Raw genomic sequence first — 69358 nt, 5'->3', positions numbered from 1 at the left:
TATATATATATATACACACATATATATATATATATATATATATATATATACATATATATATACATATATATACATATACATATATATATATATATATATATATATATATATGTATGTATGTAATATTTTCAATAATGTATCTAATATTTATATTATTGTTTTGTATATGTTTCTTTAAATTATATTATATTATACATATTTTATATTATGTGATTATTTTCAAAAATGGCCTGAATGAGAAAAGTGAAAATTAGATTAAAATAGGAAAAATACATACAAACTTTTGTATATTTTTCTTTAAATTATTATAATATATATATTTTATTTTATTATTTTAATATTTTGAATTGTTCTTTATAATTTGATTGCGTCTCAAATGTTTCTGATTTAATGATTAATGTCCACACTGCATTAAATAAATATGTTTTTATTAATATACTCTAGGAAAGAAATTGCAATAATTTAATACAAGTTGAAATCAACATATATTGAGTTTATTCACAGTAAACATAGATTTAGTACAGAGTTTTCTCTTAAACTAAATCTTTAGCGATGGTAAAATGGCGTTTTGTAATAATTAAATCAAACTAATCTGCTTTCAAGATGCTTTAAAAACGATTTCTTACATTATGATTGCTGACACAACCAAAACACACAAAAAAAATACTTTTCAAACAAAAAATCTTCTAAATTCACCTGATAACTCTCTTATAGCTGTGGTCATGAGGGTTTTGGCAGCTAAAATATGATCACAGGAAAGAAATTATTGTATAAACTGTACTCTAAGAAGATTAACTCTTCTGTAGTGAAGCGTGCAGCCTGTAGGGGGCAGCAGTGAGAGACACAGACAGGTGGAGTTACCTGAGCTTGAACCTGAACCAGCGGTGCAGCAACGACCATCACAGCCACAAACTCCACGAATATCAGAGCAGAAAACTGGAGGAGAGAGTGACAGGTTAGCCCCGCCCCCTCGTTAGGAAGGCTGTGCTTCTCTGGCCTCAGCTCTGAGCTCCAACGGCCCCCAACTGAGAGAGCTGGACCTGAGCTACAATCATCCAGGACACTAACAAATTATCCTTAAAACATGAATTAATCAGTATCAGTAATCAAGTTGTTTTTTTTTTATCTTGTTTTTCAATATGGCCAGAAACTGAAGTCCTCATTTGAATAGTTATAGGTGATGGTCCACTTTTGCCAATATAGGTGTGTGTGTGTGTGTGTGTCTGTCTGTCTGTCTGTCTGTCTGTCTGTCTGTCTGTCTCTCTGTCTCTCTGTCTGTCTGTCTGTTTGTTTGTGTTTGTGTGTATGTGTGTCTGTTTGTGTGTTTGTGTGTGTGTGTGTGTGTGTGTGTGTGTGTGTGTGTGTGTGTGTCCCACCAGCAGCAGCAGCGGTTTGAGGTCCAGAGTTGCAGCACAGATTCCCAGAACAGACAGAACCACAGTGATTGGTCCGAACACCTGCAGCACCAGTAAACCGTCGCTGCTGGACAATTGCTCAAACAACTGAGCGAAACAAAATATTATCAGATAAACCACTATTCTCTCTTTTTAAAGATTATGTCTCAATGCAAAAATCAGAAACTGAGCTGAACCAAGCTGAAGCCATGTTTACATCAAAATGTGGCGCAAATTTTATACAAATAAATGACAAAAGAAAATGTGAAAATAAAAGCCTGTTTCCATCCACCACTGAAATGCAAATATTAAGAGTTTGTTCATCAAGATAAGCAGTAGGGGGCACCAATTCTCAGTCAGAAACCAGTATTGCCCCATTATTGTTAAAAAAAATAAAAAATGAATATATATATATATATATATATATATATATATATATAGAAAGGTGTATAAAATTGAGAAATAACAATAATAATAAAAGGGTAACACGATGGTGTCATTAAAAGAGAGAATAAATGGTGAAAAACAAAGAAATAAAAGTAGATGAATTGTAGTTCTTCCCTTCAGTCTTCATGTCCACAAGATTGTACATTTTATATATATAAAAAATTCTACTAATTATTTAACCTTTAAAGTTTAACCTCCATTCAAGACTCAACTGGTAAGGCATTGCACACAAAAAGAATCCAAATCAGTTCAGCTGAATGAGAGATATTGTTTTATTTTCTTTTTTTAAAACCTGCTGCCTACATGTGCCACAATGCAGTTTGACAAATAAATAAAAACCTTTTAATTATATATTAATTTCGATTATATTTTTGATAATTTACCTAAAGATTTATTCTTATTATAATTATATATATATATATATATATATATATATATATATATATATATATATAAAGTGCACTAAATAAAAGTGCACACTGTATTAAAAAACATCTATAAATAAATCAAATATGTATTTATTGAAATAATGTATTAACAAGTACTGCAGTTATTTAATCCAATTGTATTTTTAATTATTTATTTGCTTATTCAGGTATTTCATTGTCTATTCTTTGTTTAATTCCTTTAATTTAATCTAAGGAGGGACATTAAAATGCTAATTTTATTTTTGTTTATTTAGTTAGGAGTTTAATCTCTTCTCCACTGAGACATTGTTTTATTTTATTTTTAAAACCTGCTGCCTACATTTCCCACAATGCAGTTTTTTTATACTTTAACACTTTAATTACTGCAGTTAGTTAATCCAAGTTGAAATGTAGACGTATTTAATTATTTCTTCGCTTATTCAGCTATTTCATTGTCTATTCTTTGTTTAATTCCCTTAATGTACTTTAATTTAAGGAGGGACATTAAAATGCTAATTTTATCTTTATTTATTTAATTATGAGTTTAATCTCTTCTCCACTGAGATAATGATGTCACATCTGGCTTCTGGAAGGAAAAGGTGCTTAAAACAACAGACCAACAGGCGGCACATGGCAGTAAAAGTTTACTGTTATTTGTTGGGGTTAAACACACACACACACACACACACACACACACACACTGTTACCTCGGCAACCGGCGTGTTGCCGTCGATGGAGGAAAATCCAACGCCGATCATCACCACACCAGACACCTGCAGAGACGTAATGAATCCGGATTAAAGTGCAGAAAGTGACGGAGAGTTTCACAGGAAGTCTTTAACAGCAGCAACATTCCTGAGAAACTGTTGTGTTTCCCGGAGAGACGCTCATCAGCTGCGAGCGCTGACGTCGTCCGCCTCATAGTTTAAGGGAAGAAAAAAAAAAACATAATTTCCCTCCGTTTAAAGTTTCCAGACTCCAGCAGCAGCAGCTTCAGTAAATATTCTCACACTGAATCATTTTCCCGCAACGAAACGTTTACAAGCTGTTGCAGCTACTGTACCGTAGCTTCGAGTTTAAAGTTATTTTTGACACTTAGTTAGAAGCTGTTGTTTGCAGCAAAAATCTCCCAACCGTGCTAAATAAAAGAAATTTAAAAAGAGAAGGAAAAAAAAATGGAAATATTAACTGAGAATCTAAGTAGTTATATAATAATTATATAATAATTAAATAAGTAAAAAAATAATACACAAGTTAAAATATTTTAAAAAATCTTACATATATTTAATGAATAAATATTTTTTTGAAAATAAGAGTTGAAAATGTGGAAATAATAATATTTATAATAACCAAGTTTAAAAATAAAATAAAAAATATTAAATGAATATTAAAATAGATAGGTGTAAAAAATTCAGAAATAATCATAATAAATAAGTTAAAATATTCAAACAAATGATGTTACATTTATTACATAAAAAATAATATAATAAAATAGATATGTGTTTAACATTTGGAAATATTATTATTATTATTATTATTATTAATAAAAATAATAATAATAATAATAACTGAGTTAAAAATCAAAAATACAATATATTTAGATATTTAAATTGAGAAATAATAATAATAAATAAGTTAAAATATTAAAATAAAATATCATACATAGTAAATAAATTTATTTAAAATAGATTGGTGTATAACATTTCGAAATAATAATAATAAATAACCATAGATAAGTTAAAGTATAAAAATGAAATATCTTACATATATTATACTTAGATAAATAAATACATTTGAATATATTTGAAATACATAGGTGTATAATATTTAAAAACTCTAATAATAATAATAATCTTAATCATAATAAAATAATAATAATAATTTACTTTTAATATAGTACATTTAATGCTGATACAAAATACAACATTTATACATTTATAAACATTTATAGTTAAATCAGTTCAAATCAAATACTTTTACAGTAAGTAAAAACATATGAAAGCAACAATTAAATGCATTAGCAAATAAAAATACTGATATGATTAGAAGTTGGTATGCTGCTGTGAACAATAAACAAATAATACAAATCTTCACAAGAAAACAATAAAAAAGAAAGTAAAAAAATATAAAAGCATGACAATAAAATTCAGGAACAGATTCAATCCATCTTGAAAAAGTGAAGAGAAAACTATATGAAATAAAGTATAAACAAACTACAACATGTTACACAAACAATCTGTAATTTAAACCTGTTTCCAAAAAAACTAAAACAAAAAGTCTAACAGCTGGGTTGAACCAACAGAGGGTCACTCATTACTGTAATCAGCTGATATAAAGTAAACAACAATAACAGGAGTCAAAACAGGAAGCAGGAAATCACCATAATGGAGCATTTTAAGTGTTTGTGTGTTACTGAGACAATAACAATAATGTTACTGGAAAATATTAAAATGAAAAGGCTGGTTTTCAGCTGGTCATAATACTATTAAAGGCACTGTCTGAAAAAGTGATGTATTTTTCTATCATTTCTATAATTTGATATTAATTTATTTAGAATGTTTTATAATAAATATGAGTGGACGGATGAGAGGAAATAGTTGAAGGGGAAAATAAAATAAAAGACCTACAGAAAGAAAACAGCTATTTACATAACTGAACTCATATTATCATCTAGTTATAATAATCTTTCTTTTTTTTTTAAATAAACTCCTAACATATAACATTATAAAACCCCTAAAATTGTTTATTTAAAGAATTTTAATTTGAAATACAAACCCATCGCTCTCTGGTGGAGAATCTGTATAATGCTGACCTTAAATATATCTGTGACGTGTCAATACTGATATTGATTCATCTAACTTTAATTGTAAGCACCTGACTAGATGTTCAACGGCAATTCACCCTTTACTTACAGGTTGCTGATAAGCTAATAAATGACACAGCAAAAATATTTTTAAAAAGTCAAACAATGACAGACAAATTCACATCGATAATAGAAAGTATTATAACAATAAAAATAAAATCTGACATGAGATTAAAGGCAATAAAAACGTTTAAAACAAGGGAATCATTTAAAAAATAATATTAAATGGCCTTAAAACAGTTTAATTAAATGCAAAGGTAAAGATCTCTGTTTTAATTAATAATATTTTGTAAAATATAAAATACATGTAAAAAGAGCATCAGTTTTTACTGTTTTTATCAACAAACACAGTCATATAAAGCAGCTCGTCATCTGCAAAGACACTCCATATTGATTAAAAAGTAGAGGCCCTAAAATCAAACCTTGAGGAACCCCAGAAGTTATTTTATAGTGTTTTGAGAAACCAAACAACACAAAACAAACTTCTTGTGTTCATTCAGTCTATTTAGTAGATTAAAAATAATTCAGTGATTAAAGGCAATAAAAACTTTTAATACAAGGGGACAATATACAAAAAATGTCCTTCAAATATTTTAATTGAAAGCCAAGTTAAAGATCTAGGTTTTAATACATAATTTTCTGTAAAATATATAATACATAAGATAAGGGCATCAGTTTTTACTATTTTTATTAGCAAACGTAGTTATAAAAAGCAGCATATCATCTGCAAAAAAAAAAACTATATTGATTAAAAATCAAAGGCCCTACTATCAAAGCTTGAGGGACCCCACAAGTTATTTTATTGGGTTTTGAGAGATCGAACCACACAAAACAAACTTCCTGTGTTCCTTCAGTTTATTTGAAAATAATTCAATTTTTTAATGATTATTAAAAAATGTAATTCAAACATTTTAATTAAAAGCCAAGTTGGGGCGTCCCGGTGGCTCACACCGGTAGAGCGCTAACCATGTATGCCGTGTGCTGCGGCGGAGCCGGGTTCGAATCCGGCCTGAGCTCCCTTTACCGCATGTCTTCCCCTCTATCTCTCACTATCAATAAAGCAACAAAATGCCAAAAAAATAATCTTTAAAAAAAAAAAAAGTCAAGTTAAAGATTTTCGATGTTATACCTCTTTATCTTAAAGGTTTTAATGCATCATTCTCTGTAAGATGAAAAAAAATACATGAGATAAGATCATCAGTTTTTTACTGTTTTTATCAGCATAAACATATACCCCACAAGTTATTTTATTGGGGTTTGAGAAACTGAACAACTCAAAGCAAACTCCCTGTGTTCCTTCAGTCTATTTAAAAAAAATTCAGTGATCTGCTGTATCAAAAGCAATAATCTGTACTATTGCCATCTAGATTTATCGTGATATTTCTACTATATTCTACCTATTAGTATACTAATTAATTTAGTACATAAAATGTAAAATATATCTAAAAAGAGCATCAATTTTCATGTTTTTCATTAGCAGACACAGTCACATAAAGTACTGTGTCTTCAGCAAAGTAACAAACTCTTAAAAAGTAGAGGCCCCAAAATCGATCCTTGAGGAACCCCACAAGTTATTTTATAAGGTTTCGAGAAACCGCTGAGACAAAGAACATAATCCTTTACTCTATTTAAAAGGAATTCAGTGATCAACTCAATGTATCAATGTAATCTAGATTTAACATAATATTTTAAGATAATTTTACTTGTAACCATTATATTGTTGCATTAAGACAATTATAGCCTATTTATTTTCTAAAAATAGACACTATGTATTTGAGGGAAGTCATGTAGTTACTTTTTTTTATATCTGTGATAGGCTCAATAATGATTATAGTGAGCTGCATTTTAATGTTGTAGCTCATTTAAATGCTGTGTTGTAGATTAATTGACAACAATTCATTTTATTTTATCATCTGATCGTGATTTTTTGTATTTTTTTGGTTTGCAAAATATTAAGTTATCAAATAAAGGCGACTCCCGTTGTTGATTAATAAAGTTGTTTTTTTTAAACAACCGTACAGTCTGATGTTCAACTCAAATTCATATATTTGAGTTGAACATCAGACCTCGAAAAAACTTCAGAGGGATAAAATATGATGCTAAATGATATGATAAATAATTAATTTAAATTAACAAAAATATTAATTAAATAACAAAATTATTTATTAAGTATTATTCTATACAGCCAATGTGGATGAGAAAGTTATCCGAAATGTGGAAAGAGAAGTTATCTGAAAAAAATAGAAACTAAAATTTCATGAGAAATGGTTTGAAAGCCGACATAAGCTACAAAATACAATTAATTTCTCTTGGAAAACAATTAAAACAGCCTTTTTTTAGTATTACAAAAGTACAAAATTGAACTTTATACCACATACAGTACATTACAGTACATTTAATTTATCTATAAAAGCTATGATTAAATGCATTATTCTATCGTTGAAGAATGCATTTTTTAAATCAAATTTTTAATTTAAATATATTTACAATATTTTTCCCTGCAGCATACAAGTCCTCATTTCAAGTCCATATTTCTGTATTTCCAAAAACGATATTTGCGCTATTTTGAAATCCATCGCAATCAAAAGATTAAAAGGGAAAAACATTGTAAGAATTTGTTTTCCCCATCAGATGAATCTCCCCTCTGTTTGATTCTAGTTGCTCGTCATCATCACATCACTTATAAACAATGACACAAACATGCAGTTAGCTGTTAGCCTTTAGCAATTAGCTGTTAGCAGTTAGCTGTTAGCTCACCATTAGCAGCACAGTGACACAGATGGCGAGACCTCGTAAGTAACTCCTGCAGCGAGCCATGACTGCCGTCTGAGAGAGCCGAGCTAAAATAGAAACAGTAAAGACCAGAGAGACTCTGTGTGTGTGTGTGTGTGTGTGTGTGTGTGTGTGTGTGTGTGAGTTTGAGTGTGTGTATGTGATGGATGTTGTTTAAAGCCCAGGAGTGTTTGGCTGCAGAACCGAGAACATGACCAAGTTTGGAAGATCAGCTGGAGAGAGAGAGAGAGAGAGAGAAACGAGGGAGGTGAGGAAATATGACAAAAAAAGGGGAAGAGGAAATAAGAAAGGAAACAATGGAGGAGGGGGAAAAGGTAAAAGGAAAGGAAGTACAGAAGGTGTTTACATTCTGTACGTTGGCTCATCATTATTAGACCCTTGTTTTCTCCTTGTTTTCTTGTTCATTTTAATGCCTGGTACAACTAAAAGTACATTTGTTTGGACAAATATAATGATAACAACAACAATAGCTCCATAAGAGTTTAATTTAAGAGCTGATATCTAGACATTTTCCATGGTTTTCTTGATAATGATTTTGGTTATTATCAAGAAAACCATGGAAGATGTCTAGCAGGGCAGGCCTCGCAGTTTGGCGTTGTGCCCTGAAAAAACATATCTGCCCTGAGGCCCAGTTGGTTTTGCGGTGTTCTAGTCTGCCTCTTTCCTGTCAACACAGCTTTGACACCTGCATCTTTTGAGAAAAAAAGCATCTTTTGATGACATTTATCTTCAGTGGTGGGTTTGATTCGAGCATGAACCGCTCAGATGGGTTATAATGACAGTTTGACATGAATCTATCACCGGCCAAGCAAGGAGGCTTCATCAAACGCTCTAATCTGTCCCGCCACGGTCTCATGTGTTGCGCTAACGTCACATTTCAAGCTACTGAAAGTATTTTTACACGATTCATGATATAAAGTTGCCGTGCCTACCTGTCTGTATCAGTCCTGTCCCCACATCATGTCTCCAACTAAACACTATCAACCTGTCCGGGCCGTCAAAGCTCCAAATACACTGTTGCAAATGCCGTTCAGGAGCCGTGAGCTAACATTAGCTAACAATTAAAGTTTTGTTCTTTTTATCACACTAAACTGTGACTTACTGTTCTGAATAACTTCCTGTCGCTAAACGCATGCAGCTTTCAAAATAAGAGCCCAGTGTGTTAACAGAATCGACCACGGAATTTACAAGAAGACTGTCGAAGTAAGATGCATTAAATAAAATATACAAGAACCCTTATTCTCCTTTAAAATAATTCTTAAAATATGCAACCGTTAAGTTCAGTGTATATGATGGAATAGTTGCATTAGAATGTGTGAGAGGCACCAAATTTGGGCTTTTATGGGGAAAAAAAATCCCCCTAGCCAGCTATTTTTCCACACTGGCTGGCTGCTCCATGTCCTAGTGGAAAGCATGTTGACAGCAATTTAAAAATTATACAGTAGGATAACAAAGATTCTATAATACGGTATCTCCCGACTGAAAAATTACTCCAATCTTCCTCAGAAGCGTCATTACTAGTCCTTAAATTAAATTCATTATGGACGTGGACTTAAAATCATTGTTTTATTTTATGGCCTTGGTGCCCTGGCTTTTGGCCTTTGTTCCCTCAAAAAATTGACAACACAAAAGGCGTGAAAATGACGAAATTCCAGGCCTGATGTCTAGATTTCAGTTCTTAAATTAAACTCTTAACGGCTATTTTTTGTTGTTATCATTACATTTGTCCAAACAAATGTACCTTTAGTTGTACCAGGCATTGAAATGAACAAGAAATTGAAGAAAACAATGGTCTAATAACTTTTTTCTGTGACTGTATAATGATGACTAATAATGGTAAATATGCTGTTTAACAGCCTTTAGGAGTTCTGTCAGTACATATTCCAGGTAGAAAAGGTCCATTTTCCCTCCAGCTCAAAATCAGAAATGTGTGATTTTTGTTTTTGTTTTAACCGTATTGTTTGAGTGGAGGGAAACCACGCTCACACAGGTGAATATGTAGGAAAAATATGACAGCTACAGTAGCTGGGAAAACAGCGATATAGGGATAAAATTTGAGATTACTCCACCGGGAGGAGAGATTTCTCATCCATGAACAGAGTGAGACAGTTAATAAGTAATATCTGAAATCAGAAAATTGTTTGGTTTCTCTAAATTTCAAACTGAAATTTAGAGAAACCAAACAATTTTCCCATTTATTTATTCATTCATTTCATTCGTAGGTGAATATGGAGCTGAGAAACATGCTGCAGGCTGAGCAACAACAGGCAAGTTTCTCTGCCCTACAAGTTCATATAAAATAAAATAAAAACACAAAAAAATGAAAGAATGAAGTTTGCAACTAATCCAGCCTCCTGCAGGTATCAGGTCAAAAAGTCATATATTTGAATAAACTGGGTTACTTAATATCTTCTAGAGTTTGTTTTGTTCTGCAGCATGAGAGGAGAGGAGAGGAGAGGAGAGGAGAGGTTACTCCGGGTTAAAAAGATTTCTAATTAAAAGGAAAACAAGGAGGAGTGATGAAGTAGATATGAAGGGACGGAAGAAAAACAGGAAGGAGGGAAGCGATAAAGAGGGACAACAAAAAAAAAAATATGACGAAGATGAAAGAAGGAACGAGTGCAGAGAGAGAGGGCTGAAGAAAAAGAAGAAGAAGAATATATTTAATATAATAACAGTTTATGAGAACTATTGTATAAATAAACAAAGCGCCTCACAGAACAGAAACTGGCTGAACGAGTCCGACAGCTGTTTTGTTTTCAGCAGCAGATTCAACAAAGACGACATCTCGTTAAGTTCTCCTGCTGAGCTCAACACAGCTGCTGTTAGAGAAAAGTTTCCTCCTGTCTCTGAATCACTGAAGGGTGAAATGTTCCTTTATTCGTTGAGGAAGTTCTCCTTCTTTAACCAAATATGAGACGAACAGAACAGCATCGTCTGCAAACAAACAAACCCAAAAAAATGGCTTAATTTAATTTCAATATTTTTGTCTGTATTTTGTTGTTGTTGTTTGTAGTATTACACAAAACACAACCAAAGCAGCAACATTAAAGTCAACAACAACAACAAAAAAGACACAGAAAGTTTTATTTTTTACCGTTTTCACTTCAATTTTGCTGTTTTTATTGCATTTTGAGTAATACCACCTTGAAATTTAGATGACTCATCTTTTCCTAAATTAAAAAAAAATTATATAAGCTCTTTGAAGTCTTGAAAATAGATAAAAACTTGTTATTGAGTAGAGTATGTTGAGAGTATGATTTTTAAAATGGAGTTAAAATAATTTTAAAATAGTTCAGAAAACATGAGTAAGACATTTTATTTGTGCTCAAAGAAATAATGTGATTTGTTTTTTTATTAGTAGTATTATTTGTACAATAATTTGTATGTAAGGTCTTTACAGTATTAAAAAATTAAGAATTAATAAAATAATAAATAAATCAGAATTAATTAATAAAATATAATTGAATCAAACTAAAAAATTAAAAAAAAAAAAATAGTTTACAAAACATGAGTGAATTTTTAATTTTTGGTTGTGGAAATACCACTGTGATTTAAAAAAAAAAAAGTTAAATTGAGATGAATTTACTTTTTCCGGCACTTTCAAGCACATATCACTGTTTTCTTCATTTAGGATGTCTTTTGCTTAGTTTTAATGAGCTTTAAAACTTTACTTTCAACTTAAAATGTCAAAAAAAAATTAAGCCTGACTTATATTTTTCTTTAGGTTAAACTTTTTTATTCTTTTATTCAAAAAGTTTGTTTTACTGATATTTTTTACTTTATTTTATTAGGCCTCTCTGTATTCATTCTGTCAATTTCTCAAAGTATGCACAATGATTTTTTGTAGTTATTGTCATTAAATACATTTACTTTTTATAAAAACAATGAAACATCGTGGCAGTGAAGCCTGCTGGTAGATAAAATAAAATATAATAGAACAGAAAGGAATTCAGTAGAGTCATTAAGCTCAGCGCTGTGTTGACTTAAGACTAAAAATAACTAAAGGGGACAGACTCACTGTCTGTGTGTGTGTGTGTGTGTGTGTGTGTGTGTGTGTGTGTGTGTGTGTGTGTGTGTGTGTGTGTGTGTGACTGCTCTCAGCTGGTTTCTCAGCAGACACTCTGTGTGTTTCCATAACGTATAAATATCCTTACATAGTGATAATGAAGATAAACAATGGCGGACACGTCCAGCTGCTCAGCGTGGTCACATGACGGAACATTTTCATCCATCACAGCTGCTGGATACCTGACGTAGCGAGTAGCTTTATCTCAATGAGGTGTGTCTGTAACATTGCAGCCTCCAGAGGGCGCTATTAACCCTTCATACTGTGCTTTGGCACCACATTGCCAAAACCCTTCTTCAAAAAGCATCCGTGAAACGTATGTTCTCTTTAAAAGATCGACAAAAATGCACCGTTTATCGTAGAAAGAAACTGTAAAAACAGGCATTATCGTCAGAGTTTGAACTTTCCAACAGTTCTTGAACGGATCATAGGTTAAAAAGGTTTCCATAAGAAAAAGTGACCAAAACTTGTGTTAAAATGTTGATATTTGTGTCAGAATCTCTTTATTCTCCATGTGTCATTTAAAATAAAGCGTCTGCACTAACCAGATCCTGTTAAAAACATTAAATTCTGCTCCTCAGAGACACTGAAGACATGATTGATTCTGCTGAGACCAACGGTCACGTGACAAATATTCACTGAGAATCTGTTTACACAGAACAGAGAGGAGAGGACAGGAGAGGCTGTTTACACAGAGCAGAGAGGAGAGTCTGGAAACATGACAATACTTCAATATGTACAATATGTGGAGAAAACTTTTTATGGCCATTTTGTTTCATTTTGTTATGTCACATCTTTTTTAAGTCATTTAACATCTTTTTTTGTTCATTTCGTGGGGTTTTTTGTGGTAACTTGTGAGTTGTTTTTTTCCAACATTTGTGACACTTGTGGGCATTTGGAAAAGTGTTGATATATAAATTCCATTTTATATTAAATTTATAATTTCTCAGAGAAATTCAACTTTTTTCAGATTTCTGTCTGTTATTCTGCACAAAGACATGTTTGAGTTGCTCCCACTTCTAGCCATGATTGTGTTAAATTCCATAGAGCTGCAGGACTTATAGATTTATGGAGATTGTATAAATTGCAGTGAAATACAAGGACACAGCCTGAAACAGCTTGCCCATCTACCTCGATGCTCTGATGGAAACTAGTTAACAGACTGTTGATTTTTTTTAGTTTTATATATATTATTAAACTGAGAGAACTGTGAGACTGGATCCTGTCGACACTCAATGTTGAACTTTAGCTGCTCAGGGTTTTTTATTCCTGTAATAAAAGAACAGTTTGGATTCATCTGGAGGAGGAAGGAAACAGAGTCCTGGCATTTATCAGAAATTCAACTTTTATGCACTTCATGTGAGACCGAGAGGCAGACAGCTGAAGAGCTTCCCTTCATCATTTATTGTGTTTAGACATCTGGAGCTGTGATAAAAACATTTTAAACAGCAGAGGGCAGCGCAGGAACACATCACGTTCTCTGTTGTATTTCATCAGGGAATGCAGGTCAAAGTTGCTCAAAGTGTGGTCCGGGGGAATATCCAGGGTCCTGAAGGAAGGTTCAGGGAGTCCACAGGATACATAGAAGAAGGTAAAGTCTTTTTTTTTTTTATTTAATTGTTATTTATGTCCATGTTTTTTAGAATATGAAGCTGCTGTATGCCATAAAAATGCCTTGAAACTAGTAATATGCAATAAAAATACTTTAAATGACCACAGCATTCTTTAATAAAAAATTTAATTTTAATTATTCATAATAATATAATATAGTAAAGTATGCCGAACTTTTTGTCATAGAAATGTCAAAGAATAGTATGCCATTCAACTTGTAATTAAAATATAAAATAGTGTGCCATGAATATTGTCAAACGAATTTCATGGATCACAATTCCATAAAATTGTATTCTGCTGTTTTTGTCAGGTTAATATCATATTATAGTATGTAATGAATGTTATCAAGACAATGTTGTGTCAAATTTGTCTTAAAAATGTCATAGTATAATATGCTTACAAACACGTTTGAATAGAACATTGATCATGGTGATCAATGGTAGTGTATCGAAATAGTAAAAAAAATATATATTTTTTTAAAAGGCCCCAAAGTTCTTATTATATTCTGTTGATACATTCTTACATATATATATATATATATATATATATATATATATATATATATATATATATATATATATATATATATATATATATATATATATATGTATATATATAAATTTCGGAAAAAAAATGTCAGAAAAAAGCCCAATGACCCAAAATGCTTAAAATTGTTTCATTATAGTCTGTTGATACATTCTTAAGTATTGTCGGTCCAAAGAAATACCATGTTATAGAATGTCGGGAAAAAAAACAAAAAAAAAAACGTCATAGTATAGAATGTCGGAAAAATTTCAAAATAAAGTTGATTTTTTTTTTTTAAAAGCCCCGAAATGCTAAAAATGATTTTATTATAGTCTGTTGATATTTTATTGATTGATATATTTTATATTATAATATGTCGAAAAATGTAAAAATCGTAAAAAATTAAATAAAAAAAATGTAAAAGACCCAAAATGCGTAATATGGTACTTTTGTAGTCTGTTGATACTTTTTATTGCACAATATGTCCAAAAATGATAGAAAACACCATATAAAAAATAAAAAAAAATAAAAAAAATCTATAGTACGGCAACATTTTTCAAGAAAAGGTCATATACATTTTAAATGCCCCAAAATGCTTAAAATGGTTTCTTGATAGTCTGTTAATACATTTTAAAGAATTGTTGGTTAAAAAAAAAAAAAAAAAATATTAAAGAATGTCCAAAAAAAAAAAACGTCACATCATTCTATGTCGAGAAAATGTCAAAAAAGTCATAGTATGGCAAATTTTTCAGAAAAAGGTCATAAAATTTGGCCAGAAAAATGCTAAAAATGATTTTAATAATATTATTAACCTAAGTCGAAAAATGTAAAAAATTGTACAAAACATTTAAAAGCCCCCAAATACTTACTAGTATGTTGATATATTTTATTGCACAATATGTCCGACAATGACAGAAAAACACCATATTGTAGAATGTCCAAAAAATGTTAAATAATAAAAAAAAAACACATACTATAGTAAATTATAGTAAATATAGTAAATTTTTAAATTTTTTCAAGAAAAGGTCATAAAATTTGTAAATGCACCAAAATTCTTATAATGGTTTTATTGTAGTCTGTTGATACATATTAAACTATTGTCAGTCCAAAAATGACAGAAAAACACTGATTATAGGATGTCTGAAAATGAACCAAAAGAAACCACATACTACAGATCTCACGTTTCTTATCAGACAGCGCAGCCTGGTGGACACTTAATGAACTACAAGTAAGCAATGCTTCTTTCAATTATTGGGGAATTATTGACTGATCCTAATGATTTTTCATGGGCACACGAGGGTCAGAAGTCATGCTCAACTGCTTTTTTTTTTCCTTTTAAAACAACATTTCCTCATGAAATTTGAGAGAAAAGGTGCCAACAGAGGAGCCATTAATAACACTACTAATACTGATAAAAAAATAATAATTCTAATAATAATACACATTATTTGCAGAACACCTTTTATTCAAGACTTTAAGCTCAAAAAACTTCACTTAAAAATATTTTTAAAAATGCCAAAAAATGTCAGTGTTAAATTATGGGATTTTATATAAATCTATATATCCCATAAAAGGACAGGATTAAATTTGAAGGTAAAAAAATATTGGCCTCCTGCTGCTGAATACTGTTGAATACTGTTGAATACTGCCGAATACTGCAGAATACTGCTTAATACTGTTGAATACTGCTGAATACTGCCAAATACTGCTGTATACTGCAGAATACTGCAGAATACTGCGGAATACTGCAGAATACTGCAGAATACTGCGGAATACTGCAGAATACTGCAGAATACTGCGGAATACTGTTGAATAGTGCAGTATACTGCAGAATACTGCTGAATACTGTTGAATACTGCAAAATACTGCTGAATACTGCTAAATACTGCAAAATACTGCTGAATACTGCTAAATACTGCCGAATACTGCTAAATATACTACAATATTACATGCATATTAATTTAATTTCAAGTCAGGATCTATGGGTAAAATGTGGTTTCAGCACATATTTTGGGCCATTTTCAGCTCAACAGCGTGAATTTTAGATCATTTTTCCCGTATTTAAAAACCAAATTTAAAAAGAACAGTTCAGTTTAATGTCTTAAATGAATTATTGGAAGATAAATCAAATAGTACTCGCAACTGTCGGATCAATTATGTCAAAGAAAACACTGACTCTAATAAAACTTTTAATTCCAAACTCATGAACGGCATGCTTTTCTTAAGCATGTTTTTAAAAGAGGACACTCTTTTTTTCTTTTTCTTTTCTCAGCTTATTTGCTTCTTTGAGCCTTTGGAACAACCAGCTTGTCTCTGTGTGCCCGAATAAGATTATCAGCTGCTGCACCTGAATCAAACAAACAGGCTGGTTAATGAGTATAAAAAACTATCATGCACTTTGCAACTCAGCGGAAAGATTCAGATAACAGAAGTAGGCGGTTCTTGGGACACTCATTTTATACTTTAAGCAGAAAGTCTCTGTAATAATAACAGGTTTTGAAGTAAAAACAAAAACAAAAAGAGAAAAGAAAAGAAAAGAAAAGAACAGAAAAGAAAAGAAGAGCCATCCTCTCCTAACGTCGTGTTTCCTCCACTCCTTTTACTCTGTTTTTGCCCGTCTCCTCTCTTTTCAGACTTTCTGAAAATTGATTTTAGAGTGATTTTAGAGTCTAAACAATGTGCACAGACTGACAGTAAAAGACCGTAAAATGATAATTACTAACTAATAATTCAGTTTCAGTAACAATGAAACACCATAAATGTATATATCAGCCAAAACAGTTTTATAAAATACATTACTCCACTGTAGAATACACTGGCACCGTTTGTGACAAAAATATACTGTAATATACAAGCCACCACTGTGATTTTTTACATTCATTTTTGTAAAAATACTTTGTACTGAACACCATATCTCTAACAAAAATATACTGTTATATTTAATGGTAAAATCTTTAATTTATGCGGCATTTATAAAGTATTTTCTTGTCAATCATATGTCAGAACAGCGTTTATTTTGATGGAAAAACATAATATTTTTTACAGTAAAATATGGAATAAAATGGCAATCTTAAACGTGAAATCAACAGTGCTAATACCATTTTACCGTAATATTAGAAAAAGTTGCACCGTATTTATTACGGTAAACTTCTGGCAACCATAGCTGCTGGTTTTTTACTGTAAAAACAACAGGGGTTTTTTTTTTTTACAGTGTATTGGTGCTGCAATTAGGGAGACTATTCCTAGAGAGACCCTAGAGATGAGCTTTTCTTCATATAGCTGCTAAAAAGTGACCAAAATGAAGCTTAAAATTGTGACATTTCTGTCAAAATCACTTTATTCTACATGTGTAATTTAAAACGTCGCCAGAAATAAAACTGTTTGGAATAACCAGATGTTAAAAACATTAAATTCTGCCCCTCAGTGACACTGTGAAGCCATGATTGATTCTGCTGAGACAAATATTCACTGAAAATCTGTTTACACAGAGCTGAGAGGAGAGGTTTTTTCCAATGTTCATGACACTTGCGGGCCAAAGTGTTGTAAGTGTATTTTATTAAATAAAAATAAATAAACTGGTGGGTTTCTACCTCATATTTAGTCACCTTTGTATTGCTCAAACAGAGTTAACATGTTTTTGTTTCCATCAGAGCTTTGGTGGAATTTATCAGAGAGAAGAAAAACTGATAAGCAGTCACACTAAAAGGCCTCAGCATTAAGATAAGTGTGTGTCTGTGTGTGTGTATTAATAAACACGGTGTATGGACAGCTGTGACTGCATGAGAAGCTTTAGTCAAAATGTTCCACCAGCCTGCAGCAGCTTGTTTGTTTCTCACCTGCACACAGATCATATGGAGTAATCTGATACCTTGAATCAAACTGTCAAACAAAAAAACTCTCCCCACATAAATACACGTTTTTAGCACTAATTGCAAAATGCATTTTTTTTTTAGAATGTATATTGTTCTTAAAATTGCATTACCTCAGCACTTGTCAGCACTATCTTATATTAAAGCTCAGCTGTCCTTGTTTTAAACATGGACTGTGTACATGTGTATACAGACTTTATACATTCCACATTTTTAACAAAGAAATACACGTTTTTAGCACTAACTACAAAATGCAATTTTTTTAAAATGTATATTGTTGTAATATTATATTACTTTTACTGGACATTATGGCTTGTTTAAGAATTTAAACTCAAAACGTCTTGCCAAATAATGCATCCCCCCCTAACTTTGTCTCTGGATAACTGAGAGTGAAATGCTTTTATCAGCTCATAATTTTGACTGAGTGGACAGTGTGAATTTCATACATGTAACATTAATTTTGACTGAAATTACAGGGGGATGCTAGCCTGGCATACTGCCTTTCAATTTAATTTCGAACCTGCAGGCGGTCTGGCAACTACGGCTGTTTCTTATCCCTGTTTTAGGGATCCAATCACAGAACGGGGAGGGACGGCAAGACGATGACGCGTACTACTCGGCAGATGGAAGCTTGTAGTTTTGTAGTTTTCTTACGGATCCAACATGGCTGCAGCAGACGCAAAGCTCTCTTTGGATCTAGCTGTAGACGGTGTTTTAAATAGTTTAGAGCCAAAGTTTATTTTAAAAGAAGAACAACGTTTGACTTTACACTCTTGTTTCACCACCAAAAAGGATGTTTTAGCCTTGCTTCCGACAGGATTTGGCAAAAGTCTAATCTACCGACTAGCCCCGCTACCGCTCGCTGCTGTAACCACGGTGATCTGACTACGAGCCGAGGATCAGCGGCGCCGCCCAGACACCCCCAGCAGCTCGTCTATTGACCATAAAATCAGTGGATGTGTGTGGCTGAATGACATGAGGGGGAATAAGGCGTAAAAATAAATAATATTGCAGAAAGCGAGAACTGGAGAAGCAAAGCAGCAAGCAACACTCTCTCACAGACACACACACACACACACACATACACACCAACACTGCCAGTAGACTGTGAGCAGCCAGAGTCAGAACATACTGCAGAAAAACGTTGCAGAAGCAGAATTGAGCATTTTAGTCTCAAAGTAGAGATGGGCTAGTCTGGCTATGTAAACATTAATTTCTGTCGCTCTACAAACGTCATCTGGTATAACTGATACGATTGGCTAAGAGCTACCTACAGACGCTTATGATAGACATTCGTAGCGCCCAATAAACGGCTCTGGAGGATCATAAACCACGCCTCCTCTATGGAGAAATGAATGGCTGGTGTCCAGACTAATCTCATTTGTGAGAGGTGGACAGTCAATTTTAACATCTTGTGTGAATTAATTAATGTATTGACTTATTATGCTACCTATACACCAGACAACTTTGAAAAGATTTGGAAAAGACTCCCAGAAAACTATCAGCTCACACCTGCTCACATCTAAAGACAAGTCTTTAGAGTTTTTAATCCCACTACACACTGAGATTTTAGACAGACTGTCAATCTTGCAAGGTAACTATTTACAAGACTACAACTAGATACTTTTAGCAGTTTTTTCATACCATGCAATTTTTCCCTCATCATGCTCTTCGTAAAAACGTACTAAATGGAGAAGAAGCAACTTTTGGCTCCAGCTGCTCTAGTGTGTGCAGTGGTTTGTGTTGAAAAAAACAACAACAATAAAAAGGAGAATAGACGCCACAAAAGGCCCCTCACAAAGCGGAAAAAGGGTTTCTGTTTTTCTGACATGATAAGTTGACTATTTTACAGTAAAAATAGATATAAGGAAGAATAAAGGAAAGGAACATTTAGAAATGAATTCATGACATACATTTATGTCCAGTTTAATTATAATGTGTTTAATTGAATAATTATATTATCAGCTCCATCAACTTTCATTTAGTTAATCATACATTAATTATCGATTATTTATTACTTATTTATGTATAGGCCTACATTTCTTTATACATTTTAACTGGGTCTCCTTTCTGTTCTCTTTACTAAGAAACAGCGCCCCCAAAATCCGTTTGCAATCACCAGATCCTGTTAAAAACATTAAATTCTGCTCCTCAGAGACACTGTGAAGACATGATTGATTCGGCTGAGACCAACGGTCACGTGACAAATATTCACTGAGAATCTGTTTACACAGAGCAGAGAGGAGAGGACAGGGGAGGCTGTTTACACAGAGAGGAGAGGTCAGGAGAGGCTGTTTACGCAGAGAGGAGAGGTCAGGAGAAGCTGGAAACATGACAATACTTCAATATGTACGGCATGTGAAGACCCTTTTTTTTCGAATGTTCAGGACACTTGTGGGCAAAAGTGTTTTTATGCATAAATTCTATTTTATTATTTATTTATTTGAAATCGGAGGGTTTCTATGCCGACTTTAGTGACCTTTGACCCCTGACAAGAGTTCAGCAGCTTTGTTTTGCTCAAACAGAGTTAAAGTATTTTTGTTTCCACCAGAGGGCTCGAGGGAACAGATATTTAATTTCAATGACTTTTGAGAACGAAATTAATTAAAATATAAGATATAAAAGACTGTCACAACGTTCTGACAGAGGTCAGTTTTTATATTAAGTTATAATTTATCTGATAGAAAAAAAACTGATAACCAGACACACTAAAAGGCCTCAGCATTAAGATAAGTGTGTGTCTGTATGTGTATTAATAGCCTGCAGCAGCTTGTTTGTTTCTCACCTGCACACAGAGCATATTGAGTAATCTGAGACCTTGAATCAAACCCCCCTCCCCTGAAGTTTTGACCCAATATAAGACAGGCTGACTGGACCTCTGCACCTTTGTGAAGACGTGTAAACTGAAGTTTTCTCCCTTTGATTCATGACTTTGTTCTCACTAATGCTGGTTCTTCTCCTCATTCACTGTCCACCTCTTTAAATGTAATTGTAGTGACTACTATCAATTAAACAAGCTGCTTAGAGGCAAAGTGGGCTCTTAACTGATTAATTCCAACAAATCCATACTAAAGTGCAGAGATGACAATAATAATAACTAGAAAATTTCCTCTGGGGAAATTTTGAAAGGGCCACGGGGGCTACTGCCGGTGTGTGTACACTATGATGAGATTCTTCAGAGATTTCAAACTATGCCCTTTAACCTCAAAATGTGTGTGTGTGTGTGTGTGTGTGTGTGTGTGTGTGTGTGTGTAATTAAATACATAAAGTTACTGTGTGTCTGTGTGTGTGTGTGTGTGTGTGTGTGTGTGTGTGCGTGCGCGTGCGCGTGTGTGTGTGTGTGTTTGAAGCATGTGTATGCATGTGTGAGGAGTGTGCGTGCTTACGCGCATGTGTGTGTGTGTGTGTGTGTATCTGTAACTGTAATCACATCAAAGATCAAAGGCAATCAGATCAAAGCAATCAACAGAATTAACTGACACCTGTTAATCAAAGAGTGACTGCAGCCAGAGGTGGACTGGAATTTCTGGTCTCAAACAGAAAGCATTTTTGGCAAAACCATAATACCTATCATTGATCCGACTTCACTTTGAGCGTCCCGAGTTCTGAACATCTACATATGATTTTTTGAAAAAAAAATGTAAAGAGCGATCTAAAAAAACTGTTCCATCTTCCTTTTTTACGAAATCTTCCTGTGTTTTTAATATGGGAGCCAATGAGGCTGTTGGTGGTGTTGAAATTATGCCGGAGAAGTAGACGTTTAAAAATGTCCAATTATTGTTCTTTTTCGCTCATTTTTTGTCGTCCGTCCCATTCATTTCAATGCATTAATTAATTTCACCTAGAGACTCCATTTAAACTTTAAATAGTAGACACAAATCTTGTGTATCGGTGTATTAATCCATGTTTCGATAGGTCTTATAGTTTTTTATCAATCCCTGTTCAATAACCATGATCATTTTTGGAGAAATTCTGAGATTTTAATGGGTGTGTATTGCACGGAATGTTCGTGTCACAATGTGTGACATCATCGCCAGAGTGTAGAGGGAGAGAAAAAATTGTCAAAAAATAAAATTGAAAACTGCGCTCCAGGCCGCAAATTTCACTCTACAGAGATAATTTATAAATAGAAACGTAGGAAAATTTGTCTTCTCACTCACAATCCTCTGGTAAAGCTGTCAGAGTTATAGTTTTGGCGTAGGACGCACAGATGCACCACCAACACGCACCAACAGCCTCATTGGCTCCCATATTAAAAACACCGGAAGATTTCAGAAAAAGGGACATTTTACAGTTTTTGTAGATCGCTCTAACAAAGCTATTTTTTCATTTTTCTTGAAATATAAAAATTCTAAAAAAAATATATGTAGACGTTCTTGAAGAACTCAGGATGCTCAAAGTGAAGTCGGATCAATGATAGGTATTATGGTTTTGCCAAAATGCTTTCTGTTTGAGGCCAGAAATTTCAGTCTGTCCACCTCTGCTGTCACTATGCCGGAACAGGTGTCAATTAATTCTGTTGATTGCTTTGATCTGATTGCCTTTGATCTTTGATGTGATTACAGTTACAGATACACACACACACATGCGCGTAAGCATGCACACTCCTCACACTTGCATACATATGCTTCAAACACACATGCACACACACACACACACACACACAGGTAACTTTATGTGATTTTAATTACACACACACACACACACACACACACACACACACAGGTAACTTTATGCGATTTTCAAAGGCTTTGTTAGATTACAGTGGGTAGTGATGCTTTTTTCATTAAATATTACACTATGCTCTCAACACACACACACACACACACACACACACACACACACATATATATATATATATATATATATATATATATATGTATAGTCATAGTTATTGTTCCCCTTGAACAGAAGTTTCTGTCATGGCTAGACGTGCAGTCAGAAGAGCTGATCAGAGTGATCCGTGACAAAGGAGGAGCAACATGTGAAAAAGGCTACTGCTGTCATGCAAACTTTAGATCAGGTATGTCTGTGTGACCTAATGGGAGCCTTGGTAGCTAAGTGTGCTGTCTGTTTCTCTGTATTACTTTACATCAGTACTGTCGGAATATTAAGATCGGTCAGTGAACAGATAATTATTGCCTCACCTAAGTCAATTTAAAAAAAACAGACATTCCCGTTTTGAAACTTTATTTTGAAGTTCTGTCTTGATTTGTCTATAATTTGAGAATGAGATCAGCAGTGAGACAGAGTGAAGGAAAACTGATAACCAGTCACACTAAAAGGCCTCAGCATTAAGATAAGTGTGTGTCTGTGTGTGTATTAATAAACACAGTGTATGCACAGCTGTGACTGCATTAGAGGCTTTAAGTCAAACTTTTCCAGCAGCCTGCAGCAGCTTGTATTTTCTCACCTGCACACAGATCACATTGAGTAATCTGAGACCTTGAATCAAACCTCCCTCCCCTGAAGTTTTGACCCAATATAAGACAGGCTGACTGGACCTCTGCACCTTTGTGAAGACGTGTAAACTGGACAATGAGGGCTGTTGTTGTTGGTTTGCTGCTGCTCGGTCTGTGTGGGTCAGGAGCTCAGGGGGAGGTTCAGGAGACGGAGACAAGAGATGCAGGTGAGGAGACCACAAAGCAAACCACACCTGACATCTGGGCGGAGGTGAGGGCTCTGAGGGACATGGTGGTGGAGCTCAAGGTGGAGCTGAGGAACGTGGAGGCCACGGTGAAGGACAGCGAGAGCCAGGTGGATGAACTGAAAGCTGAGCTGATCGTCACCAAGATGCAGGTGGAGCAGCTGCAGAGAGAGACTTCAGGTACACACTGATTACTTTTATGAGTCTGTAAGATGAGGTTTAATATACTGTAAATAATGTGTTATGATGTTAACAGCGTGCTCTGTGATGTCATTGCATTAACTCCAGACTGAGCTGCAGTGAGGCTGAACTTGTTTTAGAAGATCATGTGACCACTCACAAACAAACCAAACTTCTTCTGTGTTTCAGCCCAAGCTGCAGACCTGATGTCTTTGGAAACTCGACTGACTGCCACCGAGAGCAAAACACGTAACCTAGAAAAAGAGAATGCAGGTATTTCACTGACAAATATGATGTTTAATAATAAAATATCCAAAAAAGTTATGACACTGCAGGAAACATAAATAGTCATAAAACATAATCTGACTCAAATAAACATTTTCTGTCTTTGAAGTTTTTACATCAATTTATAATTTATCAAAGACAAAAAAAACCCTGTTAACCAGTCGCAGTAAAAGGCCTCAGCATTAAGATAAGTGTGTGTCTGTGTGTATTAATAAACACAGTGTATGCACAGCTGTGACTGCAAGAGAGGCTTTCAAACAGAATCAGTTGCTTGACCCATTTTCATATTATGGTTTGATCGCTCCTTTCGGACATTTATAAACGTTTCACAGATGAGATGAGGGTTTAAATACTGTAAATAATGTGTTGTGCATGTTAACAGCGTGCTCTGTAATGTCATTATATTAACTCCAGACTTGCAGACCAGACTGAGCAGCAGTGAGGCTGAACTTCTCCTCAGCAAGTCCAGGATCGAGCAGCTGGAGAGAGAAAATGCAGGTGATGAAGTGTGTCCGTGCATTGATTAACTTTTTACCAGTTCCAGAAGCCTTTAAATTTTAATATGCACATGATGATTAATCTACATTAAACTCATTTTAAAGATCATGTGACCACTCACAAACGACACCAAACTTCTTTTGTTTTACAGTCCAGAAAACTCGACTGACTGCCACCGAGAGCAAAACAAGTGACCTAGGAAAAGAGAATGCAGGTATTTTACTGACAAACATGATGTTTAATAAGCTTCATGGTTTGTTGTCATTATTTCAACCTGTGTTAAAAGTGTTATAGACAAAAAAGTTGTGGTGCTGTAGAAAACATTAATAGTAATAATACAACAGTTTCAACATTTTCTGTCTTTGTAGAGTTTTAAATTGAATATTGCCTCAAAGGATTGCAAATTGATTGCACTACAGCCTGCTCTGTAATGTTATTATATTACCTCCAGACTTGCAGTCCAGACTGAGCAGCAGTGAGACTGAACTTCTCCTCAGCAAGTCCAGGATCGAGCAGCTGGAGAGAGAAAATGCAGGTGATGATTTTATCTCTTAATCACAACACACACATACATGCATTACATATATAGGCCAGGTGAAGTTAAATGAATGACTACTTTGCATTAACAGAGGAACCGAAGGTGGCCTTTTACACAGCTCTGACTAATGCAAGAGACGTTGGACCATTCAACACAGACATCACACTGAAATTCAGCAAAGTCTTCACCAACATTGGCGATGCTTACAGTCCTAATACAGGTAATTTACTGCAGGTCACATGAACGTGTTTACTCATGTAAATCTACATTTGTCACTGTTTATTTGTTTTCTACTCTTTAGGTTTCTTCACAGCACCAGTCAGAGGGGTCTACTACCTCCAGTTCACTGCGACTGGGATCCAAGCAGGTCCCATTGGTGTAAATGTGTACAAGAACAACCAGAAAATCATGCATAATTGGGACTATAAGGAACAGGGAGGTGCGGAACAGTTGACTAACTCTGTTGTCTTGGAGCTGATGGCAGGAGATGAAATCCACCTGCTTCTCCCAGCAGGTTATTCTCTCTTTGACGACGGCCATAACCGCAGCACCTTCAGTGGCGCCCTACTCTTCACACTGTGAGGATGATTTGTCACAAACCCAGTCATTGTTGGCTACACTGTGATTTACTGCATGTATCTGCATCTGACTTCTCTGTTGTGTCATCGCATGAAAGCAGCATTCAAATAAATCACAGACTGAAACAATCAGAAAATAAGTTTTCTCCCTCTGATTCATGACTTTGTTCTCGCTAATGCTGGTTCCTCTCCTCATTCACTGTCTACGTCTCTGGCCCAGCACCTCTCTCTCTTTCTCTCTCTCTCTCTCTCTCTCTCTCTCTCTCACAGGGATCAACTTTGAATTCTGTTTACAACTCAGAAAGAAATCAACATCACCTTTTTAAATGTAACATTTCATATCTTGACTTTAGTTTTTCTCTTTACTGAATTTAAATGAAGTTTGCTTCAGAAATGAAAGGGTTTCTGTCCTCAACCCTGTTATCCAATCAGATTTTTTTTTGTCTCTAGGCAGATAAAAAGGTAGCTGGCTCACTCATTGGTGAGGCCTTCAAGTGGGCGTGGTCTCAAAGTTAATTTTCTCCTGATTTGTCTGTCAGAAAAATGCCAAGACATGTGGCCTGTAAATAAAAATGGTGTCAATTGTTTTACTTTTGTCACTCTGGGACCAAAGACACTGAGCTCACTTTTCATTTCAACCACTCTGACAGCATCCAATCAGGTGGCAGACTGAAAAAAACAGACCCCAAACTGTAAATGAGTCATTAATATTGAACATATCAAGTGTTACAAAAGCTTATGTTGGAAAAATAATCAAAACGAAGCTTGAAATTGTGATATTTCTGTCAGAATCACTTTATTCTTCCGATTGCTTAAAAGTCACCAAAAATAAACAGTTTGTAATATCCAGATCCTGTTAAAATCATAAAATTCTGACACGGCAAATATTCACTGAAAATCTGTTAACACAGAGCCGAGTGGAGAGGACAGGAGAGGCTAGAAACAATACTTCAATATTTATAGCACGTGGAGACTTAATTTTTTTCCTTGGAAAAGTGTTGTGTATATAAATTCCATTATATTATTTTATATTTTTAAATTGCAGGTTTTTACCACATGTATAGTGACCTTTGACCCCTGACAAGAATTCAGCACCTTTGTTTTGCTCAAACAGAGTTAAACTATTTTTGTTTCCACCAGAGGGCTCAAGAGAACAGATATTTAATTTAAATGACTTTTAAGAATTAAATTAATTAAAATATAAGATAAAAAAGACTGTCACAATGTTCTGACAGAGGTCAGTTTTTATATTAAGTTATAATTTATCAGAGAGAAGAAAAACTGATAATCAGTCGCACTAAAAGGCCTCAGCATTAAGATAAGTGTGTGTCTGTGTGTGTATTAATAGCCTGCAGCAGCTTGTTTGTTTCTCACCTGCACACAGAGCATATTGAATATTCTGAGACCTTGAATCAAACCCCCCTCCCCTGAAGTTTTGACCCAATATAAGACAGGCTGACTGGACCTCTGCACCTTTGTGAAGACGTGTAAACTGGACAATGAGGGCTGTTGTTGTTGGTTTGCTGCTGCTCGGTCTGTGTGGCTCAGGAGCTCAGGGGGAGGTTCAGGAGACGGAGACAAGAGATGCAGGTGAGGAGACCACAAAGCAAACCACACCTGACATCTGGGCGGAGGTGAGGGCTCTGAGGGACATGGTGGTGGAGCTCAAGGTGGAGCTGAGGAACGTGGAGGCCACGGTGAAGGACAGCGAGAGCCAGGTGGATGAACTGAAAGCTGAGCTGATCGTCACCAAGATGCAGGTGGAGCAGCTGCAGAGAGAGACTTCAGGTACACACTGATTACTTTTATGAGTCTGTAAGATGAGGTTTAAAATACTGTAAATAATGTGTTGTGATGTTAACAGCATGCTCTGTGATGTCATTGCATTAACTCCAGACTGAACAGCAGTGAGGCTGAACTTGTTTTAGAAGATCATGTGACCACTCACAAACAAACCAAATTTCTTCTGTGTTTCAGTCCAAGCTGCAGACCTGATGTCTTTGGAAAGTCGACTGACTGCCACAGAGAGCAAAACACGTGACCTAGAAAAAGAGAATGCAGGTATTTCACTGACAAACGTGATGTTTAATAAGCTTCGTGCTTTGTTGTCATGCATTGTTGTATTTCAACTTGTGTTAAAAGTCTCATATCCAAAAAAGTTATGACACTGCAGAAAACATAAATAGTAATGAAACATAATCTGACTCAAATTAACATTTTCTGTCTTTGTGGAGTTTTTATATTAATTTATAATTTATCAAAGACAAAAAAACCCTGATAACCAGTCGCAGTAAAAGGCCTCAGCATTAAGATAAGTGTGTGTCTGTGTGTATTGATAAACACAGTGTATGCACAGCTGTGACTGCATGAGAGGCTTTCAAACAGAATCAGTTGCTTGACCCATTATTATAGTGTAGTTTGATCTCTCCCTTTGGACATTTATAAACGTTTCAGGTACATTTTGGGTGTTCGTTTCACAGATAACATGAGAGTTAAAATACTGTAAATAATGTGTTGTGCATGTTAACAGCGTGCTCTGTGATGTCATTATATTACCTCCAGACTTGCAGACCAGACTGAGCAGCAGTGAGACTGAACTTCTCCTCAGCAAGTCCAGGATCGAGCAGCTGGAGAGAGAAAATGCAGGTGATGAAGTGTGTCTATGCACTGATGAACTTTTTGTGAGCTCCAGAATAAAACTTTACAGGTCTATGTGGTATGGACAAGATAAGAGAGCATTTGTGAAACTTGAGCTTACTGTATAAAATGAGCTTCTGTGACCTCTAGGATAATCACAGCCTCATGAAACTTTACAACCACAAACTAGAGACTTAGACCTATGTATCTTGACAATAAGGGGTTTTCCCAGCAGGCAACACAACGAAAGTGCTCACCATCTAATCACCGAAAATACAGAAATCTCCAAGTTTTTGAAAGCAAATGACAGCATGGATTTCTTCCATGGTGTTCCTCAATGTCTTGGTGAGTTAATGTGGTATTTTAGTAGGATTTTTAAATGTTCTTGAGTAAAAGAAAAAAATGCAAATCTGTGTAACAAATTATATTAGCCCTAAAATTGGTACAATAACTTATCTGACTAAACCCTTATACACACAATCATTTTAATTAACAAATGAATGGATTTATTTCATATTATTACAGATTTGTGACTAGAACAACTTGACACACTCCACTTAAAGACCCCCTGTCCTCCAACCAAAAGGACGGTAATATTAGGGGTGGAGTGGAAAAGGATCAATGGTAAAAAAGTATATATATATATACATAAATACTAATAACAACTTTGTTGTCAGACTGACATGTTTTGACAAATGCCCTCTTTTTCAACTTCCTCTAAACTTAATCAAGACGTGACTAGTGTGAATTATTGTAACATTCACAGTGGTTGTTTTGAAAAGCTCCAGCAATTTATCTACCTTGACTTTGTTTCACAGATAAGATGAGGGTTAAAATACTGTAAATAATGTGTTGTGCATGTTAACAGTGTGCTCTGTAATGTCATTATATTAACTCCAGACTTGCAGACCAGACTGAGCAGCAGTGAGTCCAGGATCGAGCAGCTGGAGAGAGAAAATACAGGTGATGATTTTATCTTCTTAATAAGAACACACACACACATATATATTACATATATAGTCCAGGTGAAGTTAAATGACTTTAACTTATTTGCGTTAACAGAGAAACCGAAGGTGGCCTTTTACACAGCTCTGACTACTGCAGGACAGGTTGGACCATTCAACACAGACATCACACTGAAATACAGCAAAGTCTTCACCAACATTGGTGATGCTTACAGTCCTCATTCAGGTAATTTACTGCAGGTCACATGAACATGTTTACTCATGTAAATCTACATTTGTTACCAATTTCCATTTTCTACTCTGTAGGTTTCTTCACAGCACCAGTCAGAGGGGTCTACTACCTCCAGTTCACTTTGTGTGGGAACCACGCAGGTCACATGGGTGTAAATGTGTACAAGAACAGCCAGGCGATCATGCGTAATGGCGAGTGGAAGGAAGAGGCAGGTGTGGAACATTTCACTAACTCTGTTGTCTTGGAGCTGATGGCAGGAGATGAAATCCACCTGGTTCTCCCATCAAGTTATTCTCTCTATGACAACAGCAATAACCACAGCACCTTCAGTGGTGCCCTACTCTTCACACTGTGAGGATGATTTGTCACAAACCCAGTCATTGTTGGCTACACTGTGATTTACTGCATGTATCTGCATCTGATTTATCTGTTGTGTCATCACATGAAAGCAACATTCAAATAAATCATAGACTGTTAAAACAATCAGAAAATAAGTTTTATCCCTCTGATTCTCACTAATGCTGGTTGCTCTCCTCATTCACTGTCTACGACAAAAAACAAGCCCCAAACTGTAAATGAGTCATTAATGTTGAACATATCAAAGGTTACAAAAGCTTATGTTGGAGAAAGTAACCAAAACAAAGCTTGATATTGCGATATTTCTATCAGAATCACTTTATTCTACATGTCTCATTTAAAAAGTTGCCAAAAATAAACTGTTTGTAAAAACCAGATCCTGTTAACAACATTAAATTCTGCTCCTCAGCAACACTGTGAAGCCATGATTGATTCTGCTGAGACGAAAGGTCACGTGACAAATATTCACTGAAAATCTGTTTACACAGAGCACAGAGGAGAGGTCAGGAGAGACTGGAAACATGACAATACTTTACAATTTCCAGAATGAAGAAACACATTTTTCCCCCAATGTTCAGGACACTTGTGGGCAAAAGTGTTGTTTATGTATAAATTCCATTTTATTATTTATTTATTTTTCTAAATTGGAGTGTTTCTACCACATGTTTAGTGACCTTTGACGCCTGACAAGAGTTCAGCACCTTTGTATTGCTCAAACAGAGTTAAAGTATTTTTGTTTCCACCAGAGGGCTCAAGGGAACAGATATTTAATTTAAATGACTTTTAAGAATTAAATTAATAAAAATATAGGATCTAAAAGACTGTCACAATGTTCTGACAGAGGTCAGTTTTTATATTAATTTATAATTTATCAGAGAGAAAAAAAAACTGATAAGCAGTCGCACTAGAAGGCCTCAGCATTAAGATAAGTGTGTGTCTGTGTGTGTATTAATAGCCTGCAGCAGCTTGTTTGTTTCTCACCTGCACACAGAGCAAATTGAGTAATCTGAGACCTTGAATCAAACCCCCCTCCCCTGAAGTTTTGACCCAATATAAGACAGGCTGACTGGACCTCTGCACCTTTGTGAAGACGTGTAAACTGGACAATGAGGGCTGTTGTTGTTGGTTTGCTGCTGCTCGGTCTGTGTGGGTCAGGAGCTCAGGGGGAGGTTCAGGAGACGGAGACAAGAGATGCAGGTGAGGAGACCACAAAGCAAACCACACCTGACATCTGGGCGGAGGTGAGGGCTCTGAGGGACATGGTGGTGGAGCTCAAGGTGGAGCTGAGGAACGTGGAGGCCACGGTGAAGGACAGCGAGAGCCAGGTGGATGAACTGAAAGCTGAGCTGATCGTCACCAAGATGCAGGTGGAGCAGCTGCAGAGAGAGACTTCAGGTACACACTGATTACTTCTATGAGTATGTAAGATGAGAGTTAAAATACTGTAAATAATGTGTTGTGATGTTAACAGCGTGCTCTGTGATGTCATTGCACTAACTCCAGACTGAGCAGCAGTGAGACTGAACTTGTTTTAGAAGATCATGTGACCACTCACAAACAAACCAAATTTCTTCTGTGTTTCAGTCCAAGCTGCAGACCTGATGTCTTTGGAAACTCGACTGACTGCCACCGAGAGCAAAACAAGTGACCTAGAAAAAGAGAATGCAGGTATTTCACTGACAAACGTGATGTTTAATAAGCTTCGTGCTTTGTTGTCATGCATTGTTGTATTTCAACTTGTGTTAAAAGTCTCATATCCAAAAAAGTTATGACACTGCAGAAAACATAAATAGTAATAAAACATTATCTGACTCAAATTAACATTTTCTGTCTTTGTGAAGTTTTTATATTAATTTATAATTTATCAAAGACAAAAAACCCTGATAACCAGTCGCAGTAATAGGCCTCAGCATTAAGATAAGTGTGTGTCTGTGTGTATTAATAAACGCAGTGTATGCACAGCTGTAACGGCATGAGAGGCTTTCAAACAGAATCAGTTGCTTGACCCATTATTATAGTGTAGTTTGATCTCTCCTTTTGGACATTTATAAACGTTTCAGGTACATTTTGGGTGTTCGTTTCACAGATAAGATGAGAGTTAAAATACTGTAAATAATGTGTTGTGCATGTTAACAGCGTGCTCTGTAATGTCATTATATTAACTCCAGACTTGCAGACCAGACTGAGCAGCAGTGAGACTGAACTTCTCCTCAGCAAGTCCAGGATCGAGCAGCTGGAGAGAGAAAATGCAGGTGATGGAGTGTGTCTATGCACTGATGAACTTTTTGTGAGCTCCAGAATAAAACTTTACAGGTCTATGTGGTATGGACAAGATAAGAGAGCATTTGTGAAACTTGAGCTTACTGTATAAAATGAGCTTCTGTGACCTCTAGGATAATCACAGCCTCATGAAACTTTACAACCACAAACTAGAGACTTAGACCTATGTATCTTGACAATAAGGGGTTTTCCCAGCAGGCAACACAACGAAAGTGCTCACCATCTAATCACCGAAAATACAGAAATCTCCAAGTTTTTGAAAGCAAATGACAGCATGGATTTCTTCCATGGTGTTCCTCAATGTCTTGGTGTGTTAATGTGGTATTTTAGTAGGATTTTTAAATGTTCTTGAGTAAAAGAAAAAAATGCAAATCTGTGTAACAAATTATATTAACCCTAAAATTGGTACAATAACTTATCTGACTAAACCCTTATACACTTCAATGATTTTAATTAACAAATTAATTGATTTATTTCATATTATTACAGATTTGTGACTATAACAACTTGACACACTCCACTTAAAGACCCCCTGTCCTCCAACCAAAAGGACGGTAATATTAGGGGTGGAGTGGAAAAGGATCAATGGTTAAAAAATATATATATATATATATATATATATATATATATATATATGTGTGTGTGTGTATGTATATATATATATATATATATATATATATATATATATATATATATATATATACATAAATAGTAATAACAACTTTATTGTCAGACTGACATGTTTTGACAAATGCCCTCTTTTTCAACTTCCTCTAAACTTAATCAAGACGTGACTAGTGTGAATTATTGTAACATTCACAGTGGCTGTTTTGAAAAGCTCCAGCAATTTATCTACCTTCACTTTGTTTCACAGATAAGATGAGGGTAAAATACTGTAAATAATGTGTTGTGCATGTTAACAGCGTGCTCTGTAATGTCATTATATTAACTCCAGACCTGCAGACCAGACTGAGCAGCAGTGAGACTGAACTTCTCCTCAGCAAGTCCAGGATCGAGGAGCTGGAGAGAGAAAATGCAGGTGATGATTTTAACTTCTTATTAAGAACATACACACATATACATTACATATTTAGTCCAGGTGAAGTTAAATGACTTTAACTTATTTGCGTTAACAGAGAAACCGAAGGTGGCCTTTTACACAGCTCTGACTGATGCAAGAGACGTTGGACCATTCAACACAGACATCACACTGAAATACAGCAAAGTCTTCACCAACATTGGTGATGCATACAGTCCTCATTCAGGTAATTTACTGCAGGTCACATGAACGTGTTTATTCATGTAAATCTTCATTTGTTACCATATTTTTATTCTACTCTGTAGGTTTCTTCACAGCACCAGTCAGAGGGGTCTACTACCTCCAGTTCACTTTGTGTGGGAACCAAGCTGGTTCCATGGGTGTAAATGTGTACAAGAACAGCCAGAGGATCATGCATAATGGGGAGTGGAAGGAAGAGGGAGGTGTAGAACATTTCACTAACTCTGTTGTCTTGGAGCTGATGGCAGGAGATGAAATCCATCTGGTTCTCCCATCAGGTTATTCTGTCTTTGACAACAGCAATAACTACAGCACCTTCAGTGGCGCCCTACTCTTCACACTGTGAGGATGATTTGTCACAAACCCAGTCATTGTTGGCTACACTGTGATTTACTGCATGTATCTGCATCTGATTTATCTGTTGTGTCATCACATGAAAGCAACATTCAAATAAATCACAGACTGTTAAAACAATCAGAAAATAAGTTTTATCCCTCTGATTCTCACTAATGCTGGTTGCTCTCCTCATTCACTGTCTACGACAAAAAACAAGCCCCAAACTGTAAATGAGTCATTAATGTTGAACATATCAAAGGTTACAAAAGCTTATGTTGGAGAAAGTAACCAAAACAAAGCTTGATATTGTGATATTTCTATCAGAATCACTCTATTCTACATGTCTCATTAAAAAAGTTGCCAAAAATAAACCGTTTGTTAAAACCAGATCCTGTTAAAGACTTTAAATTCTGCTCCTCAGAGACACTGTGAAGCCATGATTGATTCTCCTGAGACGAAAGGTCACGTGACAAATATTCACTGAAAATCTGTTTACACAGAGCACAGAGGAGAGGTCAGGAGAGACTGGACATGAACATGACAATACTTTACAATGTCCAGAATGAAGAAACACATTTTTCCCCCAATGTTCAGGACACTTGTGGGCAAAATTGTTGTTTATGTATGAATTCCATTTCATTATTTATTTATTTTTTCTAAATTTGAGTGTTTCTACCACATGTATAGTGACCTTTGACCCCTGACAAGAGTTCAGCACCTTTGTATTGCTCAAACAGAGTCAAAGTAATTTTGTTTCCACCAGAGGGCTCAAGGGAACAGATATTTAATATAAATTACTTTTATTAATGAAATGAATTAAAATATAAGATATAAAAGACTGTCACAATGTTCTGACAGAGGACAGTTTTTAAAATAATTTATAATTTATCAGAGAGACTGATACCCAGTCGCACTAAAAGGCCTCAGCATTAAGATAAGTGTGTGTCTGTGTGTGTATTAATAGCCTGCAGCAGCTTGTTTGTTTCTCACCTGCACACAGAGCATATTGAGTAATCTGAGACCTTGAATCAAACCCCCCTCCCCTGAAGTTTTGACCCAATATAAGACAGGCTGACTGGACCTCTGCACCTTTGTGAAGACGTGTAAACTGGACAATGAGGGCTGTTGTTGTTGGTTTGCTGCTGCTCGGTCTGTGTGGGTCAGGAGCTCAGGGGGAGGTTCAGGAGACGGAGACAAGAGATGCAGGTGAGGAGACCACAAAGCAAACCACACCTGACATCTGGGCGGAGGTGAGGGCTCTGAGGGACATGGTGGTGGAGCTCAAGGTGGAGCTGAGGAACGTGGAGGCCACGGTAAAGGACAGCGAGAGCCAGGTGGATGAACTGAAAACTGAGCTGATCGTCACCAAGATGCAGGTGGAGCAGCTGCAGAGAGAGACTTCAGGTACACACTGATTACTTCTATGAGTATGTAAGATGAGGGTTAAAATACTGTAAATAATGTGTTGTGATGTTAACAGCGTGCTCTGTCATGTTATTGCATTAACTACAGACTTGCAGACTAGACTGAGCAGCAGTGAGACTGAACTTCTCCTCAGCAAGTCCTGGATCGAGCAGCTGGAGAGAGAAAATGCAGGTGATGAAGTGTGTCCGTGAACTGATGAACTTATTGTTTAAATCAATATGAAGATGGACATGATGATTTATCTGGCTTTAGAAGATCATGTGACCATTTACAAATAAAATCAGATTTCTTCCGTGTTTCAGTCCAAGCTGCAGACCTGATGTCTTCAGAAACTCGACTGACTGCCACCGAGAGCAAAACAAGTGACCTAGAAAAAGAGAATGCAGGTATTTCACTGACAAACATGATGTTTAATAAGCTTCATGCTTTGTTGAGAGATGAGGGTTAAAATACTTTAAATAATGTGTTGTGCCTGTTAACAGCGTGCTCTGTAATGTCATTATATTAACTCCAGACCTGCAGACCAGACTGAGCAGCAGTGAGACTGAACTTCTCCTCAGCAAGTCCAGGATCGAGGAGCTGGAGAGAGAAAATGCAGGTGATGATTTTAACTTCTTATTAAGAACATACACACATATACATTACATATTTAGTCCAGGTGAAGTTAAATGACTTTAACTTATTTGCGTTAACAGAGAAACCGAAGGTGGCCTTTTACACAGCTCTGACTGATGCAAGAGACGTTGGACCATTCAACACAGACATCACACTGAAATACAGCAAAGTCTTCACCAACATTGGTGATGCATACAGTCCTCATTCAGGTAATTTACTGCAGGTCACATGAACGTGTTTATTCATGTAAATCTTCATTTGTTACCATATTTTTATTCTACTCTGTAGGTTTCTTCACAGCACCAGTCAGAGGGGTCTACTACCTCCAGTTCACTTTGTGTGGGAACCAAGCAGGTTCCATGGGTGTAAATGTGTACAAGAACAGCCAGAGGATCATGCATAATGGGGAGTGGAAGGAAGAGGGAGGTGTAGAACATTTCACTAACTCTGTTGTCTTGGAGCTGATGGCAGGAGATGAAATCCATCTGGTTCTCCCATCAGGTTATTCTGTCTTTGACAACAGCGATAACTACAGCACCTTCAGTGGCGCCCTACTCTTCACACTGTGAGGATGATTTGTCACAAACCCAGTCATTGTTGGCTACACTGTGATTTACTGCATGTATCTGCATCTGATTTATCTGTTGTGTCATCACATGAAAGCAACATTCAAATAAATCACAGACTGTTAAAACAATCAGAAAATAAGTTTTATCCCTCTGATTCTCACTAATGCTGGTTGCTCTCCTCATTCACTGTCTACGACAAAAAACAAGCCCCAAACTGTAAATGAGTCATTAATGTTGAACATATCAAAGGTTACAAAAGCTTATGTTGGAGAAAGTAACCAAAACAAAGCTTGATATTGTGATATTTCTATCAGAATCACTCTATTCTACATGTCTCATTAAAAAAGTTGCCAAAAATAAACCGTTTGTTAAAACCAGATCCTGTTAAAGACTTTAAATTCTGCTCCTCAGAGACACTGTGAAGCCATGATTGATTCTCCTGAGACGAAAGGTCACGTGACAAATATTCACTGAAAATCTGTTTACACAGAGCACAGAGGAGAGGTCAGGAGAGACTGGACATGAACATGACAATACTTTACAATGTCCAGAATGAAGAAACACATTTTTCCCCCAATGTTCAGGACACTTGTGGGCAAAATTGTTGTTTATGTATGAATTCCATTTCATTATTTATTTATTTTTTCTAAATTTGAGTGTTTCTACCACATGTATAGTGACCTTTGACCCCTGACAAGAGTTCAGCACCTTTGTATTGCTCAAACAGAGTCAAAGTAATTTTGTTTCCACCAGAGGGCTCAAGGGAACAGATATTTAATATAAATTACTTTTATTAATGAAATGAATTAAAATATAAGATATAAAAGACTGTCACAATGTTCTGACAGAGGACAGTTTTTAAAATAATTTATAATTTATCAGAGAGACTGATACCCAGTCGCACTAAAAGGCCTCAGCATTAAGATAAGTGTGTGTCTGTGTGTGTATTAATAGCCTGCAGCAGCTTGTTTGTTTCTCACCTGCACACAGAGCATATTGAGTAATCTGAGACCTTGAATCAAACCCCCCTCCCCTGAAGTTTTGACCCAATATAAGACAGGCTGACTGGACCTCTGCACCTTTGTGAAGACGTGTAAACTGGACAATGAGGGCTGTTGTTGTTGGTTTGCTGCTGCTCGGTCTGGGTGGGTCAGGAGCTCAGGGGGAGGTTCAGGAGACGGAGACAAGAGATGCAGGTGAGGAGACCACAAAGCAAACCACACCTGACATCTGGGCGGAGGTGAGGGCTCTGAGGGACATGGTGGTGGAGCTCAAGGTGGAGCTGAGGAACGTGGAGGCCACGGTAAAGGACAGCGAGAGCCAGGTGGATGAACTGAAAACTGAGCTGATCGTCATCAAGATGCAGGTGGAGCAGCTGCAGAGAGAGACTTCAGGTACACACTGATTACTTCTATGAGTATGTAAGATGAGGGTTAAAATACTGTAAATAATGTGTTGTGATGTTAACAGCGTGCTCTGTCATGTTATTGCATTAACTCCAGACTTGCAGACTAGACTGAGCAGCAGTGAGACTGAACTTCTCCTCAGCAAGTCCTGGATCGAGCAGCTGGAGAGAGAAAATGCAGGTGATGAAGTGTGTCCGTGAACTGATGAACTTATTGTTTAAATCAATATGAAGATGGACATGATGATTTATCTGGCTTTAGAAGATCATGTGACCATTTACAAATAAAATCAGATTTCTTCCGTGTTTCAGTCCAAGCTGCAGACCTGATGTCTTCAGAAACTCGACTGACTGCCACCGAGAGCAAAACAAGTGACCTAGAAAAAGAGAATGCAGGTATTTCACTGACAAACATGATGTTTAATAAGCTTCATGCTTTGTTGAGAGATGAGGGTTAAAATACTTTAAATAATGTGTTGTGCCTGTTAACAGCGTGCTCTGTAATGTTATTGCATTAACTCCAGACTTGCAGTCCAGACTGAGCAGCAGTGAGACTGAACTTCTCCTCAGCAAGTCCAGGATCGAGCAGCTGGAGAGAGAAAATGCAGGTGAAGATTTTATCTTCTTAATCAGAACACATTTGTACATAGATATCATATACAGTCTGGGTGAAGTTTATGACATGCACTAACTTTGTTTTGTTAACAGAGAAACCGAAGGTGGCCTTTTACACAGCTCTGACTGATGCAAGAGACGTTGGACCATTTAACACAGACATCACACTGAAATGCAGCAAAGTCTTCACCAACATTGGTGATGCTTACAGTCCTCATTCAGGTAATTTACTGCAGGTCACATGAACTTGTTTATTCATGTAAATATTCATTTGTTACCAATTTTTTATTCTACTCTGTAGGTTTCTTCACAGCACCAGTCAGAGGGGTCTACTACCTCCAGTTCACTGTGTGTGGTCACAAAGCAGGTCTCATGGGTGTCTATGTGTACAAGAACAGCCAGAGGATCATGCATAATGGGGAGTGGAAGGAAGAGGCAGGTTTGGAATTTTTCACTAACTCTGTTGTCTTGGAGCTGATGGCGGGGGATGAAATCTACCTGGTTCTCCCATCAGGTTATTCTGTCTTTGACAACAGCGATAACCGCAGCACCTTCAGTGGCGCCCTACTCTTCACACTGTGAGGATGATTTGTCACAAACCCAGTCATTGTTGGCTACACTGTGATTTACTGCATGTATCTGCATTTGATTTATCTGTTGTGTCATCACATGAAAGCAACATTCAAATAAATCATAGACTGTTAAAACAATCAGAAAATAATTTTTATCCCTCTGATTCTCACTAATGCTGGTTCCTCTCCTCATTCACTGTCTACCACACAAATCAAGCCCCAAACTGTAAATGAGTCATTAATGTTGAACATATCAAAGGTTACAAAAGCTTATGTTGGAGAAAGTAACCAAAACAAAGCTTGATATTGTGATATTTCTGTCAGAATCACTCTATTCTACATGTCTCATTAAAAAAGTTGCCAAAAATAAACCGTTTGTAAAAACACGATCCTGTTAAAGACTTTAAATTCTGCTCCTCAGACACTGTGAAGCCATGATTGATTCTGCTGAGACGAAAGGTCACGTGACAAATATTCACTGAAAATCTGTTTACACAGAGCACAGAGGAGAGGACAGGAGAGACTGGAAACATGACAATACTTTACAATGTCCAGAATGAAGAAACACATTTTTCCCCCAATGTTCAGGACACTTGTGGGCAAAAGTGTTGTTTATGTATAAATTTAATTTTATTGTTTATTTATTTTTCTAAATTGGAGTGTTTCTACCACATGTATAGTGACCTTTGACCCCTGACAAGAGTTCAGCACCTTTGTATTGCTCAAACAGAGTCAAAGTAATTCTGTTTCCACCAGAGGGCTCAAGGGAACAGATATTTAATTTAAATGACTTTTAAGAATGAAATAAATTATAATATAAGATATAAAAGACTGTCACAATGTTCTGACAGAGGTCAGTTTTTATATTAATTTATAATTTATCAGAGAGAAGAAAAACTGATACCCAGTCACACTAAAAGGCCTCAGCATTAAGATAAGTGTGTGTCTGTGTGTGTATTAATAGCCTGCAGCAGCTTGTTTGTTTCTCACCTGCACACAGAGCATATTGAGTAATCTGAGACCTTGAATCAAACCCCCCTCCCCTGAAGTTTTGACCCAATATAAGACAGGCTGACTGGACCTCTGCACCTTTGTGAAGACGTGTAAACTGGACAATGAGGGCTGTTGTTGTTGGTTTGCTGCTGCTCGGTCTGTGTGGGTCAGGAGCTCAGGGGGAGGTTCAGGAGACGGAGACAAGAGATGCAGGTGAGGAGACCACAAAGCAAACCACACCTGACATCTGGGCGGAGGTGAGGGCTCTGAGGGACATGGTGGTGGAGCTCAAGGTGGAGCTGAGGAACGTGGAGGCCACGGTGAAGGACAGCGAGAGCCAGGTGGATGAACTGAAAGTTGAGCTGATCGTCACCAAGATGCAGGTGGAGCAGCTGCACAGAGAGACTTCAGGTACACACTGATTACTTTTATGAGTATGTAAGATGAGGTTTAAAATACTGTAAATAATGTGTTGTGATGTCATTATATTAACTCCAGACTTGCAGACCAGACTGAGCAGCAGTGAGACTGAACTTCTCCTCAGCAAGTCCAGGATCGAGCAGCTGGAGAGAGAAAATACAGGTGATGAAGTGTGTCCGTGCACTGATTAACTTATTTATATCAACATGAAGATGGACATGATGATTCATCTACATTTAACTGTTTTAGAAAATCATTTCACAACTCATAAACAGGATTAGGGCTGGGCGATATGGAACAAAACTCATATCCCAGTATTTTTAGGTCGAATAGTGACATACAATACACATCTGCATTTGAAACAAAACGTGCAAAGTGTTTAGTTTAAACTCAACGCTACAAGTAATCATCTTCAACCTGTTTTATTCAAATACTGTATCAGTTGCAAAATGTTCCAGGTTTTCTTCTTCTGCTGAACAAAGCACAGCTGTGCAAATAACAACAGAAATATAAACAGGCGTTAAGTAAAAAATAAATAAAATCTATAATACACTTGGCCTACATTTTATGACAATAGGCATAATTCTGCTGTCACAGAGCTGTGCAAATAACAAAAATATAAACAGAAACAGGCTGATCCTGGCTGAAAACCTACAGCTTCACAGTATCAACGTAAATGAAAACAGATTTAAATAACAAAAATACTGTTAATAGCCTATAGTCTGAGCTAATAGGTATACCTTTGCTCTTACAGAGATGTGCAAATAACAAAAAATGTACACAGTACAGGCCTGAACAGTTTAATAATATACAGCTGCACAATTAGTCAGCATGTTAAAATATAATGAATAACCCATAATACATTTTAATGGGCTAGATATGATGCAAATAACAATGAGTGTGGAAAAAAATAAAAGGCAATATGCCTCCTTCAGGGTTTCCCATTAATTACATAGACTCTGGCTGGGGCTAAAAGAGTCCAATCTGTCCCTCCAGAGTCTCGTGTGCTCAGCTAACGTCACATTTCAGGCTACTGAAAGGATATTTATAAGATTCATAATATAAAGTTGTTTTGCGTTGTGTTGCTGTTGCGCAGCAGAGTGTGTGTGTCACCTGTCAGTCAGTCAAAATCCCGCCCCACCTCTCCGTTCTCCTCCGAGACATGAGCGCATTCACACACTTACACGCGCACTGAATTTACCGAGCTGCCATCCCCACTTCTCCACTTCAAAACAATTCAAGCATGAAAGCGATACGTGGCTCCCTGTCTGTATCAGTCCCGCCCCCACATGAACGCTTCGTGGGCGTAGGTGCGCGCGAGGCGATCTTAATACTAGCAACCTGTCCAGGCCGTCAGAGCTCCAAACACACTAGTATATACGCGTAAGCTAACATTAGCTAACAATTAAAGTTGTTTTAATCACAAAATACGGTGGTCCTGAGAGCTCACAGCGCTGCAGCTACAGAAAACACATGCAAATACACAAAACACAAGCAAATTGAGAAAATATCTTCATCAATTTGACAACACAAGCTCAGCATTTAGAAAACGCGCTGCAAAGACCACAACTGACAACCACAATTATGCTGATGTGTCCCTCGGTGAAAATGAGTTTGACTACCCTGCTGTAAAAAATGTGTTGTGCATGTTAACAGCGTGCTCTGTAATATCATTATATTAACTCCAGACTTGCAGACCAGACTGAGCAGCAGTGAGTCCAGGATCGAGCAGCTGGAGAGAGAAAATGCAGGTGATGATTTTATCTTCTTAATAAGAACACACACACACACATGCAGTCTAGGTGAAGTTTAATGACTTTAACTTATTTGTGTTAATAGAGAAACCGAAGGTGGCCTTTTACACAGCTCTGACTGATGCAGGAAATGTTGGACCATTCAACACAGACATCACACTGAAATACAGCAAAGTCTTCACCAACATTGGTGATGCTTACAGTCCTCATTCAGGTAATTTACTGCAGGTCACATGAACGTGTTTACTCATGTAAATCTACATATGTCACTGTTTTTTGTTTTCTACTCTGCAGGTTTCTTCACAGCACCAGTCAGAGGGGTCTACTACTTCCAGTTCACTGTGTGTGGGAACCAAGCAGGTGCCATGGGTGTACAAGTGTACAAGAACAGCCAGAGGATCATGTATAATGGGGAGTGGAAGGAAGAGGGAGGTGCGGAATATTTCACTAACTCTGTTGTCTTGGAGCTGATGGCAGGAGATGAAATCCACCTGGTTCTCCCATCAGGTTATTCTCTCTATGATGACAGCATCAACCGCAGCACCTTCAGTGGCGCCCTACTCTTCACACTGTGAGGATGATTTGTCACAAATCCAGTCATTGTTGGCTACACTGTGATTTACTGCATGTATCTGCATCTGACTTCTCTGTTGTTATCACATGAAAGCAACATTCAAATAAATCACAGACTGTGAAACAATCAGAAAATAAGTTTTCTCCCTCTGATTCATGACTTTGTTCTCACTAATGCTGGTTCCTCTCCTCATACACTGTCTGCCTTTTTAAATGTAAAATCTCAAAGTGCTACAGTGTCGAGTGAGATAACAGCAAAGAAAACGGGATAAAACAAAGATGGCATCTCATGAAAATGTACCATCACTGACCTGAAACCTGTTATCCAATCCGATTTTTTAAAGTTATGCTGTTGTCTTGCAGACAAACATTAACATTATTCCCTTTCTGTTGTGGCGCTATTTAATCCAGTACTATGATGTGCAATGTCAGCACTATCTTATAATAAAGTCCAGCTGTTCTGTTTTAAACATGTACTGTATATATGTGTATATAGACTTTATACATTCAATTTTTTAACAAAGGAATACGCATTTGCAAAATGTTTGTAAAAAATTTTTGTAAAATGTATATTGTTGTAATATTATATTACTTTTACTGAAGAGAACATTATGACTTGTTTAGGAGTGGAAACTCAAAATGTAAGACTTAGGACATCTAATAACGAGAATAATTTTTATTTCCAAGAGAGAGCAAGAGTTTTAAAACCAGTGTACAGGGATACAGAGTCAAAGCTACCAGACTCTGTTGACAAAAACAATCATTTTATCTCACAGAACATAGCAGTTGCTGGACCACCACTGCCAAGATTGTTCAGTTTGTTTGTCAAGATGTAATTTGTGTTGTAGTTGAATATAAATGTATGAAAGTAAGATGTTCTTCAGGTATCTTAGCTTGCTAATAGCTACCTTGTCCTCTCTGGTAGACAAAGAGTAATTGAATAATCATTTGGCATGTTTAAATATTACATTTTTAACTAGACACAGTCTTTTTTTAAAAAGGGTTTTAGCCATAGAATTTATAAATAATTGTATCCCTTGGTTGTATATTGCTGTCTATATGTCTATGGTATATTGTGGCAGGCAGTGGGCGTGGTCTTTGAGTATGACGTCAAATCAGTTTAACACCAGAAATAGAGACGAAGAAGAAGAAAACGCCGTTTCAGTTTCTCCGGAGAGGTGGACAGAAAGGTTGATTTTAACATCTTGTGTGAATTAATTAATGTATTGACTTAGTTCGATATGTTAGATGTAAATGTAACTTGATAGCAGGGGTCGAGTTTTGACTGTTGAAACAATTATTTAATGCGAACTGACTAAGGTAAACAGCAAACTGTTGCTAGGCAACAGTAAGTCAGGTTAGCCAGGTTATTTTAATAGACACGGTCATTTTGTTAAAACAGTTATTTTTTTCATTAAGGTTCAAGTAGCGGAGAACTTGTAAAGCTGTTCGTAATAACCTGGGTTTTTTTTAATGGTGGCTAACGTTAGCTAGTTAACCGCTAGCTGGTGTGTAAGTGAAGTTCATTTAGCATTGGTGTGCGGGCGGCACTTTGACAGCCTATTATCAACGGTCGATGATCGTCAAACCAACTTCAGCTTGATGTCTGACCAGCAGATAAGTGGAGAGTGTTTCTTTTCTTGTCCACATCAACATCTGGAACATCACAAAGCATTCTTTAGAAAAAAATGCTTCGTAAGGGCCACTTTTTCTTCGCTTTGCTCTTAAGACCAAATTTAAGAAGATTTGGTATTCATGAAGAAATTCTCATCTTTTTTTTTGTTTTTTCTTAAATTTCTTCTTAAGTTTTTTCCTCAGATAGAACCTGAGAACAAATGAGATTTTTGAAAACAAAGTTCTAAGATTTTTTCTCATATTTCTTCACAACTTTAAGAAAAGCCATCACTGGTCCTAAAACAGCTACAGTGAAAAGATAAGTCTTGATATGTATTTACTTGAACAAATTTCTATGACATTGATTTGGTTTCTTTAATATTTAGTTTCGCCCTAGACAATGTGTTAAAAAATTTTGTTCATTGAAGTTGGTCAGAGTAGTTTTTTTGTGAATGTATCACATAAAGCTAATTGAAATGTCCTTTCAGTCTGTGTGACATGTAGGCATATTCCTAGATTACACTACAATGGACTCTTAGTAAATCATGAAGGCAGTTGTTGTATTTGATACTACTTAATTAATCACTATGAACATATTTAAGTAGGCCAAGTTACTGAAACTATGTCCTTACTATTTTTACTTTTAGATGGAAGTTCTTTGGGTGGCAACTAGGGGGCAAAATCCACCAAGGCCTCTGAGAGACAGAATGGATCCTCTTACACTCCCTGATCATGTCTTAATTAGACAATAGAGGCTCCCTAGGCCCACAATTGTTTTTCTGACAAGTGATCTTAAGGTGAAAATCTGAATGATTGTCAAAAGTGAGAAAACTAAGAAGTTCCTAGGACATACAACAGTTCTTAAGAAAAAAATGGTGAATAGCATTTCAGAACATTCTAAGGAACATCTTTTTTTTTTCTACAGAATTTTCTTAAGTTTTATCTTAACAACACTTTCGTGAATCCGGCCCCTGATTGCTTCAGATTATCTAGTCAGACCTTCACAACTTCTCCAACTTTATGAGAACTAATTTCTCAACATTTCAACATGCTGCTGTAATTAATAACAATGTAGAGGATTTAACATCCCCATCAGTCAGCTAGCTAACGTTAGCTTAAGGACAGATGGTGGTTTTCATGCTGCGTTGGAAATCCCATACTGACATTTAATATTTATTATGCTAAAACTTTCTGACCGGGTTTTAGCATCCTATTTCTAGTATATACATATATACTAAAAACAATTAACACGGGAGAGGAGTTCAGAGTCCATTTGTGGTCTGTCCTTTCAAAGTTAAATTAAATGTTTTGTCATTCTTCTGACATAGGCTGGAACAATGGAGGGGTCCCTGCACACTAAATGTCCCTACAGATGGCTGGAGATGATGAACCAAGAGTCCAGGATCAAGGACATCATGGACATATGGCCAGCGCTGTTAAAGTACAAAGGCTTTGTTGAATTACAGTGGGTAGTGATGCTTTTTTCATTAAACATTACACTATGCTATGAAAATATATATTCATATTTGTTTGAATATTTATTGTTGCATTCATAGGAATGTTTTTATGTGTGTGAGCTTGTTGCACAGGCATATATATCAGTCATATTTCCAGTTCAAGAAAGCATACTTACTTTTATTTTTCATTCCAGATCAGTGTAGAGTTCCTGAGGCTCGTGGCTGTTCCCCTTGAACAGAAGTTTCTGGCGTGGTTAGACGTGCAGTCAGAAGAGCTGATCAGAGTGATCCATGACAAAGGAGGAGCAACATGTGAAAAAGGCTGCTGCTGTCATGCAAACTTTAGATCAGGTATGTCTGTGTCACCTAATGGGAGCCTTGGTAGCCCAGTGTGCTGTCTGTTTCTCTGTATTACTTTACATCAGTGCTGTTAGAATAAGATCTGTCAGTGGACAGATAATTATTGCCTCACCTAAGTCAATTCAGAACAAAAAGACATTCCCTTGTTAAAACTTTATTGTGAGGTTCTGTCTTGATTTGTCTATAATTTGAGAATGAGATCAGCAGTGAGACAGAGTGAAGGAAAACTGATAACCAGTCACACTAAAAGGCCTCAGCATTAAGATAAGTGTGTGTCTGTGTGTGTATTAATAAACAGTGTATGCACAGCTGTGACTGCATTAGAGGCTTTAAGTCAAACTTTTCCACCAGCCTGCAGCAGCTTGTATTTTCTCACCTGCACACAGATCACGACCCCCCCTCCCCTGAAGTTTTGACCCAATATAAGACAGGCTGACTGGACCTCTGCACCTTTGTGAAGACGTGTAAACTGGACAATGAGGGCTGTTGTTGTTGGTTTGCTGCTGCTCGGTCTGTGTGGGTCAGGAGCTCAGGGGGAGGTTCAGGAGACGGAGACAAGAGATGCAGGTGAGGAGACCACAAAGCAAGCCACACCTGACATCTGGGCGGAGGTGAGGGCTCTGAGGGACATGGTGGTGGAGCTCAAGGTGGAGCTGAGGAACGTGGAGGCCACGGTGAAGGACAGCGAGAGCCAGGTGGATGAACTGAAAGCTGAGCTGATCGTCACCAAGATGCAGGTGGAGCAGCTGCAGAGAGAGACTTCAGGTACACACTGATTACTTTTATGAGTATGTAAGATGAGGTTTAATATACTGTAAATAATGTGCTGTTCATGTTAACAGCATGCTCTGTAATGTCATTATATTAACTCCAGACTTGCAGACCAGACTGAGCAGCAGTGAGACTGAACTTCTCCTCGGCAAGTCCAGGATCGAGCAGCTGGAGAGAGAAAATGCAGGTGATGAAGTGTGTCCGTGAATTCCTGGTTTAAGAACTCATCCCTGTGGCGCCCTGTTGTGACCATCAAAGAAAATGTATTTATATATTTTCCTAACATTAGATTTTTGCACAACTAACAGTCATATTGAGCAGAAAATGCCAAGATATGTTGTCTGTTAAAAACAAAACAAAAATCCATTATTTTTTACTTTGGTCTCTCTGGGACAAAAGACTCTGATCTGACTTTTCATTTCAACCACTCTGACAGCATCCAGTCCGAAATGTCCGAAAATGTTGAACATATCAAAGGTTACAAAAGCTTCTGTTGGAAAAAGTGAACAGAACGAGGATTAAAATTGTGATATTTCTGTCATAATCACTTTATTCTACATGTCTTGTTTAAAACGTCACCAAAAACAGTTTGTAATAACCAGATCCTGTTAAAGACTTAATTAAGACCTAAATTCTGCTCCTCAGACACTGTGAAGACATAATTGATTCTGCTAAGATGAACTGTCATGTGACAAATATACACTGAAAATCTATTTACACAGAGCCGAGAGGAGAGGACAGGAGAGGCTGGTAAAATGGACATACTTCAGTATGTATAGCACGTGGAGACCCAATTATGTTCATTTATAATTTATCAGAGAGAAGAAAAACTGAAAACCAGTCGATCTAAGCGGAAAGAGAAGTGTGTGTCTGTGTGTATTAATAAACAGGGCTATGACTGCATGAGAGGCTTTCAAACCAAATTAAACTTCTTCTTGTGTTTCAGTCCAAGCTGCAGACCTGATGTCTTTGGAAACTCGACTGACTGCCACTGAGAGCAAAACAAATGTCCTAGAAAAAGAAAATGCAGGTATTTCACTGACAAACATGATGTTTAATAAGCTTTAGGGTTTGTTGTCATTATTTCAACTTGTGTTAAAGGTTTCATAGACAAAAACATGTGGTTCTGTAGAAAACATTAATAGTAATAAAACAACAGTTTCATAATGTTCTGTCTTTGTAGAGTTTTAAATTGAATATTGCCACCAAGGATTGCAAATTGATTGCACTACAGCGTGCTCTATAATGTCATCATATTACCTCCAGACTTGCAGTCCAGACTGAGCAGCAGTGAGACTGAACTTCTCCTCAGCAAGTCCAGGATCGAGCAGCTGGAGAGAGAAAATGCAGGTTATGATTTTATCTTCTCAATCACAACACACACATACATGCATTACATATATAGTCAAAGCAAAGTTAAATGACTGACTTCTTTGCATTAACAGAGAAACCGAAGGTGGCCTTTTACACAGCTCTGACTACTGCAGGACATGTTGGACCATTCAACACAGACATCACACTGAAATACAGCAAAGTCTTCACCAACATTGGCGATGCTTACAATCCGAATACAGGTAATTTACTGCAGGTCACATGAACATGTTTACTCATGTAAATCTACATTTGTTACTGTTTTTTGTTTTCTACTCTGTAGGTTTCTTCACAGCACCAGTCAGAGGGGTCTACTACCTCCAGTTCACTGCGTGTGGTTACCAAGTAGGTGTCATGGGTGTACATGTGTACAAGAACGGTCAGAGGATCATTTATAATTGGGAGCGTAAGGACGGTGGAAGTTTGGTATATTTCACTAACTCTGTTGTCTTGGAGCTGATGGCAGGAGATGAAATCCACCTGGTTCTCCCATCAGGTTTTTTTCTCTTCGACAATATCGATAACCACAGCACCTTCAGTGGCGCCCTACTCTTCACACTGTGAGGATGATTTGTCACAAACCCAGTCATTGTTGGCTACACTGTGATTTACTGCATGTATCTGCATTTGATTTATCTGTTGTGTCATCACATGAAAGCAACATTCAAATAAATCATAGACTGTTAAAACAATCAGAAAATAAGTTTTATCCCTCTGATTCTCACTAATGCTGGTTCCTCTCCTCATTCACTGTCTACGACACAAATCAAGCCCCAAACTGTAAATGAGTCATTAATATTGAACATATCAAAGGTTACAAAAGCTTATGTTGGAGAAAGTAACCAAAACAAAGCTTGATATTGTGATATTTCTGTCAGAATCACTCTATTCTACATGTCTCATTAAAAAAGTTGCCAAAAATAAACCATTTGTAAAAACACGATCCTGTTAAGACTTTAAATTCTGCTCCTCAGACACTGTGAAGCCATGATTGATTCTGCTGAGACGAAAGGTCACGTGACAAATATTCACTGAAAATCTGTTTACACAGAGAACAGAGGAGAGGTCAGGAGAGGCTGGACATGAACATGACAATACTTTACAATGTCCAGAATGAAGAAACACATTTTTCCCCCAATGTTCAGGACACTTGTGGGCAAAAGTGTTGTTTAAGTATAAATTCCATTTGATTATTTATTTATTTTTCTAAATTGGAGTGTTTCTACCACATGTATAGTGACCTTTGACCCCTGACAACAGTTCAGCACCTTTGTATTGCTCAAACAGAGTCAAAGTAATTTTGTTTCCACCAGAGGGCTCAAGGGAACAGATATTTAATTTAAATGACTTTTAAGAATGAAATGAATTAGAAAATAAGATATAAAAGACTGTCACAATGTTCTGACAGAGGTCAGTTTTTATATTAATTTATAATTTATCAGAGAGAAGAAAAACTGATACCCAGTCACACTAAAAGGCCTCAGCATTCAGATAATTGTGTGTCTGTGTGTGTATTAATAGCCTGAAGCAGCTTGTTTGTTTCTCACCTGCACACAGAGCATATTGAGTAATCTGAGACCTTGAATCAAACCCCCCTCCCCTGAAGTTTTGACCCAATATAAGACAGGCTGACTGGACCTCTGCACCTTTGTGAAGACGTGTAAACTGGACAATGAGGGCTGTTGTTGTTGGTTTGCTGCTGCTCGGTCTGTGTGGGTCAGGAGCTCAGGGGGAGGTTCAGGAGACGGAGACAAGAGATGCAGGTGAGGAGACCACAAAGCAAACCACACCTGACATCTGGGCGGAGGTGAGGGCTCTGAGGGACATGGTGGTGGAGCTCAAGGTGGAGCTGAGGAACGTGGAGGCCACGGTGAAGGACAGCGAGAGCCAGGTGGATGAACTGAAAGCTGAGCTTATCGTCACCAAGATGCAGGTGGAGCAGCTGCAGAGAGAGACTTCAGGTACACACTGATTACTTCTATGAGTATGTAAGATGAGAGTTAAAATACTGTAAATAATGTGTTGTGATGTTAACAGCGTGCTCTGTGATGTCATTGCACTAACTCCAGACTGAGCAGCAGTGAGACTGAACTTGTTTTAGAAGATCATGTGACCACTCACAAACAAACCAAATTTCTTCTGTGTTTCAGTCCAAGCTGCAGACCTGATGTCTTTGGAAACTCGACTGACTGCCACCGAGAGCAAAACAAGTGACCTAGAAAAAGAGAATGCAGGTATTTCACTGACAAACGTGATGTTTAATAAGCTTCGTGCTTTGTTGTCATGCATTGTTGTATTTCAACTTGTGTTAAAAGTCTCATATCCAAAAAAGTTATGACACTGCAGAAAACATAAATAGTAATAAAACATTATCTGACTCAAATTAACATTTTCTGTCTTTGTGAAGTTTTTATATTAATTTATAATTTATCAAAGACAAAAAACCCTGATAACCAGTCGCAGTAATAGGCCTCAGCATTAAGATAAGTGTGTGTCTGTGTGTATTAATAAACGCAGTGTATGCACAGCTGTAACGGCATGAGAGGCTTTCAAACAGAATCAGTTGCTTGACCCATTATTATAGTGTAGTTTGATCTCTCCTTTTGGACATTTATAAACGTTTCAGGTACATTTTGGGTGTTCGTTTCACAGATAAGATGAGAGTTAAAATACTGTAAATAATGTGTTGTGCATGTTAACAGCGTGCTCTGTAATGTCATTATATTAACTCCAGACTTGCAGACCAGACTGAGCAGCAGTGAGACTGAACTTCTCCTCAGCAAGTCCAGGATCGAGCAGCTGGAGAGAGAAAATGCAGGTGATGGAGTGTGTCTATGCACTGATGAACTTTTTGTGAGCTCCAGAATAAAACTTTACAGGTCTATGTGGTATGGACAAGATAAGAGAGCATTTGTGAAACTTGAGCTTACTGTATAAAATGAGCTTCTGTGACCTCTAGGATAATCACAGCCTCATGAAACTTTACAACCACAAACTAGAGACTTAGACCTATGTATCTTGACAATAAGGGGGTTTCCCAGCAGGCAACACAACGAAAGTGCTCACCATCTAATCACCGAAAATACAGAAATCTCCAAGTTTTTGAAAGCAAATGACAGCATGGATTTCTTCCATGGTGTTCCTCAATGTCTTGGTGTGTTAATGTGGTATTTTAGTAGGATTTTTAAATGTTCTTGAGTAAAAGAAAAAAATGCAAATCTGTGTAACAAATTATATTAACCCTAAAATTGGTACAATAACTTATCTGACTAAACCCTTATACACTTCAATGATTTTAATTAACAAATTAATTGATTTATTTCATATTATTACAGATTTGTGACTATAACAACTTGACACACTCCACTTAAAGACCCCCTGTCCTCCAACCAAAAGGACGGTAATATTAGGGGTGGAGTGGAAAAGGATCAATGGTTAAAAAAAAATATATATATATATATATATATATATATATATATATATATATATATGTGTGTGTGTATGTATATATATATATATATATATATATACATAAATAGTAATAACAACTTTATTGTCAGACTGACATGTTTTGACAAATGCCCTCTTTTTCAACTTCCTCTAAACTTAATCAAGACGTGACTAGTGTGAATTATTGTAACATTCACAGTGGCTGTTTTGAAAAGCTCCAGCAATTTATCTACCTTCACTTTGTTTCACAGATAAGATGAGGGTAAAATACTGTAAATAATGTGTTGTGCATGTTAACAGCGTGCTCTGTAATGTCATTATATTAACTCCAGACCTGCAGACCAGACTGAGCAGCAGTGAGACTGAACTTCTCCTCAGCAAGTCCAGGATCGAGGAGCTGGAGAGAGAAAATGCAGGTGATGATTTTAACTTCTTATTAAGAACATACACACATATACATTACATATTTAGTCCAGGTGAAGTTAAATGACTTTAACTTATTTGCGTTAACAGAGAAACCGAAGGTGGCCTTTTACACAGCTCTGACTGATGCAAGAGACGTTGGACCATTCAACACAGACATCACACTGAAATACAGCAAAGTCTTCACCAACATTGGTGATGCATACAGTCCTCATTCAGGTAATTTACTGCAGGTCACATGAACGTGTTTATTCATGTAAATCTTCATTTGTTACCATATTTTTATTCTACTCTGTAGGGTTCTTCACAGCACCAGTCAGAGGGGTCTACTACCTCCAGTTCACTTTGTGTGGGAACCAAGCAGGTTCCATGGGTGTAAATGTGTACAAGAACAGCCAGAGGATCATGCATAATGGGGAGTGGAAGGAAGAGGGAGGTGTAGAACATTTCACTAACTCTGTTGTCTTGGAGCTGATGGCAGGAGATGAAATCCATCTGGTTCTCCCATCAGGTTATTCTGTCTTTGACAACAGCGATAACTACAGCACCTTCAGTGGCGCCCTACTCTTCACACTGTGAGGATGATTTGTCACAAACCCAGTCATTGTTGGCTACACTGTGATTTACTGCATGTATCTGCATCTGATTTATCTGTTGTGTCATCACATGAAAGCAACATTCAAATAAATCACAGACTGTTAAAACAATCAGAAAATAAGTTTTATCCCTCTGATTCTCACTAATGCTGGTTGCTCTCCTCATTCACTGTCTACGACAAAAAACAAGCCCCAAACTGTAAATGAGTCATTAATGTTGAACATATCAAAGGTTACAAAAGCTTATGTTGGAGAAAGTAACCAAAACAAAGCTTGATATTGTGATATTTCTATCAGAATCACTCTATTCTACATGTCTCATTAAAAAAGTTGCCAAAAATAAACCGTTTGTTAAAACCAGATCCTGTTAAAGACTTTAAATTCTGCTCCTCAGAGACACTGTGAAGCCATGATTGATTCTCCTGAGACGAAAGGTCACGTGACAAATATTCACTGAAAATCTGTTTACACAGAGCACAGAGGAGAGGTCAGGAGAGACTGGACATGAACATGACAATACTTTACAATGTCCAGAATGAAGAAACACATTTTTCCCCCAATGTTCAGGACACTTGTGGGCAAAATTGTTGTTTATGTATGAATTCCATTTCATTATTTATTTATTTTTTCTAAATTTGAGTGTTTCTACCACATGTATAGTGACCTTTGACCCCTGACAAGAGTTCAGCACCTTTGTATTGCTCAAACAGAGTCAAAGTAATTTTGTTTCCACCAGAGGGCTCAAGGGAACAGATATTTAATATAAATTACTTTTATTAATGAAATGAATTAAAATATAAGATATAAAAGACTGTCACAATGTTCTGACAGAGGACAGTCTCTCTGATAAATTATAAATTATTTTAAAAACTGATACCCAGTCGCACTAAAAGGCCTCAGCATTAAGATAAGTGTGTGTCTGTGTGTGTATTAATAGCCTGCAGCAGCTTGTTTGTTTCTCACCTGCACACAGAGCATATTGAGTAATCTGAGACCTTGAATCAAACCCCCCTCCCCTGAAGTTTTGACCCAATATAAGACAGGCTGACTGGACCTCTGCACCTTTGTGAAGACGTGTAAACTGGACAATGAGGGCTGTTGTTGTTGGTTTGCTGCTGCTCGGTCTGTGTGGGTCAGGAGCTCAGGGGGAGGTTCAGGAGACGGAGACAAGAGATGCAGGTGAGGAGACCACAAAGCAAACCACACCTGACATCTGGGCGGAGGTGAGGGCTCTGAGGGACATGGTGGTGGAGCTCAAGGTGGAGCTGAGGAACGTGGAGGCCACGGTAAAGGACAGCGAGAGCCAGGTGGATGAACTGAAAACTGAGCTGATCGTCACCAAGATGCAGGTGGAGCAGCTGCAGAGAGAGACTTCAGGTACACACTGATTACTTCTATGAGTATGTAAGATGAGGGTTAAAATACTGTAAATAATGTGTTGTGATGTTAACAGCGTGCTCTGTCATGTTATTGCATTAACTCCAGACTTGCAGACTAGACTGAGCAGCAGTGAGACTGAACTTCTCCTCAGCAAGTCCAGGATCGAGCAGCTGGAAAGAGAAAATGCAGGTGATGAAGTGTGTCCGTGAACTGATGAACTTATTGTTTAAATCAATATGAAGATGGACATGATGATTTATCTGGCTTTAGAAGATCATGTGACCATTTACAAATAAAATCAGATTTCTTCCGTGTTTCAGTCCAAGCTGCAGACCTGATGTCTTCAGAAACTCGACTGACTGCCACCGAGAGCAAAACAAGTGACCTAGAAAAAGAGAATGCAGGTATTTCACTGACAAACATGATTTTTAATAAGCTTCATGCTTTGTTGAGAGATGAGGGTTAAAATACTTTAAATAATGTGTTGTGCCTGTTAACAGCGTGCTCTGTAATGTTATTGCATTAACTCCAGACTTGCAGTCCAGACTGAGCAGCAGTGAGACTGAACTTCTCCTCAGCAAGTCCAGGATCGAGCAGCTGGAGAGAGAAAATGCAGGTGAAGATTTTATCTTCTTAATCAGAACACATTTGTACATAGATATCATATACAGTCTGGGTGAAGTTTATGACATGCACTAACTTTGTTTTGTTAACAGAGAAACCGAAGGTGGCCTTTTACACAGCTCTGACTGATGCAAGAGACGTTGGACCATTTAACACAGACATCACACTGAAATGCAGCAAAGTCTTCACCAACATTGGTGATGCTTACAGTCCTCATTCAGGTAATTTACTGCAGGTCACATGAACTTGTTTATTCATGTAAATATTCATTTGTTACCAATTTTTTATTCTACTCTGTAGGTTTCTTCACAGCACCAGTCAGAGGGGTCTACTACCTCCAGTTCACTGTGTGTGGTCACAAAGCAGGTCTCATGGGTGTCTATGTGTACAAGAACAGCCAGAGGATCATGCATAATGGGGAGTGGAAGGAAGAGGCAGGTTTGGAATTTTTCACTAACTCTGTTGTCTTGGAGCTGATGGCAGGGGATGAAATCTACCTGGTTCTCCCATCAGGTTATTCTGTCTTTGACAACAGCGATAACCGCAGCACCTTCAGTGGCGCCCTACTCTTCACACTGTGAGGATGATTTGTCACAAACCCAGTCATTGTTGGCTACACTGTGATTTACTGCATGTATCTGCATTTGATTTATCTGTTGTGCCATCACATGAAAGCAACATTCAAATAAATCATAGACTGTTAAAACAATCAGAAAATAATTTTTATCCCTCTGATTCTCACTAATGCTGGTTCCTCTCCTCATTCACTGTCTACCACACAAATCAAGCCCCAAACTGTAAATGAGTCATTAATGTTGAACATATCAAAGGTTACAAAAGCTTATGTTGGAGAAAGTAACCAAAACAAAGCTTGATATTGTGATATTTCTGTCAGAATCACTCTATTCTACATGTCTCATTAAAAAAGTTGCCAAAAATAAACCGTTTGTAAAAACACGATCCTGTTAAAGACTTTAAATTCTGCTCCTCAGACACTGTGAAGCCATGATTGATTCTGCTGAGACGAAAGGTCACGTGACAAATATTCACTGAAAATCTGTTTACACAGAGCACAGAGGAGAGGACAGGAGAGACTGGAAACATGACAATACTTTACAATGTCCAGAATGAAGAAACACATTTTTCCCCCAATGTTCAGGACACTTGTGGGCAAAAGTGTTGTTTATGTATAAATTTAATTTTATTGTTTATTTATTTTTCTAAATTGGAGTGTTTCTACCACATGTATAGTGACCTTTGACCCCTGACAAGAGTTCAGAACCTTTGTATTGCTCAAACAGAGTCAAAGTAATTCTGTTTCCACCAGAGGGCTCAAGGGAACAGATATTTAATTTAAATGACTTTTAAGAATGAAATAAATTATAATATAAGATATAAAAGACTGTCACAATGTTCTGACAGAGGTCAGTTTTTATATTAATTTATAATTTATCAGAGAGAAGAAAAACTGATACCCAGTCACACTAAAAGGCCTCAGCATTAAGATAAGTGTGTGTCTGTGTGTGTATTAATAGCCTGCAGCAGCTTGTTTGTTTCTCACCTGCACACAGAGCATATTGAGTAATCTGAGACCTTGAATCAAACCCCCCTCCCCTGAAGTTTTGACCCAATATAAGACAGGCTGACTGGACCTCTGCACCTTTGTGAAGACGTGTAAACTGGACAATGAGGGCTGTTGTTGTTGGTTTGCTGCTGCTCGGTCTGTGTGGGTCAGGAGCTCAGGGGGAGGTTCAGGAGACGGAGACAAGAGATGCAGGTGAGGAGACCACAAAGCAAACCACACCTGACATCTGGGCGGAGGTGAGGGCTCTGAGGGACATGGTGGTGGAGCTCAAGGTGGAGCTGAGGAACGTGGAGGCCACGGTGAAGGACAGCGAGAGCCAGGTGGATGAACTGAAAGTTGAGCTGATCGTCACCAAGATGCAGGTGGAGCAGCTGCACAGAGAGACTTCAGGTACACACTGATTACTTTTATGAGTATGTAAGATGAGGTTTAAAATACTGTAAATAATGTGTTGTGATGTCATTATATTAACTCCAGACTTGCAGACCAGACTGAGCAGCAGTGAGACTGAACTTCTCCTCAGCAAGTCCAGGATCGAGCAGCTGGAGAGAGAAAATACAGGTGATGAAGTGTGTCCGTGCACTGATTAACTTATTTATATCAACATGAAGATGGACATGATGATTCATCTACATTTAACTGTTTTAGAAAATCATTTCACAACTCATAAACAGGATTAGGGCTGGGCGATATGGAACAAAACTCATATCCCAGTATTTTTAGGTCGAATAGTGACATACAATACACATCTGCATTTGAAACAAAACGTGCAAAGTGTTTAGTTTAAACTCAACGCCACAAGTAATCATCTTCAACCTGTTTTATTCAAATACTGTATCAGTTACAAAATGTTCTAGGTTTTCTTCTTGTGCTGAACAAAGAACAGCTGTGCAAATAACAACAGAAATATAATCAGGCGTTATGTAAAAAATAAATTAAATCTATAATACACTTGGCATACATTTTATGACAACAGGCATAATTCTGCTGTCACAGAGATCTGCAAATAAAAATGTAAACAGAAACAGGCTGATCCTGGCTGAAAACCTACAGCTTCACTGTATCAACGTAAATGAAAACAGATTTAAATAACAAAAATACTGTTAATAGCCTATATTCTGAGCTAATAGGTATACCTTTGCTCTTACAGAGATGTGCCAATAACAAAAAATGTACACAGTACAGGCCTAAACTGTTTGATAATATACAGCTGTACAATTAGTCAGCATGTGAAAATATAATGAATAACCCATAATAAATTTAAATGGGCTAGATATGAACAATGAGTGTGGAAAAAAATAAAAGGCAATATGCCTACTTCAGGGTTTCCCATTAATTACCTAGACTCTGGCGGGCTTCAAGAGTCCAATCTGTCCCTCCAGATTCTTGTGTGTTAAGCTAACGTCACATTTCAGGCTACTGAAAGGATATTTTCAAGATTTATAATATAAAGTTATTTTGCGTTGTGTTGCTGTTGCGCAGCAGAGTGTGTGTGTCACCTGTCAGTCAGTCAAAATCCCGCCCCACCTCTCCGTCCTCCTCCAAGACATGAGCGCATTCACACACTTACATGCGCACTGAATTTACCGAGCTGCCATCCCCATTTCTCCTCTTCAAAACAATTCAAGCATGAAAGCGATACGTGCCTACCTGTCTGTATCAGTCCCGCCCCCACATGAACGCTTCGTGGGCGTGGGTTCGAGCGAGCCAATCTAAATACCATCAACCTGTCCAGGCCGTCAGAGGTCCAAACACACTGCTGCATACGCCGTTCAGTAGCTGCAAGCTAACATTAGCTAACAATTAAAGTTGTTTTAATCACAAAAATAAGGTGGTCCTGAGAGCTCACAGCGCTGCAACTACAGAAAACACATGCAAATACACAAAACACAAGCAAATTGAGAAAATATCTTCATCAATTTGACAACACAAGCTCAGCATTTAGAAAACGCGCTGCAAAGACCACAACACAACAGAAGTGTTTCCAGACACTTAAAAGTGATGCACACGTCTGGACACGCTTGTGATATTATCACGTTATTTCATGACAATGATATTTTCATGTTATAACATGATATATATAGCGTTAGCCCGCTGGCCCGTATCAATCACATTGCAGTTAAACAAATCAAATAAATTAATGATAGACGTTTTAGTTGGACTCTCTCAACGGCACTGAGTTGGTCTTGGTCTTGCTAGCCCGCTACTGCTAGCACGATTTTGATCGCCCACTAACGTTAGCACGATATGATCGTTATTACGTGAAATGATCATTGTCTTGAAATAACGTGATAATAACACAAGCGTGTCCACACATGTGCATCACTTTTAAATGTCCTCTGGAAACACTTCTGTTGTGTTGGGGTCTTTGCAGCGCGTTTTCTAAATGCTGCTCTTGTGTTGTTAATTTGCTGAAGATGTTTTCTCAATTTATTTGTGTTTTGTGTATTTACATGTGCTAATCTGTAACAAATCATTTTCTGTAGCTAAACACATGCAACTTTCAAAATAAGAGCACAGTGTGTTAACAGAATCCACAACAGAAGCCTCATAAATGCACAAGAGGCGGGGTTGAGCCAAAGATTATGAGAGCAGAGAATGCCCTGTGCTGTGTCTGTCAGGCGGAGAGAGGAGCAAAGGACCTTAACAAAGACAACATCAAAAGATATCATATATCAGTATGGCGGCATTGTCTCAAATACATATCTCTTTCTAAAATATACCAGTTTAACTCTTAATACGGGTATACCGCCCAGCCCTAAACATAATCAAACTTCTTCTGTGTTTCAGTCCAAGATGCAGACCTGATGTCTTTGGAATCTCGACTGACTGCCACCGAGAGCAAAACAAGTGACCTAGAAAAAGAGAATGCAGGTATTTCACTCTGACTTCCTGGTTTAAGAACTCATCCCTGTGGCGCCCTGTTGTGAACGCCAAGAATAATGTATTTTTATATATTTTCCTAACATTAGATATTTACCCAACTAACAGTCACATTGTGCAGAAAAAATGCCAAGACATGTTGTCTGTTAAAAACAAAACAAAAATCCATTATTTTTTACTTTGGTCACTCTGGGACCAAAGAGTCTGAGCTCACTTTTTATTTCAACCACTCTCACAGCATCCAATCAGGTGGCAGCCTGAACAAAATAATAATAATAATAACAAAATATTTCTGTCAGACTCACTTTATTCGACTTGTCTCGTTTAAAACGTTGCCAAAAATAAACCATTTGTAATAACAAGATCGTGTTTAAAACATTACATTCTGGTCCTCAGACACTGTGAAGACATGATTGATTTTGGGTCAGGAGACAAATATTCACTGAAAATCTGTTTACACAGAGCTGAGAGGAGAGGTCAGGAGAGGCTGTTTACACAGAACAGAGAGGAGAGGACAGGAGAGGCTAGAATCATGACAAATCTTCAATATGTATAGCATGTTGAGACCTACATTTTTATCCAATATTCACTCTTGGACACTTGGAAAAGTGTTGTGGGATAAATCCATTTTATTACATACAGGACTGTCAACTGAAAATTAGAATATTGTGATAAAGTTCTTTATTTTCTGTAATGCAATTAAAAAAACAAAAATGTCATACATTCTGGATTCATTACAAATCAACTGAAATATTGCAAGCCTTTTATTATTTTAATATTGCTGATTATGGCATACAGCTTAAGAAAACTCAAATATCCTATCTCAAAATATTAGAATATCATGAAAAAGTATACTAGTAGGGTATTCAACGAATCACTTGAATCGTCTAATTAACTCAAAACACCTGCAAGGGTTTCCTGAGCCTTGAAAAACACTCAGGTTGGTTCAGTAAACTAAATCACAAGTATGGGGAAGACTGCTGATCTGACTGCTGTCCAGAGGACCATCATTGACACCCTCCATCAGGAGGGTAAGACACAAAAAGAAATTTCTCAAAGAGCAAGCTGTTCACAGAGTGCAGTTTCAAAGCACATCCACAAAAAGTCTGTTGGAAGGGGGAAATGTGGCAGGAAACGCTGCACAACCAAGAAAGATGACCGCAGCCTTAACAGCATTGTGAAGAAGAGTCGCTTCCAGAATTTGGGGGAGCTTCAAAGACAGTGGACTGAAGCTGGAGTCCAGTTATCAAAAGCCACTGTTCACAGACGTGTCTGGGAAATGGGCTACAATAGCCGTATTCCCATGGTCAAGCCACTTCTGAACTCAAGACAACGGAAGAAGCGTCTGACTTGGGCTATGGAAAAGAAGCACTGGACAGTTGCAGAGTGGTCCAAAGTCCTCTTTTCAGACGAAAGCAAGTTTTGTATTTCATTTGGAAGTCAAGGCGCCAGAGTCTGGAGAAAGGCTGGAGAGGAGCAAAATCCAAGTTGCTTGAAATCCAGTGTGAAGTTCCCACAGTCAGCGATGGTTTGGGGAGCCATGTCAGCTGCTGGTGTTGGTCCACTGTGTTTCATCAAGTCCAGAGTAAATGCAGCTGTGTACCAAGAGATTTTAGAGCACTACATGCTTCCGTCTGCTGAAAAGCTCTATGGAGATGATGATTTCATTTTCCAGCATGATCTGGCACCTGCCCACAGTGCCAAAACCACCAGTAACTGGTGTACTGACCATGGCATTACTGTCCTCGATTGGCCTGCCAATTCCCCTGACCTGAACCCCATAGAGAATTTGTGGGGTATTGTGAAGAAGAAGCTGAAAGACACCAGACCCAACAATGCAAATGAGCTAAAGGCCGCTATTGAAGCATCCTGGGCATCCATAAAACCTCAGCAATGCAACAGGCTGATTGCCTCCATGCCACGCCGCATTGATGCAGTAATCCGTGCAAAAGGATTCCCAACCAAGTACTGAGTGCATTAATGGACATTTTCAAATGTTTGATTTTGTTTTGCTGTTATAAATCTTTTTTTTTTACTTGGTCTGAGGAAATATTCTAATTTTTTGAGATAGGATTTTTGAGTTTTCTTAAGCTGTAAGCCATAATCAGCAATATTAAAATAATAAAAGGCTTGCAATATTTCAGTTGATTTGTAATGAATCCAGAATGTATGACATTTTTGTTTTTTTAATTGCATTACAGAAAATAAAGAACTTTATCACAATATTCTAATTTTCTGAGACAGTCCTGTATATTTTTTTCAATTGGAGTGTTTCTACCACAAGTTTAGTGACTTTAACCCTGACAAGAGTTCAGCACCTTTGTATTGCTCAAACAGAGTTAAAGTATTTTGTTTCCACCAGAGGGCTCAAGAGAACAGATATTTTATTTAAATGACTTTTAAAGATGAAATAAATTATAATATAAGATATAAAAGACTGTCACAATGTTCTGACTGTGGTCAGTTTTTATATTCATTTATAGTTTATCAGAGAAAAATAACTGATAACCAGTCGCACTAAAAGGCCTCAGCATTAAGATAAGTGTGTGTCTGTGTGTATTAATAAACACAGTGTATGCACAGCTGTGACTGCATTAGAGGCTGTTAACAGCGTGCTCTGTAATGTCATTATATTAACTCCAGACTTGCAGACCAGACTGAGCAGCAGTGAGACTGAACTTCTCCTCAGCAAGTCCAGGATCGAGCAGCTGGAGAGAGAAAATACAGGTGATGAAGTGTGTCTGTGCACTGATGAACTTTTTGTGAGCTCCAGAATAAAACTTTACAGGTCTATGTGGTATGGACAAGATAAGAGAGCACTTGTGAAACTTGAGCTTACTGTATAAAATGAGCTTCTGTGACGTCTAGGATAATCACAGCCTCATGAAACTTTACAACCACAAACTAGAGACTTAGACCTATGTATCCTGACAATAAGGGGGTTTCCCAGCAGGCAACACAACAAAAGTGCTCACCATCTAATCACGGAAAAATACAGAAATCTCCAAGTTTTTGAAAGCAAATGACAGCATGGATTTCTTCCATGGTGTTCCTCAATGTCTTGGTGTGTTAATGTGGTATTTTAGTAGGATTTTTAAATGTTCTTGAGTAAAAGAAAAAAATGCAAATCTGTGTAACAAATTATATTAACCCTAAAATTTGTACAATAACTTATCTGACTAAACCCTGATACACTTCAATCATTTGAATTAACAAATTAATTGATTTATTTCATATTATTACAGATTTGTGACTATAACAACTTGAAACACTCCACTAAAAGACCCCCTGTCCTCCAACCCGAAGGACGGTAATATTAGGGGTGGAGTGGAAAAGGATCAATCGTAAAATATATATATATACACACACATATATATATATATATATATATATATATATATATATATATATAAATAGTAATAACAACTTGTTTTGACAAATGCCCTCTTTTTCAACTTCCTCTAAACTTAATCAAGACGTGACTAGTGTGAATTATTGTAACATTCACAGTGGTTGTTTTGAAAAGCTCCAGCAATTTATCTACCTTGACTTTGTTTCACAGATAAGATGAGGGTTAAAATACTGTAAATAATGTGTTGTGCATGTTAACAGTGTGCTCTGTAATGTCATTATATTAACTCCAGACTTGCAGACCAGACTGAGCAGCAGTGAGTCCAGGATCGAGGAGCTGGAGAGAGAAAATACAGGTGATGATTTTATCTTCTTAATCACAACACACACACATATATATTACATATATAGTCCAGGTGAAGTTAAATGACTTTAACTTATTTGCGTTAACAGAGAAACCGAAGGTGGCCTTTTACACAGCTCTGACTGATGCAGGACAGGTTGGACCATTCAACACAGACATCACACTGAAATACAGCAAAGTCTTCACCAACATTGGTGATGCTTACAGTCCTCATTCAGGTAATTTACTGCAGGTCACATGAACTTATTTACTCATGTAAATCTACATTTGTTACCAATTTTCATTTTCTACTCTGCAGGTTTCTTCACAGCACCAGTCAGAGGGGTCTACTACCTCCAGTTCACTGTGTGTGGGAACCAAGCAGGTCACATGGGTGTAAATGTGTACAAGAACAGCCAGAGGATCATGTATAATGTGGAGTGGAAGGAAGAGGCAGGTGTAGAACATTTCACTAACTCTGTTGTCTTGGAGCTGATGGCAGGAGATGAAATCCACCTGCTTCTCCCATCAGGTTATTCTCTCTATGATGACAGCAGCAACCGCAGCACCTTCAGTGGCGCCCTACTCTTCACACTGTGAGGATGATTTGTCACAAACCCAGTCATTGTTGGCTACACTGTGATTTACTGCATGTATCTGCATCTGACTTCTCTGTTGTGTCATCACATGAAAGCAACATTCAAATAAATCATAGACTGTTAAAACAATCAGAAAATAAGTTTTATCCCTCTGATTCTCACTAATGCTGGTTCCTCTCCTCATTCACTGTCTACGACAAAAAACAAGCCCCAAACTGTAAATGAGTCATTAATGTTGAACATATCAAAGGTTACAAAAGCTTATGTTGGAGAAAGTTACAAAAACAAAGCTTGATATTGTGATATTTCTATCAGAATCACTCTATTCTACATGTCTCATTAAAAAGTTGCCAAAAATAAACCGTTTGTAAAAACACGATCCTGTTAAAGACTTTAAATTCTGCTCCTCAGACACTGTGAATCCATGATTGATTCTGCTGAGACGAAAGGTCACGTGACAGATATTCACTGAAAATCTGTTTACACAGAGCACAGAGGAGAGGTCAGGAGAGACTGGAAACATGACAATACTTTACAATGTCCAGAATGAAGAAACACATTTTTCCCCCAATGTTCAGGACACTTGTGGGCAAAAGTGTTGTTTATGTATAAATTCCATTTTATTATTTATTTATTTTTCTAAATTGGAGCGTTTCTACCACATGTATAGTGACCTTTGACCCCTGACAAGAGTTCAGCACCTTTGTATTGCTCAAACAGAGTTAAAGTAATTTTGTTTCCACCAGAGGGCTCAAGGGAACAGATATTTAATTTAAATGACTTTTAAGAATGAAATTAATTATAATATAAGATATAAAAGACTGTCACAATGTTCTGACAGAGGACAGTTTTTAAAATAATTTATAATTTATCAGAGACTGATACCCAGTCGCACTAAAAGGCCTCAGCATTCAGATAAGTGTGTGTCTGTGTGTGTATTAATAGCCTGCAGCAGCTTGTTTGTTTCTCACCTGCACACAGAGCATATTGAGTAATCTGAGACCTTGAATCAAACCCCCCTCCCCTGAAGTTTTGACCCAATATAAGACAGTCTGACTGGACCTCTGCACCTTTGTGAAGACGTGTAAACTGGACAATGAGGGCTGTTGTTGTTGGTTTGCTGCTGCTCGGTCTGTGTGGGTCAGGAGCTCAGGGGGAGGTTCAGGAGACGGAGACAAGAGATGCAGGTGAGGAGACCACAAAGCAAACCACACCTGACATCTGGGCGGAGGTGAGGGCTCTGAGGGACATGGTGGTGGAGCTCAAGGTGGAGCTGAGGAACGTGGAGGCCACGGTGAAGGACAGCGAGAGCCAGGTGGATGAACTGAAAGCTGAGCTGATCGTCACCAAGATGCAGGTGGAGCAGCTGCAGAGAGAGACTTCAGGTACACACTGATTACTTTAATGAGTATGTAAGATGAGGTTTAAAATACTGTAAATAATGTGTTGTGATGTTAACAGCGTGCTCTGTGATGTCATTGCATTAACTCCAGACTGAGCAGCAGTGAGACTGAACTTGTTTTTGAAGATCATGTGACCTCTCACAAACAAACCAAATTTCTTCTGTGTTTCAGTCCAAGCTGCAGACCTGATGTCTTTGGAAACTCGACTGACTGCCACCGAGAGCAAAACACGTGACCTAGAAAAAGAAAATGCAGGTATTTCACTGACAAACATGATGTTTAATAAGCTTCATGCTTTGTTGTCATTATTTCAACTTGTGTTAAAAGTCTCATATACAAAAAAGTTATGACACTGCAGAAAACATAAATAGTAAAAAAAACATAATCTTACTCAAATTAACATTTTCTGTCTTTGTGAAGTTTTTATATTAATTTATCATTTATCAAAGACAAAATAAAGCTGATAACCAGTCACACTAAAAGGCCTCAGCATTAAGATAAAAGTGTGTCTGTGTGTATAAATAAACACAGTATATGCACAGCTGTGACTGCATGAGAGGCTTTCAAACAGAATCAGTTGCTTGACCCATTTTCATATTATGGTTTGATCGCTCGGACATTTATAAACGTTTCAGGTACATTTTGAGTGTTAGTTTCACAGATGAGATGAGGTTTAAAATACTGTAAATAATGTGTTGTGCATGTTAACAGCGTGCTCTGTAATGTCATTATATTAACTCCAGACTTGCAGACCAGACTGAGCAGCAGTGAGACTGAACTTCTCCTCAGCAAGTCCAGGATCGAGCAGCTGGAGAGAGAAAATGCAGGTGATGAAGTGTGTCTGTGCACTGATGAACTTATTGTTTAAATCTATATGAAGATGGACATGATGATTTATCTGGTTTTAGAAGATCATGTAACCATTTACAAACAAAATCAAACTTCTTCTGTGTTTCACTCCAAGCTACAGACCTGATGTCTTTGGAAACTCGACTGACTGCCACAGAGAGCAAAACAAGTGACCTAGTAAAAGAGAATGCAGGTATTTCACTCTGACTTCCTGGTTTGAGAGCAACCATTATGCTGCTCTGTGAAAATGAGTTTGACAGCCCTGCTGTAAATAATGTGTGGTACATGTTAACAGTGTGTTCTGTAATGTCATTATATTAACTCCAGACTTGCAGACCAGACTGAGCAGCAGTGAGACTGAACTTCTCCTCAGCAAGTCCAGGATCGAGCAGCTGGAGAGAGAAAATGCAGGTGATGATTTTATCTTCTTAATCACAACAAAATCCATGTACATTACATATACAGTCTGGATGAAGTTTAATGACATGCACTAACTTTGTTTTGTTAACAGAGGAACCAAAGGTGGCCTTTTACACAGCTCTGACTGATGCAGGACATGTTGGACCATTCAACACAGACATCACACTGAAATACAGCAAAGTCTTCACCAACATTGGTGATGCTTACAGTCCTAATACAGGTAATTTACTGCTGGTCACATGAACGTGTTTACTCATGTAAATGTACATTTGTTACCAATTTTCATTTTTTACTCTGTAGGTTTCTTCACAGCACCAGTCAGAGGGGTCTACTACCTCCAGTTCACTGCATTTGGGAACCAAGTAGGTGACATGGGAGTAAATGTGTACAAGAACAACCAGAAAATCATGTATAATTGGGACTATAAGGAACAGGGAGGTGTGGAACAGTTGACTAACTCTGTTGTCTTGGAGCTGATGGCAGGAGATGAAATCCACCTGGTTCTCCCAGCAGGTCTATCTCTCTTTGACAACAGCAATAACTACAGCACCTTCAGTGGCGCCCTACTCTTCACACTGTGAGGATGATTTGTAACAAACCCAGTCATTGTTGGCTACACTGTGATTTACTGCATGTATCTGCATCTGATTTCTCTGTTGTTTTCACATGAAAGCAACATTCAAATAAATCACAGACTGAAAGAATCAGAAAATAAGTTTTCTCCCTCTGATTCATGACTTTGTTCTCACTAATGCTGGTTCCTCTCCTCATTCACTGTCTACAACAAAAGACAAAAAACAAGCCCCAAACTGTAAAAGAGTCATTAATCTTGAACATGTCAAAGGTTACAAAAGCTTATGTTGGAGGAAGTAACCAAAAAGAAGCTTGATATTGCGATATTTCTGTCAAAATCACTTTATTCTACATGTCCTGTCTAAAATATCACCAAAAATGATCCGTTTGTAATAACCAGATCCTGTTAAAAACATTAAACTCTGCTCCTCAGACACTGTGAAGCCAAGATTGATTCTGCTGAGACCAACGGTCACGTGACAAATATTCACTGAGAATCTGTTTACACAGAGCAGAGAGGAGAGGACAGTAGAGGCTGTTTACACAGAGCAGAGAGGAGAGGACAGGAGAGGCTGTTTACACAGAGCAGAGAGGAGAGGACAGGAGAGGCTGTTTACACAGGGCAGAGAGGAGAGGGCAGGAGAAGCTTGAAACATGACAATACTTCATTATGTATAGCATGATTTTTTTTTCAATGTACACGACACTTGTGGACAAAAGTGTTGTTTATGTATAAATTCCATTTTATGTTTTTTAAATTGGAGGGTTTCTACCACAAGTTTAGTGACCTTTGACCCGAATTGTTTACTTTTATAGCATATTGAATATGTTCATAGTCAACGAAACACTTCAGGGTCGGTGGAAATGTTAGTGTTTTAAAATACACCTTTGTATTGCTCAAACAGTTGAAGTATTTTTGTTTCCACCAGATGGCTCAAATGAACAGATATTTTATTTAAATTACTTTCAAGAATGAAATATATTATAATATAAGATATAAAAGACTGTCACAATGTTTCATGGATATTTACAGAAGTTTCAGTGACATTATTGAGTATGTATGATGAGGGTTAAAATACTGTAAATAATGTGTTGTGCATGTTAACGGCTCAACTCCTCAGCAAGTCCAGGATCGAGCAGCTGGAGAGAGAAAATACGGGTGATGAAGTGTGTCTGTGCACTGATGAACTTATTGTTTAAATCAATATGAAGATGGACATGATGATTTATCTGGCTTTAGAAGATCATGTTCAGGGTTTCCTCCAGGATTTTTTTAACCTGTGAGGGAGATCTGCCCGAGTGGAAGAGGGGGGTGGTGACGACGACAACATGAATTTTGAAATTGAAATTATGAATATTTCAAACTGAATGTTTTTTAAAATACATTATTTACTATAAGGTTTCCAGTACATGAATCGAAAAGAATAATTGAAAATAGGATCTTGCAGTATCACTAGGCCAAAACAACAAACACAACAACAAATTAAAGATATAAGTTAAATAACTAAACTATACTGAATACAGTCAAATAAACATCTCTTCCTGCATAGAATGTGTACAAAAGAAAAAGGCAGTCCATCCATTTGAAGAATATAGCTGCAATGAAAAAACACAAGGCTGTAGCACAACTACAGACATGCACATGCATCAAGGAAGGAGGCAGTCTTCTGGTGTTGCTGCTCTTCAGGCTGCATCCTCTGACAGAGTCACATGGAGCTTCCCAAGGAGAACCAAATGCTTTTCATCTACAAAATAAGATAGCATAAATGAAAAATCCAGTCATCACAAACCTTTTGGGCTGGCTAAATCATATTGAATCATTGTTGAATGAGGCCTGATCATTTCCGTATTATTGCTTCAATATGATCAGTGCATTCACTGATTTAATACAGCCCCATATTCAGGAACATAACATATTCACCATACAGTTCATGATTCACCATATCAGATCTTTTTAACAATACTTTTACCATACGTTTGGCTGTTTTGTTATAGCCTAAAGATCTCCTCATCTTTGTGTCTCACAGCAAACCTGTCTCCTACAAATTCAGTTTGTATATTACTGTTTGATAATGAGCCTCTGTTGTGTGGTGATAAGGTAATCACTGCCTGGATTATGTTCAGAAACAACACTTTTTTGAGTGAATGAAACACTGCTTTTCCTCACTATGTTAATAAAGGTAATTTATGGAGATGGTAGACACCTGAGACACACACCTGACACTCCCACACCTGGGCGTTATCACACAGCATTATTAGCTGCTTTCTTAGCCTGCTCGAGTGATTTTATTATTTGACTCATTTTGATGGAACCGTCACATTTGGCATGCCCAAATCTTAATTTTATAACAAGATACAGGTTTTTTTTTAAGGGTTTTAGCCATAGACTTTATAAATAATTTTAGCCCTTGGTTGTATATTGCTGTAAATATGTCTATGGGAAATTGTGGCAGACGGTGGGCGGGGTCTTTTAGTATGACGTCTCTATTTCTCCACAAATCAGTTTAACACCTGAAATAGAAGCGAAGAAGAAGAAAACGCCGTTTCAGTTGCTCCGGAGAGGTGGACAGAAAGG

At 37.1% G+C, this 69358-nt stretch overlaps 10 protein-coding genes across 10 annotated transcripts in view; 9 read left to right on the top strand and 1 right to left on the bottom strand.

Annotated features, from left to right (window-relative positions):
- LOC131960890 (23 kDa integral membrane protein-like) overlaps positions 1-7982 on the bottom strand; it is an 11634-nt gene extending 3652 nt beyond the window's left edge. Inside the window, exons 1-4 of the mRNA XM_059326157.1 lie at positions 7869-7982; positions 2956-3021; positions 1377-1502; positions 862-936 (exon numbers count right to left, since the gene is read on the bottom strand). Of these exons, the coding sequence (XP_059182140.1) occupies positions 862-936; positions 1377-1502; positions 2956-3021; positions 7869-7928 (327 nt within the window). The 5' untranslated portion in view covers positions 7929-7982. The remainder of the gene's footprint in view (positions 1-861; positions 937-1376; positions 1503-2955; positions 3022-7868) is intronic.
- Positions 7983-27202: 19220 nt separating this feature from the next.
- On the top strand, positions 27203-29893 carry LOC131960321 (heavy metal-binding protein HIP-like). The gene is made up of 4 exons (XM_059325495.1): positions 27203-27492; positions 28267-28350; positions 29404-29532; positions 29613-29893. The coding sequence occupies exons 1-4, from the start codon at positions 27204-27206 to the stop codon at positions 29891-29893; spliced, it is 783 nt and encodes a 260-aa protein (XP_059181478.1). The 5' UTR covers position 27203.
- Positions 29894-30935: 1042 nt separating this feature from the next.
- LOC131960348 (heavy metal-binding protein HIP-like) lies at positions 30936-33800 on the top strand. The gene is made up of 4 exons (XM_059325522.1): positions 30936-31290; positions 32064-32147; positions 33312-33440; positions 33520-33800. The coding sequence occupies exons 1-4, from the start codon at positions 31002-31004 to the stop codon at positions 33798-33800; spliced, it is 783 nt and encodes a 260-aa protein (XP_059181505.1). The 5' UTR covers positions 30936-31001.
- Positions 33801-34839: 1039 nt separating this feature from the next.
- On the top strand, positions 34840-36513 carry LOC131960415 (heavy metal-binding protein HIP-like). Its single transcript, XM_059325632.1, has 4 exons — positions 34840-35194; positions 35730-35813; positions 35911-36039; positions 36119-36513. The coding sequence occupies exons 1-4, from the start codon at positions 34906-34908 to the stop codon at positions 36397-36399; spliced, it is 783 nt and encodes a 260-aa protein (XP_059181615.1). The 5' UTR covers positions 34840-34905; the 3' UTR covers positions 36400-36513.
- A 991-nt stretch (positions 36514-37504) lies between these two features.
- Positions 37505-39001, top strand: LOC131960386 (heavy metal-binding protein HIP-like). Its single transcript, XM_059325573.1, has 4 exons — positions 37505-37793; positions 38329-38412; positions 38513-38641; positions 38721-39001. The coding sequence occupies exons 1-4, from the start codon at positions 37505-37507 to the stop codon at positions 38999-39001; spliced, it is 783 nt and encodes a 260-aa protein (XP_059181556.1).
- Positions 39002-40031: 1030 nt separating this feature from the next.
- On the top strand, positions 40032-42733 carry LOC131960295 (C1q-related factor-like). Its single transcript, XM_059325465.1, has 4 exons — positions 40032-40395; positions 40483-40566; positions 42244-42372; positions 42453-42733. The coding sequence occupies exons 1-4, from the start codon at positions 40107-40109 to the stop codon at positions 42731-42733; spliced, it is 783 nt and encodes a 260-aa protein (XP_059181448.1). The 5' UTR covers positions 40032-40106.
- A 7177-nt stretch (positions 42734-49910) lies between these two features.
- On the top strand, positions 49911-52943 carry LOC131960347 (heavy metal-binding protein HIP-like). The gene is made up of 4 exons (XM_059325521.1): positions 49911-50265; positions 51039-51122; positions 52268-52396; positions 52476-52943. The coding sequence occupies exons 1-4, from the start codon at positions 49977-49979 to the stop codon at positions 52754-52756; spliced, it is 783 nt and encodes a 260-aa protein (XP_059181504.1). The 5' UTR covers positions 49911-49976; the 3' UTR covers positions 52757-52943.
- An 852-nt stretch (positions 52944-53795) lies between these two features.
- On the top strand, positions 53796-55358 carry LOC131960374 (heavy metal-binding protein HIP-like). The gene is made up of 4 exons (XM_059325556.1): positions 53796-54150; positions 54259-54342; positions 54870-54998; positions 55078-55358. The coding sequence occupies exons 1-4, from the start codon at positions 53862-53864 to the stop codon at positions 55356-55358; spliced, it is 783 nt and encodes a 260-aa protein (XP_059181539.1). The 5' UTR covers positions 53796-53861.
- Positions 55359-56397: 1039 nt separating this feature from the next.
- Positions 56398-63627, top strand: LOC131960954 (C1q-related factor-like). The gene is made up of 4 exons (XM_059326218.1): positions 56398-56752; positions 56840-56923; positions 63050-63178; positions 63259-63627. The coding sequence occupies exons 1-4, from the start codon at positions 56464-56466 to the stop codon at positions 63537-63539; spliced, it is 783 nt and encodes a 260-aa protein (XP_059182201.1). The 5' UTR covers positions 56398-56463; the 3' UTR covers positions 63540-63627.
- A 1007-nt stretch (positions 63628-64634) lies between these two features.
- LOC131960343 (heavy metal-binding protein HIP-like) lies at positions 64635-66791 on the top strand. Its single transcript, XM_059325518.1, has 4 exons — positions 64635-64923; positions 65685-65768; positions 66302-66430; positions 66511-66791. Exons 1-4 carry the CDS (start codon positions 64635-64637, stop codon positions 66789-66791), a joined length of 783 nt encoding a protein of 260 aa, XP_059181501.1.
- The last annotated feature ends 2567 nt before the right edge of the window (positions 66792-69358 follow it).

The sequence above is a fragment of the Centropristis striata genome, chromosome 22 (assembly GCF_030273125.1).
Source record: "Centropristis striata isolate RG_2023a ecotype Rhode Island chromosome 22, C.striata_1.0, whole genome shotgun sequence".
Lineage (NCBI taxonomy): Eukaryota > Metazoa > Chordata > Actinopteri > Perciformes > Serranidae > Centropristis > Centropristis striata.
Note: the sequence above shows the minus strand (reverse complement) of the source record. Positions and strands in the feature narration are given on the sequence as shown.

What these genes read in the sequence shown, in the direction of transcription:
- LOC131960321 (XM_059325495.1), top strand. Translation starts at nt 27,204, where the DNA reads ATGAGGGCTGTTGTTGTTGGTTTGCTGCTGCTCGGTCTGTGTGGCTCA. An exon ending in GCTGCAGAGAGAGACTTCAG is followed by an intron (nt 27,493 to 28,266) that starts GTACACACTGAT and finishes TATTACCTCCAG; the next exon opens with ACTTGCAGACCAGACTGAGC. An exon ending in GCTGGAGAGAGAAAATGCAG is followed by an intron (nt 28,351 to 29,403) that starts GTGATGAAGTGT and finishes TTGCGTTAACAG; the next exon opens with AGAAACCGAAGGTGGCCTTT.
- LOC131960348 (XM_059325522.1), top strand. Translation starts at nt 31,002, where the DNA reads ATGAGGGCTGTTGTTGTTGGTTTGCTGCTGCTCGGTCTGTGTGGGTCA. An exon ending in GCTGGAGAGAGAAAATGCAG is followed by an intron (nt 32,148 to 33,311) that starts GTGATGGAGTGT and finishes TTGCGTTAACAG; the next exon opens with AGAAACCGAAGGTGGCCTTT. An exon ending in TGCATACAGTCCTCATTCAG is followed by an intron (nt 33,441 to 33,519) that starts GTAATTTACTGC and finishes TCTACTCTGTAG; the next exon opens with GTTTCTTCACAGCACCAGTC.
- LOC131960415 (XM_059325632.1), top strand. Translation starts at nt 34,906, where the DNA reads ATGAGGGCTGTTGTTGTTGGTTTGCTGCTGCTCGGTCTGTGTGGGTCA. An exon ending in GCTGCAGAGAGAGACTTCAG is followed by an intron (nt 35,195 to 35,729) that starts GTACACACTGAT and finishes TATTAACTCCAG; the next exon opens with ACCTGCAGACCAGACTGAGC. An exon ending in GCTGGAGAGAGAAAATGCAG is followed by an intron (nt 35,814 to 35,910) that starts GTGATGATTTTA and finishes TTGCGTTAACAG; the next exon opens with AGAAACCGAAGGTGGCCTTT.
- LOC131960386 (XM_059325573.1), top strand. Translation starts at nt 37,505, where the DNA reads ATGAGGGCTGTTGTTGTTGGTTTGCTGCTGCTCGGTCTGGGTGGGTCA. An exon ending in GCTGCAGAGAGAGACTTCAG is followed by an intron (nt 37,794 to 38,328) that starts GTACACACTGAT and finishes CATTAACTCCAG; the next exon opens with ACTTGCAGTCCAGACTGAGC. An exon ending in GCTGGAGAGAGAAAATGCAG is followed by an intron (nt 38,413 to 38,512) that starts GTGAAGATTTTA and finishes TTTTGTTAACAG; the next exon opens with AGAAACCGAAGGTGGCCTTT.
- LOC131960295 (XM_059325465.1), top strand. Translation starts at nt 40,107, where the DNA reads ATGAGGGCTGTTGTTGTTGGTTTGCTGCTGCTCGGTCTGTGTGGGTCA. An exon ending in GCTGCACAGAGAGACTTCAG is followed by an intron (nt 40,396 to 40,482) that starts GTACACACTGAT and finishes TATTAACTCCAG; the next exon opens with ACTTGCAGACCAGACTGAGC. An exon ending in GCTGGAGAGAGAAAATACAG is followed by an intron (nt 40,567 to 42,243) that starts GTGATGAAGTGT and finishes TTGTGTTAATAG; the next exon opens with AGAAACCGAAGGTGGCCTTT.
- LOC131960347 (XM_059325521.1), top strand. Translation starts at nt 49,977, where the DNA reads ATGAGGGCTGTTGTTGTTGGTTTGCTGCTGCTCGGTCTGTGTGGGTCA. An exon ending in GCTGCAGAGAGAGACTTCAG is followed by an intron (nt 50,266 to 51,038) that starts GTACACACTGAT and finishes TATTAACTCCAG; the next exon opens with ACTTGCAGACCAGACTGAGC. An exon ending in GCTGGAGAGAGAAAATGCAG is followed by an intron (nt 51,123 to 52,267) that starts GTGATGGAGTGT and finishes TTGCGTTAACAG; the next exon opens with AGAAACCGAAGGTGGCCTTT.
- LOC131960374 (XM_059325556.1), top strand. Translation starts at nt 53,862, where the DNA reads ATGAGGGCTGTTGTTGTTGGTTTGCTGCTGCTCGGTCTGTGTGGGTCA. An exon ending in GCTGGAAAGAGAAAATGCAG is followed by an intron (nt 54,343 to 54,869) that starts GTGATGAAGTGT and finishes TTTTGTTAACAG; the next exon opens with AGAAACCGAAGGTGGCCTTT. An exon ending in TGCTTACAGTCCTCATTCAG is followed by an intron (nt 54,999 to 55,077) that starts GTAATTTACTGC and finishes TCTACTCTGTAG; the next exon opens with GTTTCTTCACAGCACCAGTC.
- LOC131960954 (XM_059326218.1), top strand. Translation starts at nt 56,464, where the DNA reads ATGAGGGCTGTTGTTGTTGGTTTGCTGCTGCTCGGTCTGTGTGGGTCA. An exon ending in GCTGCACAGAGAGACTTCAG is followed by an intron (nt 56,753 to 56,839) that starts GTACACACTGAT and finishes TATTAACTCCAG; the next exon opens with ACTTGCAGACCAGACTGAGC. An exon ending in GCTGGAGAGAGAAAATACAG is followed by an intron (nt 56,924 to 63,049) that starts GTGATGAAGTGT and finishes TTGCGTTAACAG; the next exon opens with AGAAACCGAAGGTGGCCTTT.
- LOC131960343 (XM_059325518.1), top strand. Translation starts at nt 64,635, where the DNA reads ATGAGGGCTGTTGTTGTTGGTTTGCTGCTGCTCGGTCTGTGTGGGTCA. An exon ending in GCTGGAGAGAGAAAATGCAG is followed by an intron (nt 65,769 to 66,301) that starts GTGATGAAGTGT and finishes TTTTGTTAACAG; the next exon opens with AGGAACCAAAGGTGGCCTTT. An exon ending in TGCTTACAGTCCTAATACAG is followed by an intron (nt 66,431 to 66,510) that starts GTAATTTACTGC and finishes TTTACTCTGTAG; the next exon opens with GTTTCTTCACAGCACCAGTC.